Raw genomic sequence first — 62,393 nt, 5'->3', positions numbered from 1 at the left:
ACTCCATGTTTTCTGCTTCAGCATCACCTGCTGGTTCCAATGGGATTTGCAAAACTGATGAAAGCGCTCATGAGGTGCTGGGCAGGAGGAACAAAGTAACCCATTTTGCAGGTTTGGGGATTTTAATGGGCTATGTAGGTGCCGCTCCATAATGGCTCATCACCTGAAGGCATAAATGACAGAAACAAGGTCAAGAAAGAGCGGAATAAGCCAGAACTGGTAAATCATTTAAATGTTACTGTTGCACTCCAAGATTCACAATCAGGAGGCAATAAAAGGCATCCCTGTGCAAAACCGAACCCCACCCTTAGTGACTGCAGCACTGAACTGCCGCAGTATTTAGTTTAAAGTTAGCAGAGGCAACTCCAAGTACATTGTATAACCGAGTCTATCTTCTGTGAAAGACAAAAGTCTGCAGGAAAGCACACACACAAACCTCCAGAAGCATGACTGACCCCGAGCTCCAGGAGCAGTATTAAAAATGCCATTTCCCTTCTCGTTCCCTCCCCTTTCCTCAGCCTTCATTTAGATTTTCATAAAACCAGTTGATAACACGAGGTGTTGCTCCATCTCATCAGTTCATCTCATACAAAGAAAAGGTCTCAACATAGCCCTATAATTTTGGGGCAGTTTTTTTATTTATTATTATTTTAATGTTATTTTTTTAATTTAAAGGCCAGTTGGGAGATTCTTTTGCACCTGATCATGTCCTCTCACCTGGATTGACCCTCAATGCAGAACAGGGATCTAATCCATCTGTACCAATCCTCAGCCATGGGGAAACCTTGGGAAGAACTCTTGGGAACATTTTCCTGGAATAGCCAGTCTTGGGGAAATACTGAGATACATAAATGTGCAGTGAAAGCTCGGGCAGCTCAGAAGCCATCAGACAAAGGGTGTTGGGTCAGAGAGGAGAAATTGCTCCCAGGGTTGTCCCTGACTTGTGCAGTTTTTATTACATTAGAACTGGAAAGCTTTAATCACATATCAGGGCTGGTAGCTGGAAGTGGTCAACGTGTACAGTAATAACAACAACAACAAGGAGAGACGTGGCAAAGGTCTCCCAAGGTGTCCTCAGAAATAGTTCATTGAGCTCCCAGAGGAATTAGATGTCTGCGGCTGTTTCTAAGTTCTCCAAGGCAGCTCTGCCATTACTTCATCACTCCAAAGCACAGAGGTTTGGAGTTCAGATGACTAGATGAAATGTGGGGAAGAAATAATTTTCCTGCCCCGCATAAATTGCTGAATGGTTCAAAAAACTCTCTTTAAAAAACTCCCTTACTCACTTTAGAAAAACTCTCTTATTTTACACTTCCAGGTAGTGTAAAGTAACCCAAATAATAGAAAGATTTCACAAAAGCGTGTGAAATTTCCCAGTTTCCTGTGTCACAGCGGTACCACCCCTTGATGCTGCTGAGAGCTGAGCAACATGATATCTGGGCACGGCCGCGGGCTGAGAAGGCATTATTAGCATTTACGGGTGCTATCCGAATTCCTCAGCAATCTGGGCTGGTTTCCAGGGGAAATCTGATCTGGTTTGGACTGGAGCTGGACGGTCTGGAACAGAAAAAATGAAATGCCAGCAGAGGTTGTGCTGCGAGGGGCTGTGATGAACGGGGAGCAGGATGCCCATGGAGGTGCTCACCACCTCATTGAAGGTGATGGAGGCTACAGGCATGGAAAAAGGAGAGAAGATGAAGCTAAATGATCTTGTGGGTGCTCTGTGGGATGTAACGAGGGGCCCAGAAGTGGGCTGAGGGGCAGCAGCACTGAGGGGTTCCCGTGACATCTTTTGCTTTCATGATTTTCTCCCCAGCCTGACCTGGACCACGCTGCCTTGCTTCTTGCCCCATGGCTAGGGGCCTGTCAGGAGCCTTATGCCTCCTGGCTGGAAAACAAAGAGCTGTCCTGTTATTTAAGGGCTGTTGTTAATGTCTTCCCGTTGTGTGCCTGAGAGCCCAACAGTGAAAAACTGCTGTAGGGTATCTATTTCTTACAGACTTTTCACACTATTTTTCACATTCAGAAGTGGAAATTGTAGTAGGATATCTGTTTCGCGGGGACTTTTCACACAATATTTCACATTCAAAGGCCTGGCTTAATCACAGCACTCGGTCCCAGCATTGGTGCTTCTGCTGAACCAGATCCCAAACCTCTCCCAGCTCCCAGGCACAAGAAGCCCTCTGAGGAGGGAAGAGCAGCCCCAGGTGCCACCACTTGGTCCCAGCTGTGGGATGGGCAGGAAAGGGATAAAAGGGCTGTTTGGGGTGGGTGAAGGAGGTTTGGTGGGTGAGAGGTGTGTGGGTATGTGTAATCTGTGGTGGGACTAAGCTATTCCTAGGTAAGCTTTTGGCTGGAGGCAAGGCAGGAGGGGCTCTTGCTGCAGGTTATTGCTTTTTTTTGAGTAGTAATATAATTTTTCTGGAAGAGGTGCCTGAGCAGCAGACAATGGTAGATCAATGGGGAGGTTGTTTGCCAAAGTTGCAGCTAAGTGTTTTTCAGAAAGTGGCCTAGGCTTGGCTTTGCAGGGGAGTAGGCCTCACGGTGCATGGGGCTCATATGGCTCCCAAGCATGGGGCTCTGTTTGCTTTGGGGGGGTCTCTGCTTGATCCTGGGGGGCCCACCAAGCTGTGGCCCCGCTCCAGTGCTGTGCCTCTCCCTGCTCAATGCGTGGGTCCTGCTGCTCTGCATGCCTGGGTGCCATCGCTAGTGTCTCTGTGACACAATTTAGAAACGCTTTCCTCTTCTGTCAAGCCTTCAGGCCCTGTTTTTTTGGCTTCTGCAAAGCAGCACGGCTCTGCTGGAACCAACTTATCCCGGCAGAGCAGTTGCCTCTCAATCCCACATAAAATTATGGGGAGCTGGAGCATATGCGCAGCACTGCTGGCATGGCTCTTTGCATGACATCCTCAGAGCGAGCATGACAGTCACATAAATAGCATATGGGACAAGGCATTGCGGATCTGCTGCTTGTTGCATATTATTTACATACATATTCTGTACCTAGCTGATGGTTCAAAGGCATTTGTCTTTTTTTTTTTTTTTTTTTTTTTTTTCATTTCTTAGTTATAGATTTGTTAGAGACTGGAGTGTTTTCAAGGCAGATAATTCAAACCTCTCAAAAACTGATGAGAATACATTTCTCTCTGCAGTTGCTGGGAATTTTCAGTAAACATCCATAGTTCTTCTCCCTAGAAAAAGGGGCAAGGGAGCACTTCTGACGCTGTGCTCAGCTGGGTCAGAACTGCGAAAGCAAACTGCCCAAAAGCAAGTTATCAGGCGTCTCTTGCTATTGATCCCAATAACAGCAAGAACCTGAGTGACACCACCTTGAGGAAAGCAAGCTCAGAAGGAAGCAAATGGACACTGAATACCTTGATGCTAGGCTTCTTCTTTTTTTTTTTTTTTTTTGGTCAATTTGTTGCTCACAGTGTAAAATGACATCAGTGCAGAGGTGACAAGCAGGTCCTTGCTCAGAAGGACTTTGTGAAGATTGCCACCTGAGCACAGAGATGTGTTTTTCCCTAAGGGATAAGAGGCTAAAACACTGGGATGGGGCTTGGAGGATCTGTGTTTGTCATCTGCTTCTGCCTTACTGTGCACCTGTGGAAATCATACAGCATTTCTTTTTCCTAAACCCTTCCTCTGCTGGCATATGGGCTGTGGGCCATAACAGTGAGCCCTGGAGGCTGGGTGCCCATACCCAGAGTGGTGAGAAACATCAGCGACCTCCCAGGTGAGGGAACGGCAGGAGGCAGGAGGGTTTCTGTTACAGGACTGGAGGGGTTTGCTCGCTTTAAAGTTAATGGGTCTGAGATGGAAAAAGGAATGAGGCTGTAAAAAGGAATATAATGTTGCAGAGAGGATTGTTAATGGCCTTGTTCACAATCACCTGAAATGATCAGTCCCTGGAAAATTGCAAATAATGATAGCAAACAATAAAATATCAGTGAAGTGGGTAGCATCATGTACTCTTTTTCCTGTTAGAGCTTCGGGGATTTTGCTCTAAATGAATTTTTGGTAAAAGCGTGAGCCACTCGAATTATTTGTAAGCAGCAAGGATCAGGCTCCCCGCTACACACGCTATCCTTCAAAATACGGGCAGCTGATAGGCTTCAAAATATGGGCTGTTTATGGCTAGCTCCATGACTAGGTGGCATGTACCAGGATCTGTTGTCTGTGCAATGGACTGGACCCCCACCATCATCCCACTGGGTGTCCAGAGATCGTCTCAAATGTGCTCTCCCTGGGAATCTGTCGTGGTGGGGGCATGGCTGGGGACATCCTGTTTCCTTTCATGTGCTTTAAGGAGCATCCCAATGGAAGCTGAAGTCAGAAGGAACATTTATATATATATTTTTTTCCTCCGTGGTGAGTTTGTTTCCAGGCCCTTGTTTGCACCTTGCAAAAAGTTATTTCTTTTTAATGTATTAGTTCTGATGCTTAGCATTGTTAAAAAGGGTCTGCAGAGACTTCTGCCTCCTCCAAAAGGAGTCTGATGGAGCAAGTACAGGAGCTGTAATGAATACATATGATTGCAAATATTGAAGAAGTCAATGTCCCCCTTCTTTAATAGATGTTATTTCTCATGCTTCAGACTAGTCCATCAGCAATGGAAGGTAGATAATCCACTTCTGGAATCCTCCTCGCCTCGCATTGTTGCATGATTTATAACAGAGCCAAAGGAAGAGAATTTGTCAGTACCACCTCTGAGGTGATGCTGAATCCCCTTGTAGAAGGGACTCTGGGGAGGTGTTCTGGGCCCTGAGGCAATTTTATTTTTTCATTCTGCCCTGACTTTTCATTCATTACTTCCTGCCAACAACACTGGGGCTTTTCTGTTTGCCATAGATCTGTGACATTATGCAAAGCAGTCTCTTCATAACTGAACCCAGAATTTCTTGTGCAACCTGTGTAGGGCCGAGCAGTGACTTCCCTGGGCTTTTCCATGGCTCGGCCACCGTAGGTATTTCACTTGCTTGCAGGTTTTCGTGCTCTGGAAAATTCTTGCTCTAACTTCTAGCTGTCACGCAGCCTTTTTATACTAAGCACAAGTACCTGGCCTGTTTTTTTTTTCCCTTGCTGTTTGATGTTTAGCTGAAAGCTGTGGTGCAGCTGAGCTGCTGGAGCTGCTCTCCCTGCTCAGCTGCAGGCACGGAGATTTGTGGTCTCACAAATGTTTAATGGCAGAGGAGAAATCTACCTGCCCATCACAGCTTCTCATCCCACCACTGGTTTTATGATGATTGAAGCAAGTGGCTTGACCAAGGGAGATGTGCTGCTAGCGCTGTCCCTTCTGGTGGGAGAGGGGTGTGCATGTGGACCAGAGATGTGTTTGGTGCTCATGGTATGGGCAGCGGTGGGAAGAATGAGGCTGTGTCCTTGTGTGTGCATGCTGGTGGTGGTTGCTGAATTTCTACATAATGATTAATGTCCAAAGGACAAATTTCACCCACCATTAATGGTTAGGGTGCAAACTTTTACTAATTAGCATCTGGCAGGTGCCCATCATCTCAGGAGTGATGGATGGATTTCTGAACCTCTGCTTTTGGGCTGGTCCAAGGCACTCTGCCTGCCCCCTGCCTGCCTTCCTTGCCTCTCCAGCTCAGGCACTTCTCCTCTGTGCGAAATGATTTCACTTCTTGCAAAATTAATTCTCTGCTCATGATGGCCTTGATTAAACAGATCAGCAAACTGTGCTGAAGGTGGCAAAACAGCTTTGACACAGATATCTTCACCTCCTGAAAGGGAAGGCAGAAAGCTGTGGGCTGTTGCTATTACGGAGTGCAGGTGGCCGTGGGCTGTTTTGTGCAAAAGCAGCAAAAATCCTCCGTGATGAGGAACAGCGTGCGAAGTTAACCTAGTTGAAACAACAGTGACTGCAAATATTGGCACTTGGACTAGATTAGGTTGGAATAGATGAGATTTGTTTGCCCACGACTGGGTAGGCTATGGGTGGGCTGCGAGTTTTGAGGCAGATGGTGGAGGTACGCAGGGAAAACCCAGGGTTTTGCCTCCACCAGCACGTGTCCACCAAACAAGCAGAGAACAGGCATGCCCAGGCCCTGGCTGTGCGTCTATAATCCTCTGGAAATCAGCAAACAAACTGAATATGCACAAAGGTCACTTCCAGAGCAGTTCTAATCTGCTATGGGTATCCAAATTATTTACCCAATTCATCACCGAGTTTATGTGCACCCTTGGTTTGAATCTTATTTTGCAGATATTCAGTGGAAATTTGGAGGGGGAAAATCAGGATTTGCAGTGTGAATGTGTTTTTGAATCGTGTGTTGATGCTCTGGATGCTTTCTGTAAATCCAGCATCTGTTCCTAGTGTCATCTGCTGCCTTCATGTGCACTTTCTGGGCAATTATCACCTGGAAGAAGGGCTACATTTTTGGCTTGTTACTTTTTTTGGCTTTTGTTACCTTTCTCTCTGCATAGAAACCCTCAAGCAGAAGAGCTGATGGCTTTTTCCAAGAAATAGGCTGGGAGAAGTCCTTTTGGGTCACAGATGAAAATCCTGGTGGCCTTCCTTCTCAGCCCTGGTGCAGAGTCCCAGGTGGGTGTAGGGAAGATTTCTGATGAGGAAGAAATTTGTTGAGTCTCCTCTTGAGATGGTGCCTGCCCCCCTCATCCCTGGGGTGCTGAGAGGAGCAGGAGGCAAGGTAGAGTGAGATGCTTGGAAATCTTCAGGATTGAATGAAGTTTGGGGTCAAATCAAATGGAACGGAGGGGTTGGGACTGGAGGTGCAGCACGAATATCCTGGGCTTTGCTGCGTGAGAGGACGTGGCTGAGCAGTGTGGGGGAGGAGAATGATTTTTGGAAGAGTTTTGTCCCAGACACAAAACACGTCTTGGCTCTTTGTAGTCTGAGGTAGCAATCCTCATCCTCTTTTACAGCCCTTATTCCGAAACACAAGGCTTGTGAGGTCAAAAGAAGCCCCACACCAAATAAACATGCCGTCTTTGCTGCACCGGATTAGCATAAAATGAGAAGGGCTAAGTGCACTTATCGGGGTGGGAGCCAGCAGAGCAGAGCTGAATTTACAAGCACTTGTTTCCCACAGATTCCTGGGCTGTCCAGCCAGGCTCTCGCCCTGATTTACTGCTGTCCTTCCTTCAGCCTCTGAAAATCAATCCATTAACAATTAAAGTAATGTCTGGGCGAGTATTTATTTCACACTCTCATTAATGGACTGACCAAAAAGCCCTTCTTCAAACACTGCTGTATCTCACAGGAGGGCTGCGTCTCTGCTTCGTGCTTTTCCCCCTTGCTCCTTGTCAGAGCAGGGACCTGCTTTTATGGGAGCAGTCAGGAAAATTACCATGCGCTCCCTCACCAGTCCATTACTCGCAAGGAAGGTGCAGCTTCTGTGCTAAATATCCCCAGACAAGCTTTAAAGTGGGATTAGAGCAGGAAGGGCGATGTCTGCTGGGTGCAAGCAACTCTGCGTGGGGCTCTCTGTGGGATCTGGAAGAGAAGCAGCATTCCCCAGGAGCCCTTTTTCCTTTTTCTCCATCCCCTTTTGGGCAGTAGCAATGTGTCCCGAATCAGGTCTGACCCCAAAATAAACTGCTGGGAAATGACTTCTGTAGGAAATCTGATAGATGACCGAACCAGAGGGTGAGGCACCAGACCAAAACCCCCTTTTGTGCCCTGCTTGTGGGGTGGCAGAGCTTAGCTCGGACCTGAAGCTGTTGGTGCCGATCCCCCAGGGCCAGATTTAGGGGCAGGGTCTGCATGGCTCCCCCCCCCCCCCAACCCTTACACGCTGATCCCATCACTGCGGCTTCTTCGGGACCGCATCCTTTGAGCTGGGATCCCACGGGCAGGATGCTGCGGGTCCCAAACGCCCCTTAGCGAACCCTGCTCGCAGGATGCTGGCTCCTAACACGCCTCCCCCGCCCCCCGCTCCGGTTCCCAGCCCTCCTCGCATTTTTGCCGGATTTTAGGACAAATTCCCCATTCTGCCTCCCACTCTCCCCTTAGCCAGCATTCGGGGTGTAGGGCAGGGGGCGATTTGCCGGGTCGCCCGGCTGCGGGATCCCACCCCAGGTAAGGCTGCGGGGTCCTCGGGGAGGGGGGGGAAGGAACCGGTGCTGGAGCCCCCCCAGCTGCAAAGGGGGGGGGGCCGGGAGCCCGCAGCTCCGAGCGGCAGGGGGAGGACGCAGGTGTGGGCTCGCTTTGCCTTTGGTGGGTTTGGCTTTTTCCTTTTTTTTTTCCTTTTTTTTTTTTCTTCTCCTTCCACCCCCCCCACCACCACTCCCCCCGCATTGGTTTTACGCAGTGGCAGCAGCCAGGCAGCCGGGGCTGGCTCTGCCCAGCCGCCGTCCTCCCTCCTTCCCTCCCTCCCTCCCTCCCTCTTTCTCTCCCCCCATCCCTCCCTTTTCCTTAAAAACGGGGGCTCTGGGGGTGCAGCCCCCTGCGCTGGCAGCAGCCCTGCCTGCACCGAGCAGCCCCCTGCCCCTGCGGCTGTGCCCAGCCCGGCTTTGTGTCCCCCCCCCCCCTAAAACCCCCCCGGGGTGCCTGGATGCGGTAGAGGGGAAACCCGCACGCAGGTAAGCATCCAGCTGGGGGCTTGGTATTCTATTTTATTTAATTTTTTTCCCCCAACTTTGAGCTTTTCCTGCCGCTTTGCAGGGGATGCCGCAGGGCTGCAGCAGGCAGGGGTCGGGGGGATGCCGGGGGGAGCCCCCCAGCCCCGGTTGGAAGCTGCGGTGGCTCAAATGGGGGGAGGTGTGGGGGGCACAAAGCTGCTTGTGGGGTCACCCAGCCCCGGCTGGTTTGGGGGAGGCAGGTTTGGAGCATGCAGAGCTGGGAGGGCTGGCGTGGTGCAGTGTAACCTGCGCCGGCGGCGTGGAGGTACACGGGGTGCTTGGGGTGCTCCGGGGGCTGCATCCCCTTAAAATGCTCTTGGGGAGGTCAGAGGGGGGCCGTGCCCTCCCCAGCGATCCACACATCACCCCTCTCCCTTAGCTTGTGATCCTGTTTCATCAGCAGGCTTCACGCCGTCTCTCCGGTGCTCCAGGTCCTTGGCACGGGCTGGAGGCTCAGGATGGACCCCCTCTTCCCTGCCCACATTTTGGAAGACCCCGACCTGCGCAAGCTGCTGAACGACTCCTCCATGCTGAACCTCAGCTTCCTCCCCACCAACTGGTTCAACAACAGCACGGGGGACAGCTTCCTGCCGCTGAGCATCAAGATCACCATCGTGGTCGTCTACTCCATCGTCTGCATCGTGGGGCTGGTGGGCAACTGCTCCGTCATGTACGTGATCGTCAGGTAGGACCCGCAGGGAGCCGCTGGGACACGTCTCCCCCCTCTCAATCCGTGCCGGGGGTGGGGGGGGGGGGAGCAGACAGGTGCTTCCCCGGTAATTGCGATGTGCTTCAGGGGCAATGATGTGGCGTTTGTTGCATTGTTTTGGTTTTATTTGGTTTTTCTCCCTCCCCAGGCGTGAGGAAGGTTCCCACCAGCTTTCAGCTGCCCTTTGGTGCCTCCTAAAGTTTAAGCCAGAGAATGGAACAGAGCGTGCAGATCTGCTCAAAAAGGGGGGCTTTTTTTTTTTTTTTTTTTTTTTTTTGGGAGCTGAATGTCCCCAGGGAGGGCAAAGTGCTGGGAGCATCCAGCTGCTGGGATGTGCCTGGTCCTCGATGGGACATCTCCCTCCTGTGTGGTGTCCGGCACCCAGCTGCAGGTGCTGCTCCGTCTGGGAGCTGCCCTTTCCCAAAGCTGAATCTAATTCCAAGGGAAAGGACTTACTGGGAGGCTCAATCTTACTCTTACAGGGGAGAAAACAATAGGTGCAGCTCTTCCAACTCTTTGGGAAAATAAATATGATGTCAGGGTGCTGTGGAGATGAGGATGGCTCCTTGCTCTGGAGCTGGGAGGGCAGGGACCTTGGCAGAGGGATGGAGCAAAGGGCTCCAGCAGCACTGGCTGACCTCCCTGCATGCCCCTGGCACCTTAACGCTCCCTGCCCTGGGATCAGAAACCCTTTTCCCCCCTGTAAGTGCAAAATGAGTTCCTGTGACTGTCAGGGCTATGATTATGTCAAATGCCAGCCGCCCTTCTCTGATCTCCGTGCCCTGTGTGCTAAGGAGCCAGCTTCCATCCTGCATACACATCTTAGCGGGTTCCTGGTGCAGGTGGATGCTGCCAGCACAGAAAAGGCACGGTAAACTTGTTTTCTCCTTCACAAAGATTATCACAGGTCAGCGGATGGAGGCTAAATCTCTGCTACAAGGGCACAGGGACGTTCCTGCTCATCAGGCTGCCTGTCAGTGAACGTCAGGGACGAGTTCACGGCAGGGAGAAGGGCTCACATCAGCACAGAGGAGGCTGGCAGTGCAGCAGTGCCACATCTGGGTAGTTTGTAGTTGTTTGCTGTAGTAAAGTCATCCAAGTGGGCACACATGAGAGCAGTCGGAGGGAATGGGCGAGGGAAATGTCCCCATCCATGGCATGCAGCTCCCGGGGGTGCCTGAGCTGCTGTGCAGGCAGGGGAAGGGGTGGGCTCCTCACCCACAGCACCTACAAACCTCAGGTGTGTGTCAGGAGGAGAAGCTCTGGCAGAAATTTATTCACGGTCTTTGAGGTCTCATGGGATGTGAACAGCCACCATCGTTTCATCCTCATGGAACTGGGCTGGGCGCTGGTTTCTTGTCCCAAATATCAATGTCACGTTGCTGGTTGTGAACATGGGTGTGTGCTGGCCCCTGGGGAGAAGAATCCCTCCTTCCCCTAAGGAACAGGGTCCCCACAGCAGGACTTTGCTGGCTGCTGCCCCGGGGTTGTGGTCGCTCTTGTTAGGAATAAAAATGTCCCAAAGCAGCACCCTGGTCGGGGTGGACGTGTGCTGTGCCTGTGCAGGGCCACGCTTCCAAAATGGTGGCTTCAGGTTTGATCCTGTTGGCTTGGATGCCTTGCAGGTGGATAAATGGAACCAAGAGAAAGCAGGATTTAGCCTTAAAATTTCCCCTTGAACTTCTGTATTCAGTTTTTACTTGTAAATGATAGAAAAGTCAAGGCAAGCATCACCCCCCATCCACCCAGGTCTCTTCCTCTTCTCCCTGTTCCATTTTACCCAGTACAATCCTATATACATACAGACTTAACTCTTCATTTACTCTTTTTTGGTATTGATCTGTGTTTTTTTTTTCCCCCCAGTATTTCTATGTGGTCCTTGAAGGACCACTTGAATCATGTACTGGAGAGGTTATAACTGACCTAAAGCATCTCTAGGTGCCACTTCTGGTTACCTCTGAAAAGGATTTTTCTTTCCTTGCCCTTACCCTTGGAGCAGATGTGATAAACCAAACTCAGTACCTCAAATTTAACCATGGTCGAATATGTAAATTCATGCAGAGATGCCAAATTAGCAGACGTGCGTGTCTTCTGCTGGCCCAGCTGACTTCTCAAGCACAGGTTTTCTCCCAGGACTGGAGCCTGAGTGCTTCCTGGGCTTCGTGCTTTAAATTGCATCTTTTGGGCTTGAAAGTTGGTTGCTGGCAAGCCAACGTGGGAATTGGGGATTCTCAAAAATATCTTATCTTCCATTAACGGGGAAAAAATGGCAAACCCACTACAGTGGATCCTACAAAAACTGTTTTCATCCTTCCTTTCAGCAGGGCTAACAAGACTTCAACACGCTACCCGAGCTGTAAGAAACTGGCGTGTTATCCTCCACAAAAAAAAGGAATGATTTGGTGATGTAGACGGTAATTGTTTCCTGTTTTTCATGGAGTAGGGAAACACAGAGTCTAATATCAGCACTCAAGAAAATTGGAGCCTTCAGGAAGGCTTGTTTGTTCCTCTTGAATGAGATTTTTACAGCTCGGGGAAAAGTTTAAAATCTCTTGGTATTTCAGACAAAAATAAGAACTCCAAGCCTCCTCTGGGTTTTCCCCTCTGCTGTAGAAGCCAACCTACATCTCTATTATATTTGGAGTCGTTTAACGTTTGGAATGATTAATTTGTAGTGACAGTCACCATGTGACTGCCAATCCCCTCCTAGTGCTTGAAGAACTAATTGGATAAGACCGAGAAGGGCCCTTGTCAGGAGCACAATTTCCTGGACAGTAAAGGGCCTATTGTGGAAATCTGCCTCGTCTGCGGCTTTGTTCTGCTCGCTCATTGTGGAGCTCCTTTGCCCGTTTAGATAATGCCTCCCCTCCCTCCCTTCTTCTGCTGTTTGTCTGCTCCCTTCTGCATATATTTCCTGGGCTGCTTTTAATGAACTTGCAAGGAGGAGTTGAACAGCACAACATGGGTAGGTTTTTGGGGGAAAAAACAGGCTGCTGGGATCCCTCATAACTGAGCTGTGCCATGCTGGGTGCCCAAGATCTTTGTTTTCAGGAAGAAAAAATGGAGATGTCTCCAAAAGATGTGGTGTTCTCACAGTGGTGCTGCTGAGGCTGGGCCATGGGCTGGGGGCGATGCAGACCCAGCTGCCCAGCATCTTGAGGGGCACGAGGACAACCACAGCGTTGTAGTGCAGGGGCTAAGACCCCAAATCTCCACGGCCTCTGACGTGCCAGGGAAAAGGAGCAGGGCCACCATGCAGCTACTGGCCTGGGAAGCCCTCTTGTCCCCTCTCCATCCCATTGCCGCGATGCCCAGCAGTGATGGTCTGGAGGACTCCCTTCCTCAGTGCTGGATCTGCTCCGCTGGGTCAACCTCCCTGGGAGTGACGCCTCCTTTCTAGGGCTCTTTGCCATGGGTTCTTCATGGGGGGGAGCAGGACAGCTCCCTCCTTCTGTGCCAGGGCTCCCTCCTGGTGCAGATCCCTTGGCGAAGCATTGGGGCTGCTCAGCTCTCCCTGGCGATGAACACGGTTTCAGAGCAGCTTTTTAGGCAGGTTGGGGCTGTCAGACCCCTACCTTTTATTCACTGCTTGCAGGTGAGGCTGTAGGATGAGCGATGGGATGCTGCAGGATGCTGAGGAGCGCGGGCAGGGCTGCGCCATCCGTCCTTCTGCTGGAAACCTGCATCGATCCCCGCGAATAGGGGGGGTGAGGGCAGCTGGCTGTGATGAGACAGGGAAAATGGAGTTAATTAGGAGGTTTCAGAGACGCTGATTTCCTAATAGAAAGCTTTCTAATGGGAGAACGTTGACCAGCTGCATGTCTCGGAGCTGAAATTGAGTGAGTGTTTAATGCGGTGCGGAGCCAGCGGATGCCAGCGAGGCCATCTGAGACCTCCGCTCGCTCTGGAGCTGCCTCTTTTTAGTTTTCCCTGGTTAAACAGAACAAAGACAATTGTTGCACTGTGCAGAGCAGGGAAACCCGTGCTGAGGGGTCTGTACAGAATGGGAAGAGTGGGAGGGAGAGTCCCCGTGGCAGAGGCTGTGGGGGATGGATGTGCAGTCCCCTGCCTTGCAGGTCCCCACGGACCTGGGCAAATTGTCCCCCAGGCCAGGGACTTGGCCACAAGGCTCGTGGCAGATCTCCCCATCTCCTGCTCGCAGCTCCAAGGCCCGTGCTGTTGTTTTCCCCTGGCTTTGGTGGGATGAGATGAAGGGAGTCACCCATGTGCAACAGTAATTGAGTGATGCTTAATTTGGGAGTTGGTTCCTGGCGCTTTTTGGGACTGAGCAACTCCCAGGAGCTGGGGTGGCATTTAGGGCTGGAGCAATGCAGCAGGGGTAGATCCAGCTTGTGTATGGGGCTGAGAGCATCCTGCTGCAGAGCAGGCACGGGCAAACACCCTCCTAAAACTGAAGGCAGCCCTGAGCCCCCCTACGAGACCCTGGGTGAGCTGTAGAGTTTTTTTTTTGCAGCAGCCCAGCCTCTGCCCTCGGCATGGCACCAGTCGGGGCCACACGGTGTCCCTGTCCCCGTCTGTGCTGGCTCCTGACACCATTCCCCAGAGGCTCCTGGATGGGAGCACGGCTCGTTTGTCAAAGCTGTCACCCAGACACCGAGCTGAGACTCAAAGGGCAAGAAAATCGCCCGTCCCAAAGCCCTGGTGCTGGCGGCAGCCTCCTTAACCCCTTGCTCGTTAGCCACCATCCTGCCAGGTAATTAACAGGCTTTTACGTGCCAGTGGTGCTGGCTGCTTTTGTGGGAGCATCTGGCTTCGTTGTCCAAAACGCTTTAAGCTCGCTTCATAAATTTGCTGGCTGTTTGTGGCCTGTTGCACCAGGAGGAACAATCAGGCTCAGATTGGGGAGGAATTTCAGGATGAGCTGGCTCTGAAGCAGCGATCGCAGCGGCGGGGACGTGCAGGGCACCGCGTGGGTGTGCAGCAGGGGTGACACAAACCAGGACGGTCCGTGCCAGATCAAATACCAGCTTTGTACAACCTCTGGGCTTGCGGGCAGGCTGGGAGCAGAGCTGTCACTGGACCGCTGCTGTTTTCCACCGTCACGGTTGGAGCAGCTCTGCAAAAACCCTCCTGAGCCTCTTCTGCTGTGTTTTGCTTCTCTGCAGACCTCTGCGTGTCCGGGAAGGGCAGCGAAGGCTGGTGGGGACGGAGGGAGCTGCTCGAGGGAACAGCACTGTCTGCATCCCAATGAGCTGGAGTTAGAGCATCACCACCAAAAGGCTCGGAGAGGCAGAGGGCGCCTGGAGGTGATGCTCACGGCTCCCCTGGGCTTGAAGGCTTTGCTCTGTCCCCTCTACCCTGGTGTCTGCAGCCCTGTTTCGGCTTTTGGGATTGCTGCAACCGGCTGGTGCTTACCCCTGGGGCATCAGGGGCGGCTTGTTCTGTGGTGGACAGGAGGAGCGATGCCAAAACAACAGCTTTGCAGCTTGCCCTGAGGCTCAGCCAGGGGCAGAATCCATCCATCCCTGCCGAAAACAAGACCTCAAAGCCCAGCACGTAGAAGAGCTGCTGCCTTCCCACCTCCTTCTCTCCCAAGCTGCAGCTTCCCTCCCCTGAAGGATTTTCCCCATGTAACGCTGCCTGGGGGCTCACTTAGCAAAAAAACAGGAGGAAACCAAGCGCTGAGCTGCTGTCTCCATGCTTTTCCTCTTCGGCTTCAATAGCTGGGAGAGCAGGAGAGCAGAGCAAAAGGGATTACATCTGTGGCAAAGGTGGAGCAGGATGGAGAGCTGGGAGCTGGCTGGGCTGCCCTGCAGGAGATGCTCCATTAGGAAATTGCCTCTGTGACCAAGAGCAAGAAAGTGGCTCAGCAGGGAGGTGATGTCCTCCAGGGGTCCAGAGGCTTATCCGAGTCGGAGCCGTGCTGGGGGGGAGTCTTAGGTGCCTCCTACAGCCTGAGAGCTTATTTTTTATTTTATTTTATTATTATTTTTTTTTGTGCAGATTAAGAAAGAGAACACTCTCGGTTCCCAGGGAAAAAAGAAAAGGAAGGTTAATCCACAGAGAAATGATTAATTGATTTTTGTTTGTACTGAACATTCTGGAAATGTTTGGGAACATTGGTTTGTTGGGATGATGGCTGTTGGCTCTCAGCGTGCGGAGAGGAGTGGAGCTACAAGTAATTAATTAGGTGTAAATTAATTTCTCCACCTGTTAAGAGCAAAAAAAAATGGCTCAGAATCCACTTGAAGGTCAGCTGAAGGAGGCAAGCGGTGGGGCCAGCTGCCCCCAGCACATCCTCCCTGCCAGGGGAGGTGGCTCTGCTGTCACCTCGAGGAGGGGGTGACAACAGGGACAGCAGGGAGGGGACAGCGAGGCCTCCTGGATGGAGGGATTGGGATGGAGAGCTGAGGTTTGCAGCCTGGACAGGGCTGGCTGAGATGTCCCAGGCTTCTCATTGTGCTGGGGACGGGGGCATGCATGGATGGGGACAGCGTTGTCCTCTGTGGATGCAGGATGGGTCCAGCCTTAGTGGTAGATGCAAAGGGATTGTTGCTTGCTTCTCAAGTTGCTCAATTTCTTATTTTTTCCCCTCTATGTGATTAAGTGGGCCTTTTTAAAAATTATTATTTTTTAATGCAGTTGTTATTCCTGTAAGTTATAACATCAGTGAAAGAAGCCAGAGTTAGAGGCGTGGTGATGAATTGCCTCTGTCCTCGCATCCTGTAAGGATGGACTGGAACAAGCTTGACCTTTGGGAAGGGAAGATCAGCCTGGTCTGAGGGCAAAGAGGCAGCCTACAGCTCCCAGGAGTCATTTGCTAAGACAGTCTTAGGTGACTGAATAAATTCCTGAAGCCTGAGCTGACAACACTTTTATGTATTTTTATGAGCTGGTACAGCAAAATGATTTAATTTCTTTCCCCCCACCACTGACACAAGCTACTGACCCAGAAGGGAAAAAAATCCCCTCACAACAGGAAAGACACCGGTACTTTTCCTTTACTGCTTTTGGTTATAGAAATTAGTTTGATCTGAGGAGGCTTTCTAAGAACCCATCACTTGCTTGGCGGCTGTGATTTCTGGGCCAGGAGGAGCCTGACTCAGGCTCACGTGGGACCATCAGGTGCTTGTGCCAATGTTCACCCCCTCCAAAACCTTCCCTTGGCTTTCAAGGTCAAAGGTGGGCTCCTTTGCTCCTTGGCTTTGCTGTCCTGGCTTAATTTGACCAAAAGCTTTTCAGGTCAAATCAGACCCCGTAATATTCTAGTGCCTAGCGAAGTGGAAATCGCGCAGTAGTTTATGGGTTTCAGTGTTGCTCCCAAATGAACTTGCCCTCGATTAATAACGTATCATTGTCTGCCATGTCTGGCAATGCTTCTGCAAAGGCCATTAGTATAGTATATAATGGATGAACTGAAGTTTTAAAATATGCCAACGTTTTAGCTCTCTGTGTCCGTGCGAGGAGCATCCTGGAGCTGAAAGGTTAGGCTCAGTCACAGCTGAGTTTCCATTTCTACACGCTCTGCATGCATCCCTGGGCAGCTGATCACATCTTTCCCAGCATCACTTCCCATCTGTGAAAAGGAGATGACCATCGTTAGAGCAAGGTGAATCTTTTGGGGCCGTCAGTTCACGCGATAAAAGCGATATAATAATGACAAAAACCCTTTGGAGTTTGGCTCAAGTCTTTATCTCCAAACTATCTCTTTCCTTGGGAAGATCCCCTGTGATATTTTGGTGTCTGATACAAATCTCATTCCTCACCAGGGCTGGCCATCTCACCCAGGTCTTACAGCTCACGTTAGCCATCATCTTTGGCTATGAGCCTGTACAAAATGGCTAATCAACTTATCCCTGGGCCGTATGAAGCCTTTCAAATCAGCTTACTGGCTAAAGCTCTCACCAGTATTTAAGATAATGAAGCCATATGTGATGAAATTCTAGATTAGTCTTATTGAAGTCATTTTTCAAAAAGCATGATAGGAGTTGACAGCCTCAGGCTTTCATTGTCCTTCCGTGCGGTCTATAGGAATAAGCTTTTCCTGCCCGTGAGGCTGTGTGTGGAAGCACCATTTTCATCACTGCAGGAACTGGGAATGAGCTCATGGGAGGTAGAAAGGAAGGAGCAGTGTTCAATCTCTCTTCCATTTTATCTATCTATTTATTTATTTATTTGTTAGAAAAATACAACATCTCCTTCCTACCATGACAGAGTGCCCTCTTCATCAGACCGTGGTGCCTTACCCATCGCTCACCAAGGGCAGCTGGAGCTCTAACCCTTGCTCGCTTCTGCATTTCAGATTCACCAAGATGAAGACAGCCACCAACATTTACATCTTTAACCTCGCTCTGGCCGATACCTTGTGTCTGATGACCTTACCCTTCCAGGGTACGGACACGTTCCTGGGCTTCTGGCCCTTTGGCAATGTCCTCTGCAAGATTGCCATCTCTATAGACTACTACAACATGTTCACCAGCACCTTCACCCTGACAATGATGAGCGTCGACCGCTACATCGCGATCTGCCACCCGATCAAAGCCCTGGACATCCGCACTCCCCACAAGGCCAAGGTGGTGAACGTCTGCATCTGGGCACTGGCTTCTGTCTTTGGCATCCCGGCGATGGTGATGGGATCTGCAGAAAATGAAAACAATGGTCAGTGAAAAGACATCTGGGGTGGGAGAGTTTGATGGGTTGGCGAGGTACTGGAGGGGGCAGTCAGTGGGTTGAGCTCCTTGCTGTACAGCCTTTTTATCCCTTGCCTCTTTGTCTTTGCCTCACTGCTATTTTATTTTCTGTATTAAGCATGCCGAACCAAACTGAAAGTGCAGATGTTTCTGTTCATGACGTGGGTTTGCTGATCTTCCTCTCCTTTCTATTTTTCCCTTGCAGAAATTGATTGTCTAATTAAGCTCCCTTCACCCGTGGATTACTGGGATCCAGTGTTTGGCATCTGCGTCTTTCTCTTCTCCTTCATGATCCCCGTGTTGATCATTACCATTTGCTACAGCCTCATGATCCGACGCCTCAAGAACGTCCGCGTCCTCTCAGGCTCCAAGGAGAAGGACCGAAACCTGAGGCGCATCACCCGCATGGTCCTGGTGGTGGTGGCCGTCTTCATCATCTGCTGGACTCCCATCCAGATTTTTGTGCTGGTCCAGTGCCTGGGTGCCAAGGCAGAGAGCGAGCTCGAGCTGGCCATCTCCTGCTTCTGCACGGCGCTGGGCTACGCCAACAGCAGCCTGAACCCCGTCCTCTACGCCTTTTTGGATGAGAACTTCAAGGCGTGCTTCAAGAAGTTCTGCTTCCCCAGCGCCTTCAGGACGGAGCTGCAGATGTCCAACAGGATGTGCAGCATTGCCAAGGATGTGGCTTATGCCTGCAAGAACTCGGAGGGGACTAACAATCCGGCCTGACTAGGCATGGAAATTCCCATGGTGGCTGTCGCCCAGCAGAGTCCAACCACCCCCACGTCGGAGCTAACTCAGATAACGGCCCTTTAGCAGGGCCTCAGGACTGAGAGGCAAGAAACCAAGGAAATAATTTTGGGGGTTGGGAAAATTTGACAGCGCAAGAGCATGCAAAAAAAAAAAAAGGCAGTTTGATGTATTTTTAATTCCGGTGCACGCTGCACTGAGGAACATCTCTAAAATCAGCCTTTTGATTCCTGTGAAACCCTGATGGTTTGCAAAGCTATGGAGAATTCAGGATTTAAGGGTTTCAAACAGGCATTGCTCCTGCACCTTACGCTTCTGCTGCTGGGAGACAGACAAAACGCAGACTTTTCCATTTCTTTTTCTCCTCCCTGAGTTCAGACTCTCGGCTCGCGTGGCTCACCAGGTAGCTCGTGTGCGGTTTTATTCCTGCGGCACTGCTCTGAAATGAGACTTCGCTGAAGCCAAAGCGGGCAGCGGCTGTCGGAGCAAACCCAAGATCATCTCCAGGATGAGTCACCGCCAGGGGAAGGCTGCGGGGAGGGAGAGGAGGGAGCAGAGCTGGCAGAAAGGGAAATTCAAGCTGCCAGGAGCCGGGGCTCGAAGCCTCAGGCGGACAAGGGCAGCTCCTGGGGACGGAGCTCTGCGGCAAAATCCTCCGCCCGAGCCGGGCATTGAGAAGGGGCTGCCAAAGCTGACGAGCACAGCTCAGAAGAGGAGGAAGAAAAGACAGATGAAATGAACGCACCTTTGTTTACATGCTGCTATAATTTTATTTTTTTTTTAAGCACTGTATTTCCGTTGTAATAATGGACAGAATGGCTGTATATACGCACATGCGTCTCAATATTGCTATGGGTACAGCTATGGCATGGGATTTTGGCTTGCCAAGCATGCCTTGGTGACCCTCCTTGCTGAGAGGGGGAAGGAAAGAGGTGGCTTATGTACACAAGTACTTATGTATAGGGGAAAGCCAGCTCAAAGCATTACACTGGCAGCTCCTCCAGGAGACACGGGTGTTTCTGGTGTGAAGGGCAGCCTAAAACAGTCCCACCTGCTCCGTGTCAGATAAACCGTGTACAGACCATACAAAAAGCAGTTTATTTTTTTTAAGCAAAATGACTTACGTGATGCTAAAAGAGTTGGGGAAATGCTGCTGAGGCACCACCCCCAACCAGACTGATTTTCCTCTCCCAAAGCCTGGTATAAAATGAAATTTGGGAAGTATTCCCGAAGAGTTTAACCACCAAGCACCCTCTGCTCGGGCAGGGACAGCAGACTTGGGGTTTTGTAGCACAACAGCCCTGGGAAGCCTTGGGGAGCGGTGGCTTGTGGTGCTGATGGGGGAGTGAAGCAGCGACCTCTGCATGGAGAGGAGAGGTCAGCCCCAACGCAAGAAAAGGCATCATCAGCCAAACTGTACAGATTTCACCTGAATATATATTTCTTGTGCTCTGGTCTATGAGATTCTGTATTTTTAATGTATTGATTTGCCAATATTTTGATGCTGTCATGTTCTTTATATATGCTGTACAAAAGAATCCGATGTTATATTTCTATGTAGAAGTGTTTCCCCCATGGTTGGGCTTAAAATATAAAATAGAGATGCGATTCCAGTGTCCCATGTATAGGACCCAGACCCCTTGCAAGCTGTGCAAGCTGGAAGGATTTTCACGCTGTTTAGCGTTTGATTGGGAAGCTGGAGGGGTACCAGAGAAAACTTTTACAAGTAGCACTTTCCCCTGAATAACCAAGGGAGAGGAGGAGCTCTGGGCACTTTAAGCACTTTGCGATGGATGTTTGTCCCCTTGCACTCACCAGGAAATCTCGTACAGCCCCCGGGTACGTAAAGGAGACTGCCCAGGACCACGCTGCTGGCTGGCTGCATCCGTGCCTGCGATAAAATGAGCATGGAGCATCACCTGGGCACGGGGTGCTGGGTGCACGTGGGGTTGGGACACGGCTGCTGGGCTCCTCCTGCAGAGCTGCGGAGGAGCAGGAGGAAGCTCCTTAGTTCAGGTTCAGCAGCAGCCACGCTCCCTTTGTAATTCCTGGTTGCGTTTTTAAATAGATTTATGCCCTCTGAAGATCCCCCAGTGTTTGGCATTTTTTATAAGGATTTTGTTATAATGACTATGCTGCAACAATCTCGCGTAATCAAGTACCCAATAAATGTGTGTTTACTGAGCTTTTGGGTAATTCCGTGGCCCTTGCAGTGAACGTGTTTAGGCATTCTGTTCAATGCTCAGTGGAGTTCGTTATGAGAAGAACAACAAAACCTGGAAGCAAAAGCTTTATTGTACTGTGCCTACAGAGTTAAAGGCTTGTGATCGGCTGGCCGGCTGGAGCACAGGCTCTTTAATTCTCCTCTGAAATGGCTGTGTTGATATGATTTTACAATTACCGCCGTGTAAGTGACAATTTCCTAGGTGGCTACTTGTGCGCTTTAATAAAGGAAAATAAAAACCCCGTGTACTTGGAATGATGCGGAGTCTGGAAGCCTGAAGTGCACGGAGCAGCTTGCTGGGGTGCCTGCACGTGGGCTTATTTCTCCACCCAAAGCACCCAGTCCCTTTTTATTGAGGTCAGAGGGGATGTTTCTTACGCTGGCTTTGTCTGGAGGCAGCCTGGAAGCAGAAGATGTGAGGAAACTACAAAAAGGGTGGATGGAGAGGGACACGAGCTGCCCGCACCCAAAGCCCCACTGCAGGCAGGTCCCATGGGGCACCGGCTGCTGGGGTGCAGGGCTGGAATAAACCCTTCCCAACCCCCTGCTGCCTCTTCTCTGGGTTTATAGGGCTGGGCAGGACGGGGAATTACAGCACTGCTCCGAAAACAAAGCCAAAGCAATATTCTGCAGCCTGACTAGATGGATTATCTAGTGAGATGTGCAATAAGGAAAGTGTCTTCTCTCTGCATGGAGATCAATATTCCTACCCGGGCAGGTAAATATCAGCAGAGGTTTCTTTATTAACAGTGGGGATTTAAAAAAAAATTTAAAAAAAGAGAGAAAATTGGTGAGGAAAAAAAAAAACAACACTGAAATCTTTATTGCTTTTCTAGTTCAGTTAATTATAAGTACCCAGGAGTGAGTTCTTATAGCAAAGCCATAAAATAAAACACTTTACTCAGTATTATGGAATTTATTAATGTCCTAAGCGTTCTCCCTGTTGCTGCTGGCCGTGGAGACCCGGGGAGGGATGAGCTGAGCTCTCCCCAAGGACTCGGCTTGGCTCATGGCACCGGCACCTCTGGGCAGAGCTCTGGCTTTTGAGGGATGCTTCGCTCTGCCAGCACCACGTCTCCTTTTGCCTCTGCCCAGGCTGTTCTGCTGAAAACTTTCCCCAAAAAGGAACCACAATTTCTACAAGCAGCAATAAGGTGCCGAATCTGCACCTCGCTGCAGTTCAGGTGGTTTTATGCCATGGGAAGAACTTACCCGGGGAGGGCAGAGCTGTCTTTTACTGAGCTGCAGATTAGGCTGAGGGTCTCTGGGTCGGGTCAGCGTTCGCTTGAAGTCACCCTCCCAGTGCCCAGCGCCCTTGGGAGCCGCAAAGCCCTTCACCATCTGCCACTGGTGCCCTGATAAAGACATTATCTAATGCTGAGAGGTTGCCAAGGCTATTTTTCCGAAGTGTTTTCATGAGGAGCTAGACTGCAAATATGTCTCTCTCTTTATTTATTTATTTTCCCTCTCCAGAGGAAGATTTGTCAGCTTAAGGAGCTGGAGCTGGGCTCTGATCTCCCGCTGGGTATTTGGGGTGCTGTGGCTGGGTGCTGGGAGCAGGATGCCCCCCATCCCGTGCTGCTTTGTGGGGAGATGGGTGCTCTGCGCTGCTGCAGCCTCCGTGTTTTAATGCAGGAGGTCTGCAGGAGCAGCTGGTGCTGGCGCAGCCCTTGCTACCTGCTCAGAAAGAAGCCTGGCAGCAAAGCAGCCTCTGCCAGAAACGCTCGGCTTTGCTTCCCCACTCATTTCCCCGTGCTTCCCTTCAGCTATTTTTGTGGCTATTTTTGTCTGAGCAGGATTCTTCCCCCAGCAAGGGGAACCTCCTCTGGAAGGCTCCTGGGCTGTACCCTGGTGGTGCCTTCCCCTCCACGCTGGGTTTCCGTGTGGATCCATCACCGTGATGGTGCAGGGCTTGCCCCTGCTTCTCTGGGGTGCTTCACATCCCCGACCTGAACCTTCTGAGCCATGCCCTGAGGCTGGAATAAGGGCAGGAAAATGAAATGAGGTCCGGAGGTTTCAGCATCACGGTGCTGTGTAAGGAGCAGAGATACAAGGCTATAAGAAATAAGAGCTGTGATGCCAACTGGTGTTTGGCACAGGGTTTTGGGGGGTGGGAGGTGATGTTAGAGGATCTGTAGCCCCTCCTTGCCATGTCTGAGCTGATGCACATCCATTTTGAGCGGCTGCATGCCCCTGCCTTGCCCATTAAACCGGGTCCATATGCCTCCTTTGCTTCAAACACGTAATATCATACGAGTTAAGGCCATGACTCATTCCGAAAGAAGGACCTTCAGGATTTGTCTGAGCACTGAGGAGACTTGCAAAGGGACTGCTAGCGGGGTGGGTACACTCCAGAAGGAGCCCCCCGGCTCCTGAACTCCCTTTGTTCCTTTCCTCGCTACCCCGAAGCCTGGATAAATTGCATGACGGACTGAAATGATCAATAAATAGAACAACATGGGTATGTATCTTGGCAACGATGATGCTAATCAGCCATGTAAACTGACTTTGCTCTCTCTCTCCCTTAAAGCAGCGCAGTCCCAGCTGTCTGCAGAGGAGTGATGGGGGCTCTCTGCAGCCTGGGGCACCCAGGTCGCCTTTTCCCCTGCCTTGCTCTGTGAGCAGCCGCAAGATTTCTGCTTCAGCAACCCAAAAAAATCACTCCTTGGAGTGGAAAATGAAAAATAATACCCCAAACCAGCTAGGACCACCTTCACCCTAGGAGAACATCTTTCCTGTTTGGCTTTCAGGGTATTTGCTCCTCTGTCCTTGAGCTGGTGGTTGGGTCCCTGGAAACAAATCCCCTTGCTCTGTGATGGCACTGCTTGGGATGCTCCTGAGCAATGTGCAGGTTGCAACATTTGTGGCTCCATGATGGTGTTACGCACATCCTTGCTGCTTGTTCCTGCTTGACTCCCCAATCCTTGCCTCCTCCTGCAGTATATAGGAGCTGGGTGGCAAATCTGACCTGCAGAGCCCGTGCTGGCACCAATTTCTGGCAGCATTCAACCTGTCCATTAATGCAGCAAAAGGCGTTTTTCCTCCAGTGCATGTAACTAGTGCAAGGGGCCGTAGCTCCCGTGGGGCTGGGGGATGTGAGGAGCCCTCCTGCCTGCACTCATCCACCGCTGGCATCCAGCCTGGCAGCGTGCTCGGGAGCCAAGAGCCGAGCAGCACCAGCCCTGCCAAACAGATTTTGAGCACGGTGAGGTGAAGGATGAATTGGCAAGAAGCTAAGCAGGCAGCTTGATTTTTATTTATTTATTTTTTATTTTTTTTTCCCAAGGAAACCGCTGGCAGAATTAGCACGTTCCCACAATCTGGTCCTTGGTTGCATCAGCTCACCTTTCTGCTGGCAGCGGAGAGGGGACCCGGCGAAGTTTGCAGCGGCTCTATCCAGGCTATAAACATCGATTTTTGTGTGTGTTTTCAGCCTGCCATGTGCGGTAAGTACTCTAAAAGGACCCTGCCATGCTGATTCACTCGGTGATGAGGAACAAAAACACAAGCCATGCAGTCAATAGGTAATCAAGATTAATGGCTTTTCAGCCTGCTTTCCCCCATGCGAAATGAATCCTGCCTTGTGACTCGGCTGTTTAACGTTTGCTCAATTTTAGGCATTAATGGCAACTTCTCCACGCGCACAGGTCATTTGTTCACAGCTTTCGGACTTCCCCTTGTCTCGTCATCGCGCTGTTCTTGCTTTGCTTAACCACAGAGAAAATTCCTGGAGATAATCGCTCGCCTCCAGGGATTAAGCTTAAAAGAGCAGAAAATGAGCCCAACCTCTGGCTGCCAGCGTTCATCCCTGCTCCCTGCATTCCTGCGGCGGTGGGGATGGAAAACCAAGCAGGGCTGCTCTCCCCACAGTTTGCTTTGGCATCTTCTCTGGGGTTCAGCTTCAATGCGTTTGCCTGGAAAACCACCTCGTGTGTTAGGGATGGAAGTGAGCCTGGTGGCGAGGCTCTGACCTGTCTCATCCCTGCTCCTCCAGCCTCCCCTGCCTGGCTCCTGCTCAGCCTGGAAGGAAGGAGCTTGGCTGAGCTCAGCCCGCAGCACAGAGCTGCCCTCCTTCTCCACCACACAGCGCAGAGAAATGTAATTACACCCGCATCCATCGCATCGATACGAGGCAGCAGCAGGCTGGGTCTCTCGGGACGCTCCATTGCATTGAAATCTGACTTTATTAATTACCAGCCTCTGATCTCATTTGAAGGTTAAGTTTATGAAACCGAATCCTTATTTTTTTCGGCGTTCCTTGTTCATCTGTCTTATTGAATTTTGTCCGGGGGATGTTTTGGGCTTTAGAAACTCCAGAGCTGCCTTGTTCTTCAGCCGTGAGCTGCCCAGGGAAAGCCGCAGAGCAGGGGCAGATGATGATGCACAGAAGCCCTGGTGAAAGAGGGAAAAATAAATTCCAGCTCCAGGAGCTGAAAACGGAGACACGTCCCTGCTGGGAGCTGTCTTTTGCTGGGATAAAGCTGTGGTTTATTTTGCCCTCCCTAGGGACTCCCTGTCCCCATGCAGGAGGTGCTGAGGGGACACAGGCCAGGGGTGGTGGCTTTCCAGAGCCACGGTCACCTCCGCTCTGGGAAAGCTTTCCAGCTGCCTCTATATGTAGAGAGCACTGGATTTGGCTTTAGGCACTTATAGGAGTGCCTGTTTTTTATCTAGACATCAAATATTATTTTTTTTTTAAAGGGAAAATAGCCGCTAAACAGCTCTTGAAGCTTCGGGCTAGTGCCTAATTCCACTCGAAGAGCTTTGTTAGATAATTGTAATACTTTTCGGAGAGAAAATAGAGCAATTGAGGCTCGTAATTAAAAGCTATTCAGACAGCTTTGATCTTTCTCTCTGCATCTTTGCTTACCAAAAGCAAATGCCAGCGAGAAACTCCTGGCAATATTTACTGCCACCGCACTTGGTGTTTTTCTTTCCCTCCCAGCACAAGTGAGCTGAGGGTGGGAACGCCAAGCTTGGAGGAGCTGGGACCCTCCGAAGGCATCAAACTGGGCTTGTTTCACCCCAAACTAGGGGAGAACCTGGGTGGCTCCCCGGTTCCCTGGGTTTGCAGTGGGAGCATCGGGGGCTGGTGGCTCATCAACACCTTTTGTCCCTATCCAGATGTCCCCCAGGAGCCCCCAGGATCCCGTGGGTGACAATGCAAATGCTATGGACAAGCCAGGCTGGACAGAAAATTGACAAATTACCTCTCTTAGATGTCTTTTAACAACATCAACCACAGACCCTTCTGCTTCATGTCTTCTGTATTTCTCTATATTGAGTTTTTGCTCATCCATTTTTAATTTCTCTCTCTCTCTTTCTCTTTTTTTTTTTTTTTTTTTTTTTTTTTTTTTTAAATCTAAATATGCTGGAGTGCTGGGCCTTCATTCCTCGCTGGAGAATTGTTTCATTTCTCACCCAAAATCGTGACCGGCAGCAGGAGACGGTGCGAGACTGCTCAGGTACCAGGGGATTACAGCTTCGTGGGGGATCGAGCTACAGCACAACTCCAGTGGGCACAATTGACCGAAACGAGCAGAATTTCTTGCTGCAGCACGAAGGCTTAAAAGCAATAGCGATTTCCGATCCCCGCTCCGTGTCTCAGGTGCCTGCATTTAATGTCTGTGCTGGGAATATGAGCCCCAATTCCTGTTCCTGGGGTGGAAAATGGCTCTTTTTCCATCTCCTGAGGCTGACAAAGCACAGTCCCCCAGTCCCCAAGGGGCAGGTGATGTCCTGATGTCCTTCCTGGTGGGGGACACGCAGGATCCCCCACCTGCTGCAGCCCCCAGCCGAAAGCCCCCAGCTCCTGCCATAGCCTGGGAGCTGTGAGGTTGCCCAGCACCTTTGCACTCATTCAGGCACCCCAGAAGGAAGCTCATCTTCGGTTTTGGGGCTGAGCTGGTTTCCCTGCTTGATGCACGGCCAGCTGGAAGGGGCTGGAAGGGAGGGAGGGTCGCTGGTGGAGCCCCCTGCGATCCTGGGGAACCTGGGAGGGATGCTTGGGTTTGCAGAGCGATATCAGGAGATTTATTAGGTGACTTTTTAAGGGCATTTATTTCCCTGCTTCCAGTGTTCAAAGCACAGCGAAGCTTGTCTGCAGCAAACCAGCCTGATGCGATTGAACCGGATGAATTTGGGTTTCCTGCAGGGTGAACTCGTGCAAAGAGCAGGGAAGGGTCCCCTCCGCCCTGATTTCTGCTCTCCCAGCAGCAGCAGCAGCAGCCAGGCCCCGGGTTCAGGGGCTCTGCCCGAGCACGCAGCCTCGCAGGCAGCTCCCCTGCGTGCAGCCCAGCAATGCTGCGGAGCTGCCGGAGCTGCAAAAAGAAGCGGAGAGTGCCGCTTAGTGCCGCAGGGCTGCTGCAGCACAGGGTGCCTTTTGGCACGCACATCACCATCTCCTGCACCCGTGGCAGCAGGACATCCTCTAGAGTGTCCCCTCTTTGGGGGAGACCTCGGCCAGAGAAACCTCTTCCTCCCCTGGGGCACTTCATGGAGGAAAAGGGGAGCTGAGGCTCTGTTCTTGAGTGCACGGAGAAAAGCAGGGCTGCAGGCAGGATGCTGACAACAGCGTGGGATCGCTGGGACCACTCAGCCAAATATCTGCTGAGGATGTGGAGAAGAGGGGATCACACCTTTCTTGGCAGTGCTCAGGCAGGAGGCTAGGGTGCAGACTGAAATACGGGAAATTCTATTCAAAAATAGGAAAAAAAAAAAAAACAAAAAAACCAACACTTTTGTAAGGGTGGTGCAATACCCAGCAAGGCTGTGGTTTCTCTGTGCTTGGAGATCTTTAAAACTGGGGTGGACACGGTCAGGGCAAACTGCAGCAGGGGCTGCTTGAGCAGGGTCAGGCTCCAGAGGTGCCCCCAGCCTCAGCCACGCTGATTCCATGGCGGTCATGGCACAGGATTAAAAGGGAAAAACTCTATCAATGATGCTCAGGTCTGAACGAGTGTGATTTCAGCTGGAGAGAGGCTTTGCTGCCCTTCCTGCAGACCTGACGCCGACGAGCAGTGGCGATGGACCTAAGCAGATAATCCAGGAGCTCGGTGGCACCCCAGGAGCCAGCTTTGGGGAACCCCAGTTTTTTTTTCCCCCCTCTGGAGCCTGTAGCCAGCAGATGGCAGCCGTGCTGAAGAGGTGGGTGCCTGTCACAGCCCAGGTGCTTGTGGTGCCCACTCTCTGCTCTGAGGGGGCTTTGGGGCATCCCAGCACCCTGCTGCTGCCAGCACCCACCTCCTGCCATTGGGAGGTGGTCGGGACACAGCCCCCAGCTTTTTGCCCACAATCAGCCACCTGCATCGCCCCAACCCTCTAAATTTTTCCAAAATGAACACTTTTAATATGGAGAATGCAACAGAAATGACTTCATGTTCACAAATCTCTTCTGGTTTTCTACAAGGGAAACGTGGAATTGCCTTTGTGATGTACCAAAGGCTGCTAATTTTGGTGCCAGAGCCCCGAGGGCGCTGACAGGCCTGAATCACCCCGAGCAGCCTCACCTGGGGGCTGCCCCAACCCCCCACCCTCTCCAGGAGCCTTTTTAAGCTGGGTGCTGCCACCAGAGCCCTCCCCTCCTTGTGCGGTCTCCTGGATGGACCTTGGGGTGCAGCCTCCTCTTCGCCCTTGTTTTCTGGGAGAACCGATGTTCTTGGTATCTTGTCCCGTGGATGAGCTCAGGTAGGTGTGTTGCAGCTTGTCTCTGCCCCCTGTTCTTTTGCTTCACCCTTTCTGCCCCTCCCAGGTGGGGCGCAGACAGCTCAGAACCCACCTTGGTGCCTTTAGGGCCAGGGAGCTTTCCCTGTCCCAAGCTGAAGAAGGGAAAATGAAGAAAAACTGGGGAGAAAAAGCTTAAGTGTGTCTCATTGTAAATGAAACATGATTTTTTTTTTGAGGAAAACTTATTTTGAAAATTTTAAGCCAGTTAATATAGTTTCTTAGGGAGGTTAAAGGATGGGAGACCAAGCTTGCCCCAGGCAGACCCCTTCCTGCAGCCCTCCAGGACAGTGAGTGCTGGGCCTGCTGCCCTAGCATAAGGGCTGGTATCAGGTGTTTTTTTAGGGTGGTGATGAGTGCAGTGGGTTTTCAGTATTGCTTTGGCTGGAAATTTCCACTCATACTTCACAAGGTGCTCTGGTGGCTACACCACTGCTCCTGGTGTACTGTGGTCCTGTGGGTCCCCTCCTTGACCTTTGAAACACTGAAACACTGTGCACAAATGTGCATAAAAACTTTTCTGTAAGCTAGTGTGTGGGTCTAGAAGCATAGCTAAGAGGCTACAGGTATTTGGGGGCAAGTGAGGTACCTATTTATAGGTATTTGATATTATATGGAGAGAGATTCACCTGGGTTTTGAGCTGGTTGGGGGAAAGCCATGGTGAGGGCAGCAAAACACCCGATTTGTTTGTGGCTTACAAAACACCTGATTCATTACAAATTGATGACTTCTCATTTTACAGCAGGTAAAATGCAATACATCTCGCAATGATGTGGGACAAGCAGCACAGGGTTTCTTCAGAGAAAGAAGGACCATTTTTACCGCCATGAAGTTTATTCCATCAGTCACTCTTAAATAAATATATATTTGACATTTAACAGAAACAACTAGTTAAAAATAACTTCTAACACAAATTACTACAGTTGCTGAAATATTTATGTGGTGCTGGATATCAACTTTAAGACACAGGTTTTGCTTTTTGGTTTAAATTTAACTTCTGTTGCCAGTTCAGGAAAGAAGAAATCTGGCTGTGGGTGTGTAAGAGACATCCCTCAGTCAAAACCAAGGCCATAACACCTGTGCACACATGGACACAAAATACTCTTGCAAATACTCATCTTGCATCCTCTGTTTTGTTATGACAGTGTGTGTTGGCTCTGCTGCATCAAACCATCCCCCAGATAATTGAGAACTGAACAACCCCTAAATCTGAGAGCTGCTCTTCAGCTTCTCCGTGCTGTACAGCAGATGGCAATAAAGGACTGCCATGGAGCAGAAGCAAACCGTTAACAGGGAAGTTCTGTCCTTAGTGCTTTGGGGGGTGTGATTAAAAATAAGACCGTTGCAATGCTGAGATGTTTGGGGAAAATGCAAGACTTGCAGGTAAGCAGGACAAAATGTGGGAATGATGACAGACATACACATACATCACGTGTAAACTAAAGAGAAGGGTTGTGCATTCAGTGAGTGTTCCCCGAAGTTTGCAAAGTTGTCCCCGCCCCGTGCTTAAGAAGTTCTGCATTCCAGCATCTTCCGGAAACTTTTCCGAAAGCTGTCATCCAGGAAGGCGTACAAGAAGGGATTCAAGCAGGAGTTGGCATAGCTTAGGCTGGTGATGAAGTAGGATATGCCAATGACCACGGAGGTCTGGGGCAAGTCAGTGGTCAAAGCCACGATGGTGGCCAAGTGGAAGGGGGTCCAGCAGAAGAGGCACACGGCCAGGACGATGAAGACCATGATAGTGACTTTCTTCTTGGCTTTGTCCAGGGCTTTAGCGTTAGAGTTCAAGTGCATGTTCCTCAGCTTGTACAGCATCATGGTGTAGAGGATGCAGATGGTGGATACTGGGATGGCGAAGCCAAGGATGAGGGTATAGATCCTGCTGGCTTTGAACCAAAACCTTTCGGGCTTGGGGAAATTGAGACCACAACTCTTGATCTCCAGGTCGTCCACGTAGACGTTAGCGAAGATGATGAAGGGGAGAACTATGATGGTGACGAGGATCCAGATGCACAAACTGACGATCCTGGCTGCTCGGTACGTACGATGTGGCATCCTCTTGGACTTGACTGTGGCCAGGACGACCAGATAGCGGTCTATGCTCATGACTGTTAAGAAATAAATGCTGGAGAAGATGTTGTAGTGGTCTATGGACAAGATGACCTTGCAGAGGACTTCTCCAAAGGGCCAGTAGTGCAGGAGGTGCTCAGCAATATTAATGGGCAGGACAAGTGTGAACAAGTCATCAGCTATGGCAAGGTTCAGGATGAACATGTTTGTCACAGTCTTCATCTTTGGAGCCTTGAGGATCACGTAGATGACAGCGGTGTTGCCTGTGAGCCCAACAGCACAAATCACAGAGTAAATCACAGGGAGGACAACATAGAAATCGGCTGCTTGCTCTTGGAAGGAGAAGTTGAACCTCATGCTGCTGTCCAGGTAGCAGCTGTTGCCTTCACTGCTGCAGGTGCTGTTCAAACCATCCCAGAGAGAGCTGTTCCCCATGCCTGCTGGTCACAGGCTGCCCTCTGAAGTCACTGAAAGCCTTGCTAGCCCAGGAGGGAGAGCTTTTTATCCTGTGTAGCTAAAAAGCTGCTCTATCATCAGATTATTTCCAAGAAGTGAGTCGAGGCAGCATGGGTAAACCTCACTTACCTCTGTCTGCCACCATGGGAGAAGTCAGATTTTTTGAAGTGAGCAGGGGAAAAAAAATTGAATGATGCAGAGGGCTCCATGAACAAAGCGAATAAGGCTTGTATCTCCCTATGCAAGTCGAACAACTCCTCTCTTGGAGGCTGTGCAGGTGAGCTGTGGCTTTTCTCTGCTGGGGAGGTGAAGTGGCTCCCGTTCAGCCATCCCCAGCTCAGGTCCTGGGGCTTGCAGGAGTGAGGAGGGCAGGGAGGGAGCTTTGTGCTTGGCCGGCTTCTCTCAGCTTTCGGAGGACTTGAGGGCTGGCTGCTCTCCCAGTTGCAGGGCTTTCTTTTCCATGTCAGAGCAGAAGCGTTGTTGTATTTAATTAGTGCCTTTCTTTGTGCTGGGGACTTCAAACATGTTTCTCCAGCTGAGATCACACAGAGGGAGGGAGTTTCTGGCGTGGCTGCTCCTCACACCAGGGGTCCCCTAGCAAGAGAAGGAAGGGGAAAAAAATAGAGTTGAAGGAATATTTCCCAAACTTAGAGAGGCTTAACCCACGTTTAAAGTAACTTTTAAAATCAAGCATAGGTTATGATAGCAGACCATGCTCACTGCATGCATTTGTGGCAGCACACAAAACTTGGCACGGACAGACAAACCTGTGAATCTCCAAAGTTCAGGGCTACCCAGACTGAAAAAGGGGGGTGGGGGGGGAGTACCCTGAGAGCAAATCTGCTTTAGAGTCAAAGCAAGAACCCCCCCCCCTGCCTGTTTACACCTCCACCGCTATCGCCTGACCCACGCTTCCGAAAATTCCTCCGCAGGGAAGCGAGCAAAGAGCCGACCCCCTGCCAGGATCAAAGGTTTGGCAACTGGTCCCCAGGCTCTGCAGGGAGAAGCGCCTGGCTCTGCTCCTGGTGGGCATGGCGAAGAGATTGGGCTTGGAGTGCCCCTTACCTGGCGAGTGGCTCCGGCTGCCTCCGGCACCTGCTGCTCCGCACGGCTGAGCCTCTTCCCTCTGCTCCAAGCTGGAGGAGGGTCCCCGGGATGCTGACGTTACCAGTCCTTGCAATCATATCAACATGGTGCCTGTGTGTGTGCATCGCACGTCGGGGTAATTAGCACTCCTTCTCACCAGGGAAAAGGAGGGGGAGAAAGTTCTGTCCGCGCTGGGTGGTTTAAAGAAGGAAGGAGGGGAGATGCTGGCAAGCAGCTGTTGCGCCAGGGTGGCTCTTTTTGGGGATGGGGGAGAGGTTTTTGGGGTGCACGGGCAGCACCCGGGGCTGTCACGCTGTGGCTGGTGGAGTGAGGGATGTGTGAAGTGCTGGTGTGTGTGTTAAAATGTTTCACCAGGGAGCACCGGCTGTTTTTAACCAGGGAAGATGCACAAATGTGTGTGGAGGGAGGGAGTGGGAGGAGGGTACACACCATTACAGAGCTCGTAATGAACAAATAAACAGACATACCTTGCCAGATCCCTGCTGGCTTCAGCTGCTCGGGGGGAGCTCAGCTGACTTTCCCCAGCTGGGTCCATCTCTTGGAAAAGCAGCTAAATCCTGGGATGTGCTCGGTGAGGTGCAGGGGTCCTGCAAAGCCCGGCAGAAACACACTCAGGTTAAATCACAAAGCCAGGCACAGCATAAGATCCCTTCCTTTTCATGTCCCTGTAAAGAGAAAAAAGGGAAATCAAGGGTGATTTTAGTTTCCCTTTAGCCTTTTACATGCAGCATCCAGCTGGAGGCTGCCTGACCTTTGTTTTAGAAACAGGGGAGAGGAAATGTGGGCATCCAGCAGGGCTCTGCCTGCCAGCGTGCGGTGTTGTTCCTGAACCAGACAGTCACTGGTTCAACGAGCCCTGCAGCCAAGGGCTGCATTTAACTTTGTTCCTTTTTCTGGGGGTGTTTTTCCTCTTCTGGCAAGACTTCTGTGCACCAGTAACTGGGATGAACAAAACACTTTGCACTCAGAAGTCCCTCCTTAAAGGCCGGGGGTATAACTGACTTTTCAGCAGACTGATTTATTATTTATATTTTTTTTTACCTTGCCTGGTGTTTCTGTGTCTCTACCCAAATCCCCTCAGCCATCAGACCTTGGTGAAATTAAACAAAATGAAGTTTGCCCACAGGTTATCCATAGCAATGATGGGGGTGTTCCTTCAGATCACAGATCCCAAGAGCTGCCCTCGAGCTCTCTTGGGGAAGTTTTTGTAAGCAGTTTGTAAGGAAAGCTGGGTTTGGATGGGTCTGCAGCAGGAAGGTAATTTTGGGGAATCGGTTGTCATTGTCAAAGAAAAATAAATCCTGGAAGACAGAAAATTTCAGGAGAATGAAATGTCAAATTTGCTGTTTGCACAGAGGTTCTCTGGGGAAAAATGTTTTCTAACAGGAGGAACCTGAGCTTGTCAGAAACTTGCCCAGATCCGAGCTCAGCGTGCGCAGGCAGGTAAGGGCTGGATGCCCAGGGCTCCTTTGGGTTCAGCTGATGTTCAGATGAGGCTGTCACTGTGGGAATGTCACCTGGGGGCTGGATCTACCCACACTGCGAGGCCGCTTTGGGATCCTGGGGGATGAGCTTGTCCTGGAGATGAGCTTGGGTGAGCCTGGTCCCACTCCTTGGGCTCTGACCTTGATCTTCCTTGTGATGCCCTCATTAGAGAGCACCTCCTGCTGCCTTACGAGTTATGGCTCACTTCATCTCCAATGCTTTGAGGAATAATTCTCTCTGGGTGAAGACAAGGGGGAGCCCCATTAGTGCCGGGAGACGGAGGGGAGTGGAGGAGCTGACGCAGCTCTGCCAGTGTCACCGTCTCCTCTTACAGGGCGTGACTTGTTTGCCTCCAAATTAATTCCCAGAAAAGAGGCTGGCAGCCTGAACAAGCCTTTCAAAGCAAAATCCATACGGAGGATCTTGTGCGTGCTATCCGTCTGACCTTAGAGCAGCTGTTTGCACAGTGAGCAGTTTGCACGGTCAGGGTGTCCCTTGCGCACAGACCACATCCCCCGGAGGGAAGAGGCCGGTGAAATTTCCTCCTTTCTTGCAAATTGTACTTTAAGGTGATGCAGAGAGGTGTGAGGACAGAGGTATGGCTTGTTGCTGTTGAAAGGGAGAAGTGTTGTGATCCTGATCTGTTCCTCAGACTGCAAAAGATTGTTTGCAATAAAAATCCTTTTATTTTCCAGCATAAAGCACAGGGATCTGGGAGAGCTGAGGGGGTTGTCCTTTCACTCCCCTCACTCTTCCCTTGGAATTGGCTTGTGCTGAAGCCCTGAAACCGAGCACCAGTTTCAAGTTCCTGCTACAAAGGATGCAGGAAAAGTTCCTGCATCTTCCCTCTGAGCTATTTGCACGTGGCCTTGTGCAAGGAGCCCTGTCACCAGCATGGTGCAAGAGGGACAAGGTTTCTGCCCTGCCAGATCCATGGGATGGAGATGGTTTTAACTCCTGAAACCCATGTTGATAGCAAGCAGCTGGGGTCAATATTACAAAGGGAAAGTGATGAAGAAATGATGAAGAAAGTGTCTGAAAAGATGGGGCTTGCAGGGAGGGTGTAGTCACAAAGACCAGCTGTGGATTTGGGTCACTCCTGCTTTCCTGGACACCTGAAGTGACAGCTTCACTTCCCAGCTCTGGAAGGAGGATTTGTGAAGTGCTGGGCTCAGCTTTTGCCCAGCAGCAGTCCTGGGGTGAAACTGGAGCTCTTGTAGCCACCAGGAGTCCCGGGGCTGTTCCCGACCTGGTAAGATGGATTCGACTCCCCTCTAGGGACTGTTGGGGACAGGATCCTGCTCCACTGGGCTCCAGCTGCTTTCAAAGAGTCAAGTTCATCTCCAGGACACAAATGAGCAGCGTATTGATTGCACACCAAAACAAAATGTTCTCTGCTGACTGTCTTGCAGACGCTGGTTATTAGGGTGATTTATTTGGATATTTATTCGAGATGCTGTGGCGCTGCAGGTTAATACCCTAAACCGGCTGTGTCAAACCGTCTGTAAGGGATGGTTTCTGGTGAGCCAAGACAGAGTGAGGTTATTTATGGCAGGACGCCTTGGAGCTGCTTGTCCTGGGCTGCACTGGTCCCTGCCTGGGTGTTTGTGGGGTTTGGGCACCGTTACCCCCAGTAACCTCCTGCTCCTCCTCTGTGTGGCACTGGCTTGGCAAAGGAGCAGTCAGTGAGTGGTGGAGTGAGCTGGAAAGGATAAACCCAGGTTTATTTATCACCCATGTGCTGGGTGTTTCTGCCTTTGACCATGAGCCAGGACATCTGCAGCAGCTTCCCATCCCTTCTGGGCCAAAGCAAACAAGTTGGCTTGGGTGGGTGATGGTGCCCACCTCGTGGGACATCCCTGGGAGCCATGTGGAGGGTGCTGGTTTTGCTGGGGGATGGAGCAGGCATCTTCATTGGGAAATCGGTGAGCTGGGGGTCAGGAAAGTGCCTCTGAATGGTGAATACAGATCGTGATGGATCCAGCCTGCCGCAAGCTGGAGCGAAGGCAAAGTGCTATTGGAGGTGCTTTGAAAAAAAAGAAAAGGAGTAATGAGTCCTATAAATGGCCTGTTCTTGTCAGGTGAGTGATATATCAATAACTGCTCCATAGCTGCCTCTGCAGGGGAGCGGTTAAGATAAATGCTGTGTGAGTAATTTGCTCGGGCCAGCGGTGAGGGGGGATAAAAGGCTTAGAAATGGGAGGTGGTGGGTGGCTGGAGCTGCCTGTTCCTTCCCGTGGGGCTGCCATGGCCAGGAGCTTCTTCACAGCTCTTAATAAACCCCAAATCTTCTGCAGGACGGGGGTTATCTTCTGGGCTTTGAGCTCTCGCTGTTCCGTATCTCAGGTTTCTTCCATCAGCCCATGTGAGTCATGGCTTTCGTGCAAGCTGGCTTCAGGACCTGTACCCACGAGGTAAAAAAAACATCGAGGTAAAAAAAACAACGTGTGACGGTGCCTTGTTCTGGGGTGCTCCAGGGGACAGCTAATTGCTTGCTTTCACAGTCATCTTGGAATGCTGTTAACCCTTGAACCTATCAATTACCACTGAAATGTTAACAGGATTAGGTTTTCCTCCCAGCTGTCAGAGCAGATATGCACAATGTGGATACCTGGGGGTTCTCCAGCACAGATTTTTGGTTTGCAGAGGCAGTGAGCAAGGCACAAGGAGCAATCCTATTTTAAAAGGACCTGAATATGACTTCAGAAGGAGAAATAAAAGCAGATTAACTGCCCTAAGTGATGGCTGGAAAAGAAGTGGGTGTGATCAGGCAGAGTTTTGCTGTTCTTCTCCTGGCTTTTCATCCACGAGGCACCTTCTGGTGCCCTGCTGCTGGCAGCCCTGGGGTTCTGCAGGACACACGTGCTGGTACCGCACTGCACACCAGCACCCCGTGCAGGAACTGTACCTCATTTACTTGTTATTAAACCACTTATTGCAGAGCTGCTAATGGCCCTCGGTGCCCCTGAGCCACTTTCAGGTGGTACGAGTTGCTGCCTTGACTTTTTTTTTTTTTTTTAAAACACCTAAAATGTCACTTCTGGGAGGTCACCCTCTGTCACTCCAGGTCTTGCTTTGAGAGCTGTGTGGCCACAAACCCAGGCATTGCAACGGGGTTAATGCATCCACAGAAAGCCAGCACAGAGCTCTTTGGGGATGCTCGCCGGGGAGCAGGCTCTGTGCAATATATTCCAATATCTCTAAGCAACAGCAAAATGTGTCACCTCTTCTGCTTAAGTAGCGGAGCTCGTCTGGCCTAAAAGGCTAATCATCGGAGGGTTATGGAGTGCAAATTGCTGCTGAATGAATTTGCTTTGTTCACTCCGGCTCCCCTTCCCCACTGGTGTTATGACAGAGAAATGACTCATCTCCATGTTAATACCATGTTTTAGAAAAATGTTTTAATATTTGGTACAGTGTTCATTGTTTAGATTTTTTTTTTAAAAAAAGGCATGAAATCTGTCTTCTGGCACAATGTATTCCAGGGTGATTGCACAGAGCTGGCACCTTTCGATGAATGCTCTTCAGGTCAACCAAGATAGCAGATTACGAGCTTGATACCATCAATTATACTTGGGGGGGGGAAAAAAAGGGAAAAGCAGGAGGCTGGGTTTGAGTGTAGCCAAACTTGACTCCACGGCTTTGAATGAAAATCATCCATTACAGCTCATTTTTGCAGCTTGTGCCTGCCTGACTAGGGCATCGCAATTTGTGTAGCCAAATACCTGCTAATGATAATTCAGTTTTTGAAAGTGTGATCCTGGTTGAGTTGCAGCATGAGATGGAGCAAATGAAAGTTGCATAACAGAGGCGAGCCTCAGTAGGAAACGGTGTGTAGTGAAATGCCAAACAAAAATACACCCAAAGGCATTGCTGCGGATTGAGGTTTCAAGAGGCTCGACCCTCCTCATCTGCACCCTGTGGGCATGGATGTAACGGGCATTTGGCTAAAAGCAAATGAAGGTGGGGATAGTTTTAGTATGTGGGCCAGAAATAACCAAAAGAGCAGCAAACCTAAATAATTAGGACCTGATTCATCTCCCTTTATACCTGATTTGGACCCCAAATCCCAGGCAGCCACAAAGCAACCCCCTTAGAATAAAATTCCCTGGGGAAATGAAGCTGCCAGGTCGCAGCATGCTGTTTGCACACTGTGTGTGTGTGTGGGGAAATCTGCTCCCAGACTGAAATCCTATTGATGCAACTTTAATTCTAGGCAATCAAATCACAGAAGGTGTTTCAGATTCTTGTGGAGGCGAAGCAGGGAGGAAGAAAACACCAAATCTCTTCCATAGAGAACAATTTCTGAAGCACGGAGCTCCCTGGGGCCAAGCCTCCTGCCAGGTGAGTAATTCCAGACAAGCTGATGGAGCCAGGAGGAGGCTTTCAGCGTTGGGGGACCGTGTTAGGACCAAATAAATCTTTCCACTCAATACCAGTGTCCCTCAGTGATTTCAGAGGGTCATCGCACTGGCACAGACCACGTGTGAGCTTTGTGAGATGTGGCTCCTCAATTTCACTTTCAGGTGGACAAAAAGGGTTTCCTTGTAAACGCTCCCTTCCCACTGGTGTCTGCAGGCTCTCAGCGAGGCTCCTTGCCAGGAGGCTGGTTTTTGTAATAAGAATCGCTTGCTGCTTGTAAATGCTAAGTGATGCGTTTCTCTGCCTCGGATGTCAGGAGTTACGGGAGCGCACGGCGTACAGAAACACTCCCCAACTGCATCAATAACCTTTTTGTGTTGCTTAGTGAGTACTAGATAACTGCTGAGCGGTTTCATGTCTCTGCAGGTTACTTAGCAATCAATTACTCGTCTGTCCTCCAGAACATCCTAATTTACCGGGAGGATGCGATGAACTCCTTGCTGCAATCAGGGGCTGGCAGTGCTGCTCCCTGGCAGGTTCGTGGGCTTGGCTGAGCCATGCAACAGCTGGGATTGAGCAGGAATAGAGGTTTTGCAACCTCTGTGTGCTGCTTTTTGGGGGGTTGAGACTGAGCATCCCTGACTTGTGGCCAGGAGTGAAGGCGAGGAAGCTGTAGGTCTGCAGGAGCATCTCCTCTGTTTTCTGTGCAGCTTTGCAGCACTCCTTGGCCTGCTCCTTATGATGTGGAGCTGGCAGGGTCCTGCTACAGCCCTGCGAGGGTTGGGGGATGTCCTGGGCTGGAGGGAAACTGGTGTGAGAGGCAAACCATGGGTCCTAGTGGTGTGAACTCCAGCTTGTCTGGGCTGCAGGCTTAGCAGCTGGGCTAACAGTGTGCGTGCTGCTCCCTCCAAGCACAAGGGAAGGCAAACTCATGCAAACCACGGAAAAAAGCTTACAAAGGCATATCTTGTCCCATGTGTGCTTGGAGTTAGCACCCAGGAGGCTCAGCTGATGCAAGGGAACTTAAATGGTAAAGCTCAGCTGCGGTGCAGTGGACACGTTTGTCTGGGAGGCTGCCAGCAGCCACTTGTGAAGCAGTTAAGAGAAGAATGCTGCTGTAGAAAGCTCCTCGAAGGGAAAGCTGTCCTTGCTCTCATTTCATTGTGCACTTGGTTCTCTGGTATTTGCTCTCTGCAGCAGCCCTTTGGCCCTGCAGCGGTGCTGCAGAAAGGGAGAGGAGGAAAAAAAACCCAGGGAAGTGCCATGCACCTGATCGCAGGGAGCAATTGCACACAGGCTGTGTCTGGGGACAGGCACTAAGGCTTCCCTCAATAATTATTTCTGGTCTCTCACTCTATGGTGATGAAGGAAAATAAACCTTGGGGCTTTTTATCACCCTGCATTTTCCACGGTGCTGCTCTGTGGGACTGCTGCTTCTGGTGTTCCCGTCCCTGCATTTCCTTTCCTTGCTGCCCTGGGGCACCTGAATAATGGAAACTTCATCATTTTGTCTGTATTGAAATCCACAGAGAAGCTTATGGGCTTGTTTCCAGTGTGAAAGCAAGCTGAATTTTACCCATTTTATAGGGAGGAAAACATAAGGTAGGAGAAAGACAGGCAATCGGCAGATGCTTTTCATGTGGTCGCAGGGAGGGAAAACACAATTACGGTGCGTGAGACACATAGTTAAGGTAAAAGCAACAAAAGTGACCCAAATGGCAAGCCAGCAGCTATTGAGCTGGCAGCATTGTCAGTAATGGAGCTGCTCTGATGTGCTGCTGTGCCGGCTCCTTCCCCGTGCACCGGGCTTTTATCGCCGCTGCGCATCCCAGGCTGCTGTGTTGCCGTCGTGCAGCCTGTTCTTAGAAAACAGGTCGGCTCTTTTCACTCTCTTGAGCATTCGAGTGAGTCCAGGAGATGTCGGAATGGGTTGATAAGTGGCTCTGCGTTGTCTCGGCTGTTGGGTGTTTTGCTCAAATTGCTGCTTCCCGAGGCTCTGCGCTGTGATGGAGCTGTTGACTCGCGCCCAAGCAATCCCAGGCACGCAGCTTTTGAGGGAGGTGGAATAGCTGAAGAGAAAAAATGGGCTGGGAGATCACCTGTTTGGAGGAAATGGCAGAGAAAAGATGTGCTTAGATCAGCTCCTGCCCTCTGGGGTCCCGTGGGTGCTGTGGTTTGTTCCTGCCGGGGCCTCCTGGCTGGGCAGGTTTGTCACCGCAGCTGTGCTGCTTGGAAAGAATAAATCGAGGCATATTTTCCCCTTTCATCTCTATTTTTTTTTTTTTTGTCAGGAAAACCGGGATGTCTTCCTGCTGGATTTCACAAGCAGGAAATCAATTGCTGAGAGGTTCCCGCTGGGAGATTTGTGTCTCATGAAATTCATGCCGGGGGCAGAGAGGCAGGCTGGGGAGCTGGGGACGGCAGCTCTGTCTTCCTCCTCTCTGCTGCTTTAATTGTTTGTAATGACTTAATAAGCAGCACTAAACAGGAAAGCTGATCCTTCCCTGCAGCAAGCACAGGCATGAGGCATTTTATTAACTTTCCTAGAGCCTCTGCTTGGAATTTCTTTGCTGTATTTTTTCTTTTCTATGGCCTCCATCCAAAGCCTCTGGAAATTGATAGGAAAGCTGCTGTTGACTCTGTGGTATCAAGGCTCCAAGTATGGAGCCAGAACCAAATCAGGTGGTGATCCTGGAGGGAAATAGCATGGAGAAATGGAATAACTCACAGCCATGAAAGTGTCTGCGCCTTGGCACCCTGTGTCTGCAGGTGCATACCAGGGGGAGAGAGCAAATTAAGCATTAAAAGAGCTGTTTGCTGAAGGATGGCTGGGAATAGCTGGTCCTTCAGGCTGGGAACGAGGAGGAACTCCTCATCAAGAGGAGGTGGATGGAGAGCTGCTGTGCATCCAGCTCCTATTTTCAGCTGCAGACAGTGCCCCACCTGTGAGTGTGTTCAGTGATGGTATACGGGTGAAGCAAAGGAGATTGCCAGTGATATCTTATAAAATTTCGTCCAATGGTTGCAAAATCCAGCCTTTGATTTCAATATCCCTAGAAATGTCCACTGCCTTGTACAGAAAATCAAATGAATGATACCTTCCAGTATTTAAGTCAGTGTTAAGCTACAGCATTGTCCTCAGCAGATGCCACCTCCCTGCCACACAGGGATGGAGGACGGCATCGCCCAGCACCATTTGTGCCAACAAACATTTACCCTCCAATTTATTCTCGGTAACAGCACGTGGGGCTCGGCAGTGAATGGGTGCTCTTCTCTGGCCAGTGGGCATTTATCACCCGTGAGCTACCCTGCAGCAGTGACGTGGAAGAAAAGCAGAGCCCAGCTCCTGCCCTGACCTCAGGCTGGATCCTATGGGTCCCACCTCACCCCTTGAGTGCCCCTGGCTAGATTCGCATGTGCCAAAATCACAGCCACACGCGTCCTCGCGAGGCTGCGTGGGACTTGATGTGACATGGAGACATGCACCTCGGTGTCAACAAGGTGACACTTTAATGCTGCTGCTGTCGGCTCGTCAGGCAGTGCCCACACAGCCTGTCAGCAGACATCAGGGGAGGAGAAGGATCGGGAGAGCAGGGATGAAGTGCCACACGCCACCCTGTGCTGCCAAGGGCCGGCTGGGAGCCAGGACTGGGGGGTGACCCACGAGGAAGTTGGCCGTGTCAGTGACAGACTAATAATTATCTTTGCACAAAGGTGAAAAAGCAGCAGTTTGCATGGCCTGAATAACCAGATCTGATGATTCTTGTTCCAGGAGCTGTGCTGATCTCATTTGCTCTGAAATATTATCTGTGCAGCTTAGTTGGGAACAATGTTGAAGTCCTGAACCTACCAATAAAAGTCACACATAATCCAGGAACAAACCTTTGCCACCCATGTTTTCGTTTTGGGTTGATTTCTGCTCTGTACAGAGGGTGCCCAGGTTGCTGCATGGGTGGGAAACGGTGGCTGAGCCAGGTGGGTGTGAAGACTCTTTTTTGGTGGAAAGCCACACTTCACAGGGCCATAAAGTGGGTGTCCTGGCACCTGGCAAAGAGGAGAAAATCCTTTCTGCTCAGGCTGAATGGCAGTGAGCTAGAGAAGCAGGAAATGAAGCTGGAGGATGGCAACTAGCACGAGAAAATCAAAGGGGAAATGACAGCCCAGGTTTGTCCGTGTCACAGTGCCGAAGATTAATAAAAGCAGAGGGGCAGATGGTGTGGCAATCTCTCACTGCTTGCTGAGCTGATTAATGCTGTCTCACTTTTCTTGCTGTTTTTGCCTGTTATGCTGACCCACGTTTCTGTATTTGATGAGGAACATGGGGCTGGGGCCAGGCTGCTCCTGCTGCAGCCCATGTGGGCTGCAAGTGTACTGGTGGTCCTGAGCCCTCCTGTGCTGGGGGTGCAGAGAAACCCTTCCAAAAGTCACTTTGGTAAAATCAGGCCTGGTTTACATTTCCTTGAGTTTGGAGTTGTAAACTTCACTGGTTGTTTCTTTAAAAAAAATAAAAATAAAAAGGAGGTGTTTGTCCGTACTAGCTGTGTGGGTGTTGCAGGCTGTGTACGGCTGATTCCTGGGGGATCAGCGTGAAAGCCACATTTACCAGCTGCTCCAAAATAAACCTGACAGGAGAAATATAAAAAGTGATGAACAGCAGCGAGCTGCAGCTCTGTTGGGGTGAAAGAGGCATGTGGGGTGGCTGGATCTGGCATTCCCCTGCTCCTGCACACCATTAGATCCTGCTGGAAGCCTCTTGCACAACCTTGCTCTGTTAGGAAACATCCGTGCTGCAGGGATGATTTATGAGGTGGATTCAGGCCCAATCCTTTTGGCTGCTGAGTATCCATGGAAAGTCCTGAGCATCTTCGGCCCCAGCACTGTGAAACAGCTCAGGGTCCCCTCAGGCTGCTCTTCACTGGGGGTTTTCATCCTGTAAGTTTTTTTTTTTTCTGCCCACAAACAGGACTTTATTTGTATAAGATGAAGCATTTTGGGTTTCTTCAGCTCCCTCATTCATGTGTGCAATTGTTCATGCGAGTGGATGAAGTTGGGTGTGGAGAAATCATATTCCTGGATTGCCTTTCTACCTACCAGTCACTCAGATAAGCACAATCCTCCCTTAAGGAGGATTAGACCCAGGGTCTGAAAGCTCCTGTGATGCCTCCAGCGCTGCTCTGTGCATGGAGTCAGAGCGTGCAGGATGAGCACTGGGACAAAGGCACATGAAAGGCTGGAGAACAGAGGGTGTCAAACCAATCCATCCTCCTGGGAGGGATGCAAAGACTCACTCACAGATCGCAGACTCAGGACTGTGCTTTCAGCCAGCTTCCAATTCCATGTATTAGAAACACCAATGCGTTTTCTCATAGTCAGTAATGAAAACAGCTGAAATAATTATGATAATAATACTTATAATTAAAATAATAACATAATTATTCACCACTCACAATTTATTTTCTGCTTTGTCCCCACCCTGCATCTGGCTTCTGGTTACCTCTGTCCCCACAGCAATACAAACAGTGTGGTACAGCCGAATAAACACAAAAGACAAATAAAAGAAAAAGGACAAACCTTATTCTGCAGTGCTTCGAGCAAACAGGAGCACGAGGTGATGGAGTGTGTATAAGGGCTGTGGGTGTAACAGCTCAGAACGTGGCAGAGCAGTTTTATATTATTTTTAGAGGTCTGAAAACATCGTTCCCAAAACAATCTCCCCCTCCTCTGTGCCGTTGTAAATTGTGAAACAGAAAAAAAGGAGAAAATAGCAGAGGTTTGATTAAACTGGCTTTTTTCGGTCTTAAAATAGTGTCAGCTTGATGCCTGATATTTTAGAAATTGGATTAGTAGCATCTATTTCATCCCACCAGAGGGGTGGATTTGAGGCTTCCAACAACAGAAACGCTGGATGCACGAGCGCAGTTTGCCAGCCCTGCCAGCCTGGTATCTCGTCGTACTATTTTAAGCAGCCTCAGCCAGATGTATAAATACACCGGTACAAACAACAACAGAAAGCAAATGTTCCACCAAATGGGGAAAAATAAGAAGGTGGGGTGGCAGCCCTTTCTGAAGAGCTCGGGTTGATTTTGAAGAGAACAAAAAAAAAGGCTCGGTGTGCTCCTTTCCGTGGAAAATGCAGATGTTTAATAGAAATATATTTTTGGGGCTGTTGGTAAGTGCGCTACGCTTTTAGGTCTGGGAGGAACAAACACTTTGTTTTCCTGAGATGCTGCCTTTGAGAGGAGAATTACAAATATCCTGGGTTGTTTTTTATGGTGGATCAAATGGTGCCGGGCTGTGAGTGCCCCAACTTTGGGATGTTGGCACAAGGCCGGCAAGGAGCAGCCGGGTGTCTTTGCCAGGACCGCTGCATCCGCAGCATAATCCAGCGGAGCTTTTTCCTCCTGCAGTCTCATTTGTAACCCGAGGTACTCCAGGGCTCTTGAACTTGACGGCTGTGGAAGTTAATCAGTGTAATTACTGACAAATGAACTTGCTGCCTTCTTCCGAGCATGGGTGTGATGAGCGTGAGGTAACCCCGGGAGCGCTCGCCAAGAGGGGGCTTGTTCTTTGGCAGGGAGGGGAAGGAAATTGGGCTTGTAGTAACCAGGGAGACTGGGCTTCCTGGGAAGAGGGAAAGAGGCAATTAAAGACGTGAGCTCCACTTGGGATTATTTGCATTGTTAGCCTCAGCACTTGGAGACGAGGCTGCTGCCTTGAGAGCCTCGGAGCGCAGCGTGGCCCTGACCTGCTGCAAGCACCAAGGGCTGAGTCAGTGGGCAGAAAATTGACCCCATGCCAGCCACTGGCTCTCACCTTCCTGGTTTTTGGAGGTTTTTACCTGTTTTTTGAGACTTTTTTTTTTTAATGTCATCTCTGAGATACCCTGTCTCTCAGGTGCAGCCCTGCTGATGCACAAGGTTGCGCCTTGTGTACCATGCAGGATTATTCTTAATAAGCCTCACCTATACTCTTATGCTTCTTGACTCCTACCTTGTAATACAAGAAACTATGAATAAACCAAAACCAAACAAAACACAAAACCCACAAAAACAATGGACAGGGAATGGGTTAGGCATGTAGGAAAAGAAGTGGAGGCATGCCTCGGGTTGCCTCTACCTCTTGTTCCCTTCTCACACAAGCCCCCTTCACTTCTCATGTTGCTTGCAGCGTGTGCTCAGCTGTTTTCTCATCGTCTCCCTGGACTTGTTTCTGCTCTGGGCATCATGTTTGCTATTTGTTAGTTGCTGGTGGTTTTTTGTTGGTGTTTTGTTTTCCCCGTGTTTCTTTAAATTGTTTTCCTTCATTTTCCAACCCGTTGGAGTGACGTGCTTTCCTTACCTTTTATTATTTGATGGTTTTTTTTTTTTTCTTTTATTCATTTTATTCTCTGGATTCAACTTCCCACTTGCCTTGTGGCTGTTATGTGTCAGTTACATGCATATCAATTAATTCTCTGCTGCCTGCCTCAGCCAGCTCTTGCAAGGGGCCGAGCAGCTCTCTTGGGTCCATCCCATTTTATGGAGATGCCTTTAAGCTGCCCATGTGCTTGGACAATTTTGGTGGGAAAAAGCCTTGATGTTATAGGTGTGTGAAGTGACAACTCTCCTTGCAAGGACAGGAATATGGTTATCCTCCATTTCCACGACAAATCGACCACTTCAGTTTGGGGAAGATCTGGCTCAGATTGGCAAAAAGGAGCCTGCCGGAGGCACACAGGCTTGGTGGGACGGCAGCAGCTCCTCGGGATTTGTGGATTTGGGGCTGGGCCTGCTGCACCACAGGGTGTTGCTTTGGGGTGCTCGGGCAGTGTGATCAGGCACCCCTGTGAGATGTCTGTAGGGAAGGGTTGTGAAAAGCCAACCTGCTTCGCTTAGGTTACCACAGCTTATACAGAAAAAAAGAAAATGTTAATGGTATTTTGGAGAATTTGGGGATCCTTCTCGCTTCTTTGCCCCCTTTGTATGAGGGCTGGAAAAGCAGAGCTCATGTGACGAAAATCCCGGCTTTATTATTATTATTTTTTGCAATGTTTTCATCACAGCAGGAGTCAGGCTAAGAGGATGTGCCTGTCTTTGCCTTAATGACAGTAACGATGACAGCGGGAAGCTGGTCAGAGGTACATCATTGCTCTGTCCTTAATTTTCCCTGCAGAACTGAGGGTGATTTAATAAATGAGGTACAGCCAAGACCTTTCTCTCATCTTCTGCTCATCAAGCAAAACACCCCCCCCTCCCCAGTCACACTTCAGCTTCAAATACGTCATTTGCATCTGGCTGACCTTGGCTCTCCCCTACCCAGGGGAAGCTGAAGAGGTGGGAAGCCAGAGGCTGCGGTGGGTGAATCATGAAATAGCAACCAGTGCCTGCTCCTGAGCAGGGTGTGCTGGAGAAACATCGTGTGCTGTGCCACGGGAAGACGAGAGCAAATAGATTAAACCAGAGATAAAAAGATAGGAGGGCACCTAGTCAGCTATTGTTGAAGAAAACGTGGAGAGAGGAGGAAAAAAATAGCATTAAAAAGTGCCAGAGATCATTATTAACAGCACAGGTCCATGGCTCTTCTAATAATAGGCTGTGTAGTGAATGCTAGAAATAATACAAGAAGGTGTTGAGTGGGGGCTTTTACTGAATGGTTAGGTGAAACAAAGGAATACTCTTATACTCATTCTGGTAGAAGTTTTATTCTTATTTGAGCAAGATCCTTTTTTTTTTCTTTTTTTTTTTTTTTTTTCTTTTTCCCAGAGATAAAAGCCACACTGAATATACTGAAATATCTTCCCTATTAGCTCCTGCAGGATCTGGATAAAGCCCTCATTCAGGTAAACTTGAATCTAATGTGCGTCTGCATAGTAATAAGTTAAATTGGAGCTATCAAAGTGTGGCAGGAGTGCGGATGTGCTGAGGGCTGCTATAACTCGCTCGCCTGCAAGTAGGCAGAGTAAATTAAGAGTGGATGAGCCATGAGTTTGAGCAGAGCAATTATAAATTATGCCAGTTTAAGGGGAACATTTAAGTAAATTAAGCTAAGGGGCTGTCTTTAGTGCAAGCCAAGGTTTAAAACAGGCTTCTGCTGAAGAGGACTTTGTAGACCTGGCTCCGAACAGACCTGCAGATACGAGCATCCAGCAGCTCGAGGCAGCTCAGGGCTTGAGCAGCGTTTTATGGCCTTGGCCTTGACTCTTGGGCTATAAAAGCTCCTGTGAAATGAGCACTAAAGTTATAACTCCCCAGAGAGTTCTCAGAGCCCCAGCTGAGAAAGGTCTACCTGGATTTTGGGGACAGGATCTCAGTGCAGAGCACATACTCGTGCCATCAAACTGCATCAAAACACCTTTATGGGGGGTTCGTTCCCAACACCAGTCACCTGCCGTGTTCTTTGGGAAGGAACAAACTTTACAAGGCATAGTTAAAAGAATTTCTCTGGCAGGTTCACAGCTGTGAGAACGTTAATAAACCCAACTGGCTATTTACTGTGCAGTAGCCACTAAGCAATTATGTTTTGTCTGTAGGCAGCCTAATGAAACCAGCAGTTAACGACCTAATGAGAAGAATTTAAACCAGCCCGCTGTTCCGCAGAGGCAGCACTTTGCTCTCCCTGGCTGCCCTGCACTGTGTGTTTTCTGGAGGAGTTTAGAGCTGGTAAAAGAAAAATAAACAGCCTCATTTTGGAGGAGTGGTGATGCACGTTCCTGTAGTGGAGTTTTGCACGTGCGTGCCCAGATGTTACGGCACTGGGGTCACATCACAAAGTCAATGTTTCTGCAGGAGCTGGCAAGCAGGGAGCTGTGTGCTAACACAGCACGGGAAGAGCAGAGTGATTTTTATTTTATTTTTTGGCAGTTCCCTCTGAGCAAGGCAGAAATCTCCTCCCCTCCCAACACAGCGTGTCGGTGTCACAGCAGGGCAGCAGAGGGCTGAGGGCAGGATGCGTCAGTGAACAGGAGATGGATGGAGAGCCCAAACCATGACTTGCTACTAACCGCAGATGCCCAGCGTGCCCTGTCTGTTCCCCAAAGTGATGTTTTTTTGGAAAGCATCCACCTTTTTTGTGCTGCTGGAGTGCCCGGAGCCTCTTTTCCTTTGTACGAGGCAGCCTGAAGGGTCACGCTGCTAACGAGCAAACTTGTTCAGTCCTTCTCCGGCTCATCAGCGAGGAGAGGACGAAGTCATTAGCCATCTGTGCTGGGGTAATTATGCAGCACAGCCTGGCAGGCAGCCAGCAGGCAGGCAGGGGCTGCTCTGCCCCTGGGACTGATGCTGATTTTCTCCTCTGGGGCTCAGCACAGCTCTGGCAAAGGGGGCTCAGGCTGCTTGTCCTCTCGGGTGCCCTCTGAGCCCAGCAGAGGTGGGCAAGGAGACTGCCAGCATGAGCTCTGACTCTCTGCTGTCCCTCTCTTATTTTGTTTCTGGTTTCTGTAGCCCAAAATGCAAAAGTTTGCATCCTTTACTGCCCCAGCTCAGTGTGGATATTGTGGTATCTGTATGGATAGCTAACCCTTTTTGTGCAAGTTGATAAATCTTTAGATCAAAGATGCTCTGAAAGCTGCTGTGCTGGTTATAATTCCAGGTTGTTTTTGATACAGCTTTCCACTGACAGCAGTGAATTGTTTTCTGGTTTCTTTGAATGGTCTGTCAGTCTTTTGGTACGTAATGAACAGAAGAATCTATTTTACCTTCATTATACAAATTATTATATGATGTCTAGCCTCTTTGTCTTTCTTCTTCAGTCCTTAACAGCACACTCACTTCTGTGTGTGCTTTTAATTGTTTCCACTGCTTATCAGTAGACTTTTTGGTTCTGCCAGGCATGTTTTGAGCCAGGTGTCTGTGACTCACTGCAGCATCCACTAGGCATCAAGTCAGTCTAAAGAGGAACTTCAGGATGCATTCAGCCCTATTTTATCTTCCTCCCTGTGCACTTACTATAGGTTTGTTATGAACACTCTTGTTTGCCAAGCCCTCGCTCATGGCTTAATCCCTTTCCTGAATAATCAGCTGTTGGGATTTAATCCCTTCTCATCTGTGAGATCTGAATTTTGAAGTGCTCTGCACATGCTCTCATACTCATCCTGTGCTGTCTTTGATGGGAATGTTAGGCCTTCATGGATCACTTTTCAAGCATGTCCCGAGAAAGGTTTTTGAGATCTTTGAAGGGTTTTTGGTGTGGGAATTGCATCCCTAGTGTTTGATGGGGGTGGCTGTTGCCCGAGTTGTGAAGCCTGCTGAAAAATGCTGTTTCTTCCCTTCCAGGTGACTGTTTTCTTCAACAGATTATGAGCTTTGGGGATTTCTTTTGAAAGGAAATATCAATGAATCTCTGTTTTGGGCTCCAAATTGGAATGGTCATTTTTTCACCAACACCTGCTTGTTATCCAGTTAGGCTTATTATCCAGTTATTATCCAGCATCTCCTGTTAGATGCTGGGCTTAAACAAACCTTTAAAATCTATAACTGATCTCCTGCTACCTGGCTGGAACTGGAAACAGAGCTCCCAGGCTTTACTCAACTTAGCTGAACGTGCTATTGCACATCTAAAATGAGTGGATAGTTGCCTATACTGGTCCTCTCCACCAGTGTAAGATATGCATTCAATGAACTCAGTGCCCCAGAGGTATTTGGTTATGTGTTTTCCTCACAAATGTATTTAGATGAGGTATGTGGGTCTCATTTCTTTGAAAGAAGGCGAGGAGGAACAGCTGAGGCTCCCTCTGTCAGGCCTCGCTACCCAGCAGTCTGGCACAGATGTGCTTCTGAAGAGCTTTGCAACTTGTCCTTATTATGTTCTATGTTTGATTTGATGAAAGAATTTTTAATGAAAGACCTTTTCTGTACTGTAACTGAGCTCCTAATCTTATCTGAAAGCAGAGCACAATCCCTTCAGAAATGGCATTTGAATAACAGCCTATTTGCATTTCCCGCACCACGGTGTCACTCGCAGGAACAGCTCTTTATTTAGGGGAAGACAATCAGCAGATTTCTCTGAGTTAAATGTACATCAGTGATGCCATGTGGAGTAGGTATGAGAAACAAACTGTCTCACTTTCCAGCTGAGCAAACAAGACCTTCCTTGGTCCCAAAAAAACAAGAAGTGAGCTTTTCCTGAGAAAGCACCTGAGACTTTGTGTAGGTTTTCCATGACATCCCTGGTAGATCTTTTCATTTACTGTTGGTTGGAAGGAGACCAAGCCCCAGCCTGATGGGCGCCTGTTGATCTGAACTCTGATGACAGGGCCAAATACCCAGCGTTGGATTAACCTAAAACCAGCATCCAGAATTTGGATAGGGCTACGTGGAGCGCTTAACATGAGAAAATATTTGATGGTGATCTGTGGTTCCCACTCCAAAAACAATGGGCAATGCAAAGAGAGACCAGTTTGCTGCCTGTTCTGTGCAGAACTGATGGTGTTGAGCAGCAGAGCCACGGCATGAGTTGGTTGCTGGTTTGTTGGGGCACACAAAGTCCTACATCTCTGCTTTGAAGAGGAAAGAGGAAGAGTAAAACCTTCCCCTGCCACTGGTAATGCTCTTCTTGTTGCAAACATGAGTTACATCTTGTAGAAGCCTGTGAAGTTCATGCAGTGAAAACTGGGCTGAGCTCAGATCGACTCTGTCCTTCACCAGGCAAGTGAGGACTGGACCCTGCCCCACATTTCCCCAGCTGGAGCTGAGAGGAATGAATTGCATTCATTGACAAGGTGAGAAGTGTGTCATGTTTTTGCTTGCCCTGTGCAAGAAATATCCTAATTTAAACCACCACTGTCTTCTCAGTTTCTGCTCCTTCCTGTGCCTCCTTGCACAGATGTGCATCTCTAGAGAGAAGGCCCTATCCATTTTGGTCCTGTCAGATCCTCTCTCCCCCTCGTGCTTTGTGCTTGTGTCTCTTTGTACTAATTCACTCTTCCCTGAGAAGACCTCCATTACCGGAGTAATAGGTACTATTGAATCAGCCTTTGATGTGACGAGCAGTGGATTTTTGCAGTCAACGTGTCAATTTAAGCTGTGGCTGTCATGCTAAAAATAAAAGATCAATTCCCTCTTCCTGGAGAAGAAATTAAGGAAAAAAACCTTTTCATGTTTTGAACCGAGTGTGTAAGGCTGAAGAGGGTGAAGATGGAGATGAGGATGTCTCCTGAGAGGAGTAAATTTGTCAGTTTAGCAAATTAGAGAGAGTATGCTTGCACCTTTTAAGTAGTCAGGTACCAAAATAATGTCACTGAGTAGGCAGGGCTGGGGTGGGGTTGTTCTCCCTGCTAAGCAGAGCCATGGATTTTGACAGATTATTCACACAAGAGGCCCAGAGAATCATCTGGCCGAGGACGATTTCTCTGTTTGTCTGATTTTACAGTGTGTTGCTGCAAACCTGTTCAGCAGTTTCCATTCTCTTTGTGCCCCTGTGTCCGGGGTGCTCGGTGGGACCCCCATGGCCCCTTTGTGGTGGCACCTCTGGGGCCTGTGTGGTGCCAACCGCGCGGGGCCTGCAAGGCCTCGGTGCTGCTTCACTCGGTGCTGTGACGTGTAGGAGGGGATCTGATGAATTATTCAGCAATATTAAGCGCCCTGCGAGGAATGATCAGCAGCTGTGGTTATGTAAGGTGAAAGCAGAGGATTTCACACGTTTCGGTGTTCAGGATGCTGTGCCTGGGGACGTTGTGGGGGGTGACACGTCCCTGTGGCACCTCAGTGCAGTGCTGTGCCCATGCCCCCTGACGAAAATAACTGCTCTTTGTAGCCCACTTTGTGCTTTCTGCCAGAAAAGGGAAGAAATGGGGGAAAACCACCCCAATGGACCCAAGCTGTGGCCAAGAGCTCTCTTCTGTCTGGACCCCATGGAAAGGGCTGGAGGCAGCACCCTGCCCTCCTCCTGGGAGCTCGTGCCCCGTGTGCCCCCCCACCAGGCTGTAGTTGTGCTATCTCCCTGACAAGCTCACAAAAGAAGCCCAAGGAACCAGCCAGCCAAGCAGATAAGGAAACAGATGTTGTAGAGCGCAAAGGTCAAATAAATACAGACAGCTCAGGAAATAGGCATTGCAAAATGATGCAAAGCTGAATAGGTGAAAAGAAAGGCTTCTTTGAATGGAATTACAACGGGGAATCTCTTTTCTGCAGAGGAAAAAAAATATTCCGATGAATTCAAGGCAACAAAGAGAAGAAAGGGCTTTACATTTACCAAACTGCAAGATATTCTGCCAGGCCTGTGGACTGGAAAAAAAATTTGACAAACTGCAGTGGGTAGGATTATCGTGTACCAGACTAGGTGACTGCTGACCTGGGACTTGCCTTGCTCCCCATTTCCGAGTGATTTAACTTATTTCTAGCCTATTAAGAAAGAGACAAGTCTCTAATTAAAATACATTTAATTCCAGCCTCATTAGCCTGGATCGTGTTTCGGTGTTCTCGTACCACCAGCAGAGACAGGACTTGTACTTATTGTCATTAAAAATGCAGAATGCCACCAGGTGGTCTCTCTCTGGTACAGGCAGTGACTTATGCCACTGCGTTTGTCACACAGATGGCCACAAAATCACATCCCAGATCCATTCTAATGACTTCCACAGCCCTAACAGCCATCCCAAGTGGGACTGGGGACAAGGGGGATTCGCTAAATGCCTGAGTCCTTCTTGCAGCTCGTGCCCTGGCGATGCTCAGGTCTGCTCCCACCAAACCCCACTGCTTGGTGTTACCCACACTGTTGCATTGTGTCAATAAGAATCATGAACCATGCAGCTCTTTTCCCTCAGTTATCCATCGCTGTGTCTTCAAACGGTGAAGCATGCACGCTGAACGAAAAGGAACACTGCAGGGGTAAAACACAAAGGGAGATTAAAGACACCTACATTTGCTATTTAAATCCCATTAAACATCAATTATGATCATCCTGATAAAGACAGGGCAGCATTTGAACAGCCGCTGGTCTTGGTTTTGTAAAATGCTGAACACGGTTCCTGAACACGGTTCCTTCAGTGCTTCTCTAGACAAGTTTACAAAGACGCTATCACTGTCCCTTAGTCACAGCTGAAACTTAAATCTCAGCACATATGGCTTACAGGGTGGAAATGTGCTGGTGCTGGGGGGGCAGGATGAGATTTGTTTTCAAAGAGCCAGGAAATGCAGAGCTGGAGGTTCCCAAAACAGCAGCTCTGCTACAGCCCCCAGTCAGGGTCTGGCAATGGATTTTGTAGTCAAACACAGCATGGCAAAGCTAATCAGGACTTGCTAATTCCCATGAAGTCATACGCTTCAGATTCACTTCAGACTTGCATTTTCCTGGAATAGCTCAATAATAACACTATGCTTACAAATGGAGTCTTGGTTTATCTGCTGAGACCACAGTTTGTCTTCCTCTTGTGGTCACTGCAACCTTTCCTCTCCCACCGCTTGCAGTGGAGCCCCTGCCCACTCCTGCCCCCAGGACTAGTCATCCACTGGGCTTTGCATACTGATGGATTTTCAAAGCAAACCAAACAATATTTGCTTCAGCAAGGCCACTTTGCAAGCAGATTTTATTGGACCACATCCTGCATAAAAACAGAAATCCAATCTCATACCCATTGTCATGTGCCTATTATTTTTCTTCTCATCATTGCTTTTTCAATTCTTCTCCATGTGTAATTCTCCTTCAGCAACATCATTCAAAACTTCATAGAATTCAAATATCGCTGCTTTTACACTTGTATCTGCAGTGATATGTTTCCTTATCTTGGATCTCTATTTAATATCTTGTTTTCCTGGGCTGACAGCTGTATTCTTTGAGCTGTGAATATTGCCATTCAGGGATAAAGACGTTTTCTTGCCCTGTGGTTCTGTATGAGGTCCTTTGCTGATATCTCACTGAACATCTGAAGTCTCCACAGCATCCAGAGCTGCTTTTGGCTAAGACAAGACAGACAGCCCTGCTGGATTATTCACATTATTCACTCCTGTGCTGTATTTCCATGTCCTGCAGGGGCTGGAGCAGCTTTTGTGGACTGGGCTGAGGTGGCCCCAGTCCCTGTGCCTTTTCCTGCAGGGATCCAGCTCAGACCATGGCAGGCTGGGTACCACACAGCAGCTTTTCTTCACTGTGGGCTCTGACAAAGCTGATGCCTTGTATTTTAGCTGGGTTTCTGGAAACTGGCAGCTCAAGGTATTGAAAACCTGTGTCACTAAACCCCTGGCTGAGCTAGTCTGTGGGATTTGGGGTTGCTGTGGTGGCTGTCTCCTGGTTCTTGAGATAACTGATTGTTAATGAGCATCCCAGCATAGTACCTGGGCTGCCCTGGGGCTCTGTGCTCAGCCCCCAGCAATGTCCTAGGTGCCCACACCAGCCCTGGGACCACCCCAGCAGGGGGATTTTTTTGTGACCCCCCACTGGCTGCAGGCTGTGACCCTGCACGCACCAGTAATAAAAAAAAACACACTGTGGTAGCAAACTCTAGGTGTTGCAGAGGTGGCATTTTTGGGAGAAATTCACAAAGACTGAGCTGTTCCTCTCCAGCTTAATGTTTGTGATGAACCACGGGGGAAAACAGTGCCCCAGAGCTGACTGCCACCAGCGTGCGCTGCGGCAGCCAAGGGGCTGAGCGTGTTTGTGCACACGTGTGGGGACAGATGGGCGAGTGGCAAGGGGAATCCCTCTGCTTCCTCAAGCAGAGATTGCTTGTATTGTCCTTTTCTGTGCATAGCAGGTAACAAATGAAGCAGCTGGCGTGCATCTTAACCAGCCAGAGATCCGGAGGCAGGGGGAGAAGGAAAAGCGCAGCCAGTCCAAAAGATGCTTTGAAAGGGAGAAAACCTTGCTGCCAGGCTTCCTTCCAAGAGCAAATTCTCTCTCTCTTTCTCTCCCTTTTGGTGCTGTGTTATTCCTCCATGGCCAGGAGGCTGCAGGCATTTCAGATCTCTTCTTCAAGCCCATGTTTCAAAAAAAAGGGCCTGCAGAATGTTTGCTTCTCAGGCTCAGCAAATGGGAAGTGCACAATGCAGCCGTCTCTAAGCCTCTCTTCTCCTGTCTCGGGGAGAAAGGAATTTGCCAAGCCCTAGAGCCTGACTCACTCGCTGTGTGAGCATGAATTAACCAGGAATGTTCGAGAATTATTCCTGAATAATTCATGAACCTGAATTAATCATGCATTTTCATGAATTATTCATGAATAACTCATGGAAATGCAAGGTTTATTCATGCTCCAAAAAATCCAAGGCTTTTTCTCTTCTCTTCTGCTTTCTCTCCCTGTAAGAAACAGACCTGAAACAAGCTAAGGAAAAAAATATATATATGTATACGGAAAAATAACAGGAAAAATAATGCTGAAACAAAACAATCAAGAAAAAAAGAAAGCAAAGGGGCTTTTTTTTCCTTTTTTTTTTTTTTTCTTCCTTCTTTTTGTAATGCAGTGGGGACAGCAGGTGGGAGCTTTCTAAGCCAGACAAAGGAGACCTGAGAAGGAACTGTGGTGAAGGGACAAGCCCAAGGCAAAGGACTGTCCGGCCACCTCCTCTCCTGGAGCAGGCAGCTGAGATCTGCATAGCCAGGAGACATTTTGCAAGACTCAACACCTGGAGCAGTGCTAACCAGGCAAGGACGAGCTCTGTTGCTATCAGGATTTTGATCTCTCTCTCTCTTTCTCTCTTTCTCTGTCTGTGCATTTGTGTAGTTTTGTTGTGTTCGGTCAGGGAAACGAGCACCTGGTAAGTGGGGCAGGAAGGAGCAGCAGAGGAGTGAAGATCAGTGCTTTTTGCTTTAAATGGTACGGAAAGAAAAACACCTGTAGGGAGATTTGGGGGGGTTGGGGTTGTTTGCTGTGTAGAATATAGGATCTCTTTAAAACAGCTGTGTTTTGGGGAGGGAGAAGTCTCAGCTTTCAGTATATCCCACTCTGCTTGGTCTCTGTATCCTTCCTGGGGCTACGCAGAGGGCTGGGTGCAGCCGCCTGCTGCAGAGCATCCAACCTCCGTGGCTGGCAGGGGGACGTGGGGAGCAAGCTGTCGGCGCATGGCGAGCTGCTGTATGGTGCTGCCTTATAAAAATAAATGGCACGGCGTGTCTCGGTCAGGGGAAAACGATTGGAGCGAGCCAGATGTGAGTCTGTGCCAGCAGGACAGGCTGGCGGGTTCAGGGAGTGTTACAGCTCCTGCAAGCAGCTTTGCTGCAGCTGCTGGATGGTGGAAGGGAAGGAGAAAGTTGTGCAGGGTGAACCGAACCTCCCAGGTGAGGGGAATCATGGCCAGGCTCAACTTTAATGGGGATATGGATGCAAAATGAGAGATGGCAATAAATTGGGGCATAGCTGCCTGTCTGGCCAGTTTGTCCCTGCTCCACCACTCCTCTCCCTGCCCCAGCTCCCTGCCATTGGCATCGGGCACTGCAGCCATCCTCCGTGTGCTGCCTGGCACAGGGGCTCAGCCCCAGTCCCCAGAACCCTTCTGCCAAACGCTGCCACAAAGTGGAGCAGGACGGGCTGAGGGATGCTCTGCCAGAGCCCTTAGGAGCTTGGGCGGCTGGTCCCTGCCTGGTTTTGTGCTCATCTGTGATGTGTGGGATGAAACCTGGAAAGAAATCCTTACTAAGCCTGGTCCTCACCTGCTCCTGTGGCTTGGGAGGGTTTGAAAGCTATTTGGCTGTCTTCAATGTCTCCTTTGCTGCTCCGTGCCTCAGTTTCCCTTTGTGTGAAATGGAGGTAAACTGATGCCCTCATTATCAAAGCAGTTTGACATTTCTGAAAATAGCTTTACAGGCAAAGGGAAGAGCATTTTCTGGAACACACCTGGGTCTTTTTGAGTCTTTTCCCTGTCCTGCCCGGATATCGCACAGATCTGGTCCCCCTCTGCAGCAAATTGCTGTAGCCCCGTTGATGTTGATTGAGCTGTGCTGGTTCATGCTGGCAGAAGAACCAGCTTCTGCCTGCTTGGTGGCTTGTCCAGGGTCTGCCCAACACATCCCAAGTTTGAGCAGCCCCTGCCTGACCCCAGCTGACACCACGAGTAGCTGGAGTCCTTCAAATTAAACTGAGGGACAATAAAATCTTGTGGGACTGTGCCCCAGTCAGGACAACCCCACAGGGGAAGGATTTAGGACAAGACAAGCACAGCAGGGGAGGGATGGGGAAAGAGGAACAACAGATAGAAAAGATGAAAGAGGAAATATTTTGTACTTACGGGGCTTGCAGCCTCAGGCAGAGCCCCCTTAATGAATTTCTCCCGAGCACGAAGCCGTGCTGTGATGCTCTCCTCCTGCTCTAGGTGGGCAGCCCCGATGTCATCCAAGCTCTACGTCCTCATCAGCTGGCCCGACGGCAGCCGTGTCATCAACATCGAGAACATCAAGGAGCCCCGCAAGCCCTTCCACCTCTACACGGTGGGCGAGCAGGTGCTGGCCCGCTGCCCCGGCTTCAGCGGGCTCTACTGGGGCATGGTGGAGGGCATCAGTGGTGAGTGAGGGCCCCGTCCTTGGAGGGTGAGACTTGGGGCTGCTCAGGAGGGAACAAGGTCGGTGCTGAAAGGTCCTCTCCTCTTTTCCTGCAGAGCACAAAGATGTCCTGGAGAAGAAGCTGCAGGAAGGCAGACAGCTCCTGGGGACGTTAAGTGAGTAGTGTCCCGGCTTTTGGAGCTTTTAGTACAGCGGGATGATGGGTTTGGGGAGAAAGGAGTTGAAGATGGCACCTTTCTACCTCCCCTGGGGCTTTCTGGGTGGGGAGCTGCTCTGTGTGGTGCTGTCCCGTCACAAATTTCCCAGCCCTACCATCAGGGTGAGCAGCGGCGAGCGGGAGGTGGGGGATGCCCAACACAGACCCCAAATTGCACGTCTTGAGTATCCACTTTGCTTTCAGAAGATGAACCGGCCAACCACAGCATGATGCCACCTCAGGCAAAAAAATCCAGGAAAACCTTCCCAAAATGGACCCCAGGGAATGCCTCCAGGAAATACGGGGACCGGAGTTACCCCAGCAAGCCGCTGCTGCGGGCAGCCGAGGCCAGCCTGCCCGGTGATGTTGGCAGCTCCTCCATCATCAAGGAGAGACGTGCCCTGGGGCCACCCCACCCAGCCAGTGCCTTCACCCCCCCGGCCCCTTTCGTCACCCTTGCTGTGCCAGGGACATCCCAGGGTGAAGAGGACAGGGCTGGCACCGCTACCAGAGGTAAATGGGGCTGTAAATCAGGACCTTGACTCCTAGCCATCTCCTGCTGTTGGGCTGGGAACCTGTGTGGCTGCCAGGACACCTCCGCTTTGCTCCAGGTCTACGAGGGTCAGAGATGAAATCTTCTGGTCCTTTTCACCCGTGAGATCTTCAGGAGGGTTGTCTACAAGGAGGTGCATGTGCAACAGCATATGGGATCTGCTCTGCCAGGCACCAACTTTTCCTCCTGGGCTAGCAGCTCTTTCCCTGTCAGCCAAGAAACCAATCCAGCCTGCCTGAATGCCTGTGACACCCAAAAGTCCTGTCCCTTGATTAGCCAAGTCTTCTAACGTTTGCCTCTTTGTTTGCCTGCTTTTCCATCCACCAGTGCATGTGCTAAGCAGTTCTAGAAATGCACGGGTGCATTCTCTACGTGCTGACTAACAGCAGGGTCCAGAGACACACTGATTCCTCCTGCCTTGCCCACTGTTTGTTTTTTTTTTTCTTGGTTGAAAACACAAGCAGCCCTCAAGACACCACCTTCTCTAAAAACAAAATCCCCGTTGTTCAGTCCTGGAAAGCACATTCAGGTCATTCTGGTTATGCAAAGAGAACCATGTGTTGTTGTGCAATTCGGCACGAGTGTTAAGATAATTTGTCCTGGAGACAAAGGGATTCAGGTGCTGGCCTGGTCAACAGCAGGCTTGTTCATTTTGTCCCCCATTCCTGCCTCTAGATTACGTTGCCCTGGCAATGAAGAGGAAGTCAGATGGCATCTTGTCCCAGTGCCAGCAACACGTCTGTCTGAACAGGTAACACCTGGCGGCACGGTGAGGACCCCGACTGTCTCGTGCCATATAAAATCATTTCATGCGATGTTTTGGGTTTGCTGTAAGTGAAACCAGAGCTGACTTTGCTGCCAGCCCTTAAATTCCAGATAATTCTCAGCAAAAATTAATCCAACAGGAACGTGGAGCTGGCGGCAGTGCTTCTTAGCTTGCTTGTTTCTTCCAGCTGTGAAGAACGAAAGCTGGATGCTTTGCAAGAGACGGATGACTTTGAGAGAGTTCAGAAAAAATTCGGTCCTGGTGAAATGGAAAGGTAATTAGCAAAAGGAGGCACTTGTTCCTAACTGTATTTCCCTCACTACAGAAATGAACACTGAGACCACAGCTGGGTGACAAAATGGTGCAATTTCAGAGCCAAGAGCTGCTGAATCTCAATGTAATCAGAGCCAGGTGTTTCTGATTGTAGGGCTCACTGCTAGAGATGCAGGAAGGCTCTAAAACAGTGCAGAAACCACAAAGCTCTTGCCTATAACCATCAAAATGCCACCTATCGTGTTTGAACATGGTTGCGTGTTGCTTGCTTTATTGTCCATTACTTTAACGACAAGTACCCAGTGATGAAGTAGCTACTAGGGACAGTTTTACTGCAAAGAAACATGTGCCAAAAATCATGTTATGGCACTGGTATTGTCATTTCTTGTGTTTCCATTGTTTTGTACCATGGATAAGTGCCCCCTGGGACTTACTGGCCTTGTATCTTCCTTAAAACTGAAAAGAAAATTGGCCATCCAAGCCACCAGGCATGCATGATGAGGTGGGGTTGAGAGTTGAATGTTTCTGAGCCTCTGGAAAGCCTTGACTATGTCATTTTTTGCTCATCACCCAGGCATTCTGGCAGAAACCTTGTCCTGGGCTCACTTGCAGGACGCACGTCAGTGCTGCTTGGGTTTAGCAAGAGCCATGGGGCTGTTTTCCCTCTGCCCATCTTATCCTCTGGATTTAATTTTTCAGGGAGAAGGTAGAGCAGCTGGAGAGGATGGTCTTGGACCTGCAGCAGGACGTCCTCTCTCTGAAGAAGAAGGTGCAGCGGCTGGAATCCCTCTCCTTCCAGGAGGAGCCCCACCGGCCGCCCTGCGAGGTGGTGGAGCTCTTCAACGGCTACACCAAGGAACAGCTCAAAGAGGCCATCCGTTTCGACCAGAAAATCAGCACGGCCTGCAAGACTCTGCTCTACAAGCTCTTCACCTCCGACTACATCCAGAGCCACTCCATCACGGGGCGGAGGGGCAACACGTTCCGGGAGGCGAAGCCCATGATGGACGAACGCTGCATCAAAATCATCCGGGTGCTGTTGAAACAGAAGTTCGGCGATCACCTCAGTGACACGGTGATCACGGAGAAGATACAGAACGTGCAGAAAGCCCTGAGGCAGAAGTTTAAGACAGAATGTCTCTGACAGATGGGGGATTGGTGTCTCTGGTTGTGGTGCACCTGAGGAGCTCTCCCAGGGAAGATGTGGCCACAGGGTTACCCTGATTCCCCTGGAGGAACCCACCCAGCAGATCTGGGTGCTCAGCACAGCACAGACCTTTCCCAAATGTCTGTCTGCATTAATCCGGAGGGAATTTTGCCCAGCTTGGCTAGAGTTCTGCACAGCTGCTAGCACTTTACAAGCCCCTTCCTCTGTGGTCTGTGTGCAAGCCTCAGGGTGTTGTCTGCGTGATGGGCTCCGGAACTTTTGGGTGGACAAACTCAAAAAAGCTTGAGGGTAACAGAAGGGCAGACTCATTAAAGTAATACCATAAAACCTCCAGAGAAGGATTATTTCATTCCCCACCCCCACCCCTTGTTTTAATGTGGTTGTATGGAGGAAGTGTTGAAACGTTTGCAGTAATGAAATCTGCTGAACAAGAGAAGTCTCCCGTGGAAATTACATGACATGAATTTTCCTTTCAACACTCGATTATCTCCATGGAGAAATCCTGCACATTTTCAGGTGGGGAGGAGGGGGAGAACAAAATTTGTCCCAGTGCAGCTACACCTTTCCACCTTTCCTTCAAAGAGCAGACATGTTATGAATGCAGTCATTATAATTTAAATACGGTATTTATATCTTAGCTAAGAAATTCCAGGTACAATCAGGGTGTTTTTTTTCTGTATGAGAGGCTAAGGAGAAGGACTAGAAAAACATGTTTGTTTGTCTTTTTTTTTTTTTTTTTTTTTCCTTTCTAAATAGCTTAGAGCTGGAGTTTGGGTCCATTAGAAGTATTTTTAACACTGAAAGAGTAACATGCTGGCAGCTGTCCACCTAACAGAAGGGCTGCAAAATACCAAACATTCCCTTTTAAACAGGCTTCTCAGATAAGATTTTTTTAAGTTTAATTTTGAAATTATTGAGGAAAGGAAACATCACTGGCTTTGAGGTAATCAAAACATTTGGTTTAATTCATATGTTTTGCAATGTTTTCAAGTAATTACTTTCTTTAAAATCACAGGAGAAATAATAGTGAAAAATGGATGTACTGAAAAACACAGAGCTACTTTGGAAAAGCAAAAAGAAGTGTGTGATTTTCAGAGCTTTCCTCCCTGCCCCCTTATTTCTAATTGAAAAACAAAACCATTAAGTAGGGTTAGCACCGTGCAGCATGTTGATTTTGGTGGCAGATACGCCTGCCAATGTTTTTGGCGCTGTTTCCATCAGATGTGTTCAACACTCGTGCCAGACTGCTGTAGCCAGGAACTGAAGATATTCCTTCTGTTTTCCCAGTGCAAATGCCCCTCCAAACTCTCTACCATGCAGAAGTTGTTTGTTTGTTTGTTTGTTTGTTTGTTTGTTTATTTATTTATTTATTTATTTATTTATTTATTTTGTGCTCAGAGAAGAACTCTTGGGATGCTTTGGATGGGAAAGCTGGAGGGAAGGCTACAAAGGCACAGGTGGCTCAATTCTGCTGTGCTGGCTTTGGTAGCAGCCCCTGGGGCTTTGCAGACCTTCCCTGCAGGATCGATTTCCAGTTTCCCCAGCTTCACCCCAGCAGTGGGATGTGATGGTGGGGATGCTGCCTTGGACCACCTCTTCCTCCTCCAAGCCACTTCCCTGGGCACTTGTTTCACCTTCATCCAGCCTCCTGGCTCTTCATCATATCCACCTCAAAGCTGCAGCCTCACAAATACCATTTATTGAAACATGCTGCTGCCTTCCTCCCCCAGTGAGCCCCCTCGACGAGCTGCAGATCATTACTGCACGAGGAGGGAGAAGCAGACTGCAGGGACGGGCTTGCTGCGGGTACCGACGGCTCCTGAAACAAGTCTTTAATCAGCTCCCCTGGAAGCAGCCGAGCCAGGCGACCTTTCTGCTTGCAAGGCCCTTTGGTGGCTCCC

At 49.8% G+C, this 62,393-nt stretch overlaps 3 protein-coding genes across 12 annotated transcripts; 2 read left to right on the top strand and 1 right to left on the bottom strand.

Moving 5' to 3' along the window:
• The first annotated feature begins 6,441 nt into the window (after positions 1-6,441).
• Positions 6,442-21,176, top strand: OPRL1 (opioid related nociceptin receptor 1). The gene is made up of 4 exons (XM_038166426.2): positions 6,442-6,562; positions 9,033-9,286; positions 17,574-17,929; positions 18,167-21,176. Exons 1-4 carry the CDS (start codon positions 6,515-6,517, stop codon positions 18,688-18,690), a joined length of 1,182 nt encoding a protein of 393 aa, XP_038022354.1. The 5' UTR covers positions 6,442-6,514; the 3' UTR covers positions 18,691-21,176.
• An 8,297-nt stretch (positions 21,177-29,473) lies between these two features.
• Positions 29,474-31,163, bottom strand: NPBWR2 (neuropeptides B and W receptor 2). Its single transcript, XM_005026860.6, has one exon. It carries the CDS (start codon positions 31,161-31,163, stop codon positions 30,165-30,167), a length of 999 nt encoding a protein of 332 aa, XP_005026917.1. The 3' UTR covers positions 29,474-30,164.
• A 1,119-nt stretch (positions 31,164-32,282) lies between these two features.
• Positions 32,283-61,823, top strand: LOC106019329 (uncharacterized). 10 transcript variants are annotated; one of them, XM_072026455.1, is made up of 10 exons: positions 32,283-32,406; positions 36,123-36,190; positions 37,993-38,120; positions 55,505-55,685; positions 57,350-57,537; positions 57,632-57,691; positions 57,940-58,245; positions 58,961-59,036; positions 59,191-59,325; positions 60,024-61,823. In XM_072026455.1, the coding sequence occupies exons 5-10, from the start codon at positions 57,363-57,365 to the stop codon at positions 60,466-60,468; spliced, it is 1,197 nt and encodes a 398-aa protein (XP_071882556.1). In that variant the 5' UTR covers positions 32,283-32,406; positions 36,123-36,190; positions 37,993-38,120; positions 55,505-55,685; positions 57,350-57,362; the 3' UTR covers positions 60,469-61,823. The 10 variants fall into 10 exon arrangements, with proteins under 10 accessions (XP_071882556.1, XP_012961725.4, XP_071882548.1 ...); XM_013106271.5 differs by having other exon boundaries at positions 57,937-58,245; positions 59,239-59,325; XM_072026447.1 differs by having other exon boundaries at positions 57,937-58,245.
• The last annotated feature ends 570 nt before the right edge of the window (positions 61,824-62,393 follow it).

The sequence above is a fragment of the Anas platyrhynchos genome, chromosome 21, assembly GCF_047663525.1.
Source record: "Anas platyrhynchos isolate ZD024472 breed Pekin duck chromosome 21, IASCAAS_PekinDuck_T2T, whole genome shotgun sequence".
Lineage (NCBI taxonomy): Eukaryota > Metazoa > Chordata > Aves > Anseriformes > Anatidae > Anas > Anas platyrhynchos.
Note: the sequence above shows the minus strand (reverse complement) of the source record. Positions and strands in the feature narration are given on the sequence as shown.

Coding starts and splice junctions, on each gene's coding strand:
- NPBWR2 (XM_005026860.6), bottom strand. CDS start 31,163: ATGGGGAACAGCTCTCTCTGGGATGGTTTGAACAGCACCTGCAGCAGT.
- OPRL1 (XM_038166426.2), top strand. CDS start 6,515: ATGAAAATCCTGGTGGCCTTCCTTCTCAGCCCTGGTGCAGAGTCCCAG. Junction 6,563..9,032: donor GCCCTGGTGCAGAGTCCCAG/GTGGGTGTAGGG, acceptor CCGGTGCTCCAG/GTCCTTGGCACGGGCTGGAG. Junction 9,287..17,573: donor GTCATGTACGTGATCGTCAG/GTAGGACCCGCA, acceptor TCTGCATTTCAG/ATTCACCAAGATGAAGACAG.
- LOC106019329 (XM_072026452.1), top strand. CDS start 57,363: ATGTCATCCAAGCTCTACGTCCTCATCAGCTGGCCCGACGGCAGCCGT. Junction 57,538..57,631: donor CATGGTGGAGGGCATCAGTG/GTGAGTGAGGGC, acceptor CTTTTCCTGCAG/AGCACAAAGATGTCCTGGAG. Junction 57,692..57,936: donor ACAGCTCCTGGGGACGTTAA/GTGAGTAGTGTC, acceptor CTTTGCTTTCAG/AAGATGAACCGGCCAACCAC.